Source organism: Pituophis catenifer, unplaced genomic scaffold, assembly GCF_029215685.1.
Source record: "Pituophis catenifer annectens isolate HBS135680 unplaced genomic scaffold, rPitCat1.0.hap2 SCAF_4, whole genome shotgun sequence".
Classification (NCBI taxonomy): Eukaryota; Metazoa; Chordata; class Lepidosauria; order Squamata; family Colubridae; genus Pituophis; species Pituophis catenifer.
This window is the reverse complement of record NW_027256884.1, coordinates 118,368,824-118,432,740: the sequence shown is the minus strand read 5'-3', so window position 1 is coordinate 118,432,740 and position 63,917 is coordinate 118,368,824. Positions and strand designations below refer to the sequence as shown.

At 42.3% G+C, this 63,917-nt stretch overlaps 1 protein-coding gene across 1 annotated transcript; it reads right to left on the bottom strand.

The window, feature by feature from the left end:
- Positions 1 to 6,267: 6,267 nt before the first annotated feature.
- On the bottom strand, positions 6,268 to 58,087 carry MTMR2 (myotubularin related protein 2). Its single transcript, XM_070943991.1, has 15 exons — positions 58,016 to 58,087; positions 46,467 to 46,572; positions 32,616 to 32,691; positions 30,288 to 30,382; positions 27,221 to 27,331; positions 26,177 to 26,278; positions 24,504 to 24,587; positions 23,545 to 23,694; positions 22,332 to 22,520; positions 20,601 to 20,786; positions 15,554 to 15,760; positions 14,126 to 14,218; positions 11,516 to 11,629; positions 9,165 to 9,341; positions 6,268 to 6,659 (listed from the first exon to the last, which is right to left on the bottom strand). Exons 3-15 carry the CDS (start codon positions 32,659 to 32,661, stop codon positions 6,498 to 6,500), a joined length of 1,716 nt encoding a protein of 571 aa, XP_070800092.1. The 5' UTR covers positions 32,662 to 32,691; positions 46,467 to 46,572; positions 58,016 to 58,087; the 3' UTR covers positions 6,268 to 6,497.
- Between the last annotated feature and the right edge of the window lie 5,830 nt (positions 58,088 to 63,917).

The window sequence follows — 63,917 nt, the reverse complement described above, 5'->3', positions numbered from 1 at the left end:
CTCCTTGATTAGTTTCCACCCGTTGCTTCTTGTCCTGCCCTCAGGTGCTTTGGAGAATAGCTTGACTCCCTCTTCTTTGTGGCAGCCCCTGAGATATTGGAACACTGCTATCATGTCACTCCTAGTCCTTCTTTTCATTAAACTAGACACACCCAGTTCCTGAAACCGTTCTTCATGTTTTAGCCTCCCGTCCCCTAATCATCTTTGTTGCTCTTCTCTGCACTCTTTCCAGAGTCTCCACATCTTTTTTACATCATGGTGACCAAAACTGGATGCAGTATTCCAAGTGTGGCCTTACCAAGGCATTATAAAGTGGTATTAACACTTCACCTGATCTTGATTCTGTCCCTCTGTTTATTTGAAAGAAGGAATCGGGTAACAATGGACACACACAGTTTTTTGACTGTAGTGGCCTGAAAGGCAGCGGTTTGGAAAAGGAACGATTCTATGTCAGGGAGACCATTCTTGTGAGAGCAGAGTACTCACATTAATAATAAACCTTTAAGCTTCTGTTCCAAACACACAAATAGGATCATAAAAAATGATGGCTCTGTCTCTAATCCACGAGCGGAGTATCGTGGTCATAAGGATGTGCCACTTGTGCAGTTATTCTTCCTCCTTTAGATGTCTTGGACTACAAACCCCATTCCCCATTGGTCATGCTAATGAGAGAATTGTAGTTGGTTTTAGAGCACCCAAAATTGGGTGCTAGCTGACTTCTCTCCCCTTGGCATACTTTGAATAAGAGGCTGAAGCATTGCCATACATTCTCAATTGCAAAGCAAGCCTGTTGGCCAATTATGACAAAGCTATTTTGCAAGACTATGAATCTTAAGTTATGCTTTCGTTTTAAATTTGTCTGCTGAAACTTGCTAATTAATAAATTTGACATTACTAGGTCTGTCTCATTTATCCAACTGCTCTGTAGCTCCCTTTATCAATGGGCTGCAAGTTGTTAGGTAACAGATGCTAACAATCTCAACCAGAAGTGTAACCTCTATCTGTAACTTGTCAAGAACACTTTTGCATTCTTCTTCAGAAATGGAACAGCTTGTTTTGCGTACTGTACTGGCTTGTTTATATAGAGGATTCTTTTTTTTTTAATGCAGTATAGGATAAATGGTTTAAAATGGCATCAGAACACACATTTGTCAAATCTTGTTAAGGGACAGTCTCTTCCAACCTTCCCCAATCTTCAGTGATAGGGGGGAGTGAAATACAGTGTGCCAACAAACAAGAAAGTGGCATTTTACTCTGGTTCATAACATCTCTTTCCTCAAGGCAATGCATGACAATCATGTTTAAGATAAATATAGGAAAGCTATCCCCAGGTCAATACAATTAAGGGTTTGTAGAGAAGGCTCGGCTCTACCTTGGTGGAAATGCTGGATGTCATCGGATACCCTTGTATGACATTATATGCGATTGGATATTCTTGTGAGGATTCTGATTGAATTTCCTGGAATATTATATATATTTGTCTTTATAGAAGCAGTGCAGCCTCTCTGAAGCCTAAAGATCCACAGTCTGCTGTTTTCATCCCATTCTATTCCATGTCCATCAGAAGAAACAGCTCAGTCCTGTCCCACCTCATGACTTCACACACAAAAAAAGTACTACCGTATTTCGGAGTATAAGACGCTCCGGACTATAAGACGCACCTACCTTTTTTGGTGAGGAAAACAAGAAAAAGAAATCTGCTTCTGCCTCCCAGCAATTTTGCCTCATTGCAGCAAACAGCAAATAGCCTGCTTTACTTTCATTTTCGTTTTCAGCATAGCTTGATTAGCACAAGAAAAAAAAAATCTGCTCCCAGCAATTTACCTCCTTGCAGCAAGCAGCAGAGGCCCCAAAACAGCTGAGAGCAAAACAGCTGAGAGTTGGGAGGCCGATCCAATCAACTTGTGTTAATTAGGATGTGCTGAAGCTGAAAGGAGCTGTTTCTTCTTGCTGCTTGCTGCAAGGAAGTAAACTGCTGGGAGGCAGAGGCCAAAGGGTGGGGGAATGTACACCTACATTTGGTGTATAAGACACACCTAAATTTTCACCCCCTTTTAGGGGGGAAAAAGATGTGTCTTATACTCCGAAAAATACGGGGTATGCACTCTGACAAAAAAGAGGAAAGTTATGCTGTACTTTGTAAGTTTGGCACATCCTTGTAATTGCCTGCTAGTTCCTACATCTCAAAGGAGCTGCTGTTAAAAGTCCAGTTTAATATACAGAAAGCTTTACAAAGTAGCTGGAAAACATACAAGATGCTCCAGCTACAGACCTATTAAATCCTGGCTGTTGGCAATGATGGATGAGGCTGCTGGGAGTTGTAGTACAGATACTTGATCTTAGCCCTCCAAACAGTCAAAGTTAGGTTGCAGGAATACAACTTGAAGTCAGAGGCAAGGATGGTGTGGGAATTATAAATTAGGCTTGCATGGCACCCATCATATGTATTAGGATTATAATTCCCAGCATTCCCAGACATCCTGCTTGACAATTCTGGGCGTTGCATTTCAACACATCTAGGGGAAGGCTGCTATAACACACCTCTCCATCCTCTGTGAAAATTAGCCTAATGTAGGTAGTCCTTGACATACAAACCATTTGTTTAGTGACCATTCAGAGTTGCAACAGCACTGAAAAAAGTAAATCCAGTCTTCACATTTATGAGCGTTGCAGCATCCCGAGTCACATGATCAGAATTCAGGCCCTTGGAAACCAGCCACGCATTTACAACCGTTGCAATGTCCTGGATTCATTGATCATCATTTGCTGGCTTTGAATCAGAATAGAGCTGGAAGGGACCTTGGAGGTCTTCTAGTCCAGCCCCCTGCTCAAGCAGGAGAGCCTATACCATTTCAGACAAGTGGCTGTCCAGTCTCTTCTTTAAAACCTCCACTGTTGAAGCATCCACGATTTCTGGAGGAAGCTGTTCCACTGGTTAATTGTCTTCACTGTTAGGAAGTTTCTCCTCAATTCCAAGTCGCTTCTCTCCTTGATTAGTTTCCATCCATTCTGGCAAGCAAAGTCAATGGAGGAAGCCATTATTTGCTTAATGCTATTATTTACTTAATAACTGCAGTGGCAGTCACCTAACAACCATGGCAAATAAATTGTCATAAAATTGGGCACAAATCTTACCTTACCGTCTTACTTAGCACTGGAAATTCTGGTCGTAAGCCGAGGACTACCTATATAGGTATATATATGAGAAACTGCCTTTACCAGAGAAAATGACTAGTTCATCCCATCCAGGGAAGCACTGTTTCCTCCGATCAGCAGTGGTCGTAAAGACTTATCTAAGGCTCACCTTGAGATGCCAGGGATCAAAGAAGGTTTTAAATGCAAAGCATCTGAATCTATTCAATCTATTGGTGTGTTCGTAAAGGTAAAGGTTCCCCTCGCACATATGTGCTAGTTGTTCCCGACTCTAGGGGGCGGTGCTCATCTCCGTTTCAAAGCCGAAGAGCCAGCGCTGTCCAAAGACGTCTCCGTGGTCATGTGGCCGGCACGACTAAACGCCAACGGAACGTTGTTACCTTCCCACCAAAGGTGGCCCCTATTTTCCTACTTGCATTTTTTACGTGCTTTCGAACTGCTAGGTTGGCAGAAGCTGGGACAAGTAACGGGAGCTCACCCCATTACGCGGCACTAGGGATTCGAACTGCTGAACTGCCGACCTTTCAATCAACAAGCTCATCATCTTAGCCACTGAGTCACCGCATCCCATATGTCACATATGGTATGCATTCATACCATATACTAAATCATATACAAATGAAGGCAAATACAGACAGTCCTCGATTTACAACCAGAGTTGAGCCCAAAATTTATGTCGCTAAATGAGAAATTTAAGCGAGGTTTCCCCCCATTTTACGACTTTCCTTGCCACTTTTTGTTCAGCGAATCGTTGCAGTTATTAAGTTAGCGACACGGTTGTTGAGTGAATCTGGTTTCCCCGCCCTGCTGACTTTGCTTGTCAGAAGGTTGCAAAAAGGGGAACACGTGACCCCGGGACATGGCAGCCGTCATAAATGTGAGTCGGTTGTCAAGCATCCAAATGTAAATTATGTAACCATGCAAGTGTGAGAAATGGTCACAAATCACTTTTTTCAGTGCTGTTGTAACTTTGACCGGTCACTAAGCAAACTGTTGTAAGTCAAGGACTACCTGTATACGTGTCCCAGGATAATGTTGCTGGATCCAATCTGGGTCAGTCACCGGGACCAGAGGATTAGTCTTCCGAGCTTTCAAACTTGTGTTGGAACCTATCCTTGGGGAACTTCTCTCTACCAGAATGTGTAGAACTTCTACCAGAACGTCTCTCTGCCAGAATGGATGTTCTGGTAGAGAAAAGTTCTCTGGAGCTGTTGTGGCCCACCAGCAGCCTGCACGGATTGTTGCTGATCCCGACGATGAGGAGGCTGGTGTGGTGCTGCACCAGCAACCTGTGCAGCCGGCACTTGAGTCGGACAGTGAGGAGGCTGGAGAAGATGTGCCAGAGGCAGGGATTCAGCCAGGGCCTTCAGAACCTCCAGAGGCTCCTTTAAGTGAAGAGGATGAAGAGGAGGAGTAGAGAGTAAGGCTTGGGGCTAATTGGCCACGCCCTTAACCTATTTAATAAAGAATGCAGCTTGTATCAATCTGCAGGAAACAACTTTAGTTCGCTAATCATCGCGTTGGGATTTCTCTGTAACCTTGCTTCTGGGATTTCTGCCAAATCCAGTAAGACTCTATCTTATCTGTGGAATTCTGGCAGGCTGTTAAGAACGCTTATTAACAGCCGGCATTTGCTAAAACTACGTTATTTGAGTAAACTAAGTTTTGTTCAGAGTTTGTGTGTGCTGTGTTCTTTGGGATCCGTAGCTGGGGCAGAACAGGAGCAGGGATCTCCAACCTTGGCAATTTTAAGACTTGTGGACTCCCAGAATTCCACAAGTCTTAAAGTTGCCAAGCTTGGAGACCCCTGCTCTGGGGGATGGACTTCAGCACACGTCAAAAAGCTTGGAAGACTAAATCTCTGGTCCTGGTTGACCGACCCAGATTGGATCCTAAATCATACACTATGATTTACAAACCGAAGTAGCCAAATTAAAAGTGAGCAAACAATATCATTTATATTTGGGTTTGGGTCCCTTTTGACAGCACTGCATGAACAAGACTCTTGTTTGTTTACCATGCTGTATGGTTTAATTGCCTGTTCCACCAATCATAGTACCCAGAGATAGAATAGATGGATACATTTGGCCTACTCTCATATGAGTGGTGTGGTGGCCTAGGGGTGGAGCGCTCACCTCACAATCAGGAGTTCAATCCTAGGTAGAGGCAGATATTTCTCTCTTTGGGGACACTGAGAATGTATCTGCTGAAAAAAACTCTGCACTGGCACCAGGAAGGGCATCCGGTCAGTAAACACTCAGCTTCATTCAGTTGCCATGATTCCACCCTGCAAGGGATTACGCGGTCATTAAAAAACGCCATTTGGCTTACTCCCATAGATGCTTCTAAGTTACCTTTCCCCAATCTAGGTGTTGGCTAGATGTATGACTTCAATATACAGCATCTTTAGCAATGGCCTTTCCTCAACTCAACATCCTCCAGCTATTGAATCTATTGAGATTTTCAGGCGTTCTCACATCTGGAGGGCCTCAAGGTTTTCCTCTTTACATGAACGCCACTAGAAACATGTGGACGACACATTTGTTTCCTCATCCCTGTGTAGAGCAATTAACCTCATAAGTTTTGAAATTCTTGCTTTTTTCCCTCTTTGGAGGTCATATTTCTGTAAGAATGAGGCACCACAAAATAGTCTTATCACTGATAAGCGTCAGAAGCCAAGAATGCATAATTCTGATATGCACGATTGCAATGAATGTTCTTCTTTCCTAGCATGCATAATTGTGATACGCACGATTGCAATGAATATTCTTCTTTCCTACAATGACTTGCATTTCCACTTGCAAATTTCTTTGCGTTTTGTGAAGCAGTGAAGTAAGTGGGCAAGGTAAAAATCAATAAAGCCCACCGTATACATCAGAAGTCCCTGTGACGCTCTTTGTATTCAGGTGGCTGAGGTTTGAAATAAGTATGAGACCCTGTATAATAAGTGCATCATTCCACTACGAAAGTCAATGCTAAATATTTTGAACTCATTAACAAATGTCCTATTGTTGGGTCTTGAGATGCCATGTAGCTAGTTTCCTCTTAATTAGCCCACAAGAAAATTAATTATATAAGAGATATTAAAAAAAAAAAAAGATTCCATCTCTTGTAGTGTTACACCTGTAATAAAATACCCTGGAGAAGTAGACCATAATAAATACACTGTCTAGACTCAAGAAAGCTTCTTTCTTAGAAAAAGGGGCCACCAACAAAGAGTCCTGCTCCAGCTTCTCCTCAACCTGTTGCTTTCGCACTGTGTTGGGTTACAGCTCCTTTCAAGGCCAGCCAGGGGACCCGTCAAGACGTTGGGGAAGAGCACTGGAAGACGGGGGCGCGTGATGTCATACAATCGTCTGGACGGGCGTAACACACTGCGCAGGGGAACTGGCCCTCTCCGAGGAGGAAGTGGAGCGGTTGGTGATTTCTCGTTGGAGCTCTTCCACTTTTTTCTGAAGTTCTGCTCGTTTTGCCAGGAGTTCTTTGTAGCGATTATGTACCGGTTCCTAATGGCAAAACAAAACAAAAAAAAAAGCTACATACCTTGCTCACTCTCGAGACAGAATGTCTATGGAGAATCTCCAGGGGTGAAATGTAAAATTTGTTACTACCGGTTCTGTGGGCGTGGCTTGGTGGTGGTGGGTAATGTGACTGGGTGGGTGTGGCCAATTTTTTTCCTTTTAAAACCATTTTTTTCTACAACCTCTTCGGTGAAGAGGTTGTAAAAAAATGCTTTCAAAAGGCTCTGACGATCCCAGCTGAGTTGCCTGATTGGCAGAGGCTTTTTTTCTTTTAAATGCCTCTGCCGATCAAGCAACTCAGCTTGGATCGTCAGAGGCATTTAAAAGGAAAAAAGGGTTGTTTTCTTTTAAAAGCCTTTGATGATCCCAGCTGAGCCCCGCGATCATCAGAGGCTTTTTTTTTTTTTACTTTTAAAAGCATTTTTTCGGCCGAAGAGGTTGTAGAAAAAATGCTTTTAAAAGTAAAAAAAAAGCCTCTGATGATTGTGCGGCTCAGCTGGGCATGGGGGGGGGAGGAATTTTTGCTACCGGTTCTCCGAACCACCCGCCTCCGAACCACCCGCCTCCGAACCACCCGCCTCCGAACCACCCACCGTCCGAACCGGAAGCATTTCACCCTTGCAACCAAGTCATGGTTGTCCCAAAAGGTGCTTTTTTTTAAAAGTGGCAACTCCACTTTTTGGGTTTTCTTTGAAGACGTTTGTTGTGGCCTGCCAGCAGCCAGCAGAGCTGGCAGCAGATTCAGACAGTGAGGAGGTTGGGGAGGAACATGGGCCAGTCCTGGAGTCTGTGCTTTGCGTCGGAGGCAAAGATGGGGCCAGGGCCATATGACAGATATCAGCTGCCTTCGGAGTCAGACATCAGTGAGGCAGACGAACAGCTGGAGCCTGTTCCCAGTGTGCGCATGCACAGAGTTGCCAGATGAAGGGAACAGCTAAGGAACAAGGGTCGACTTGGGAGTAAGGCCACAGGAGGACGATGAAGGGCCCCTCCCAGAGGGAATAAAACAGGAGCGAAAGGGGAGGGGTGTTTGCAGGAGACAATGAGTTCATTCCTGCATTCTTGCCAAGCATTGCAGCATCTGAAAGATATCAGTGTGGCCACTCTCCAAGCATGATAAAGGTTGGTAATTGTGAACTATCTTGAAAGACTGTGGGAGAGGAAAGACTTTGCTGGAGAGGAATTCACTGTAAATTAAATAAAAGGGGTTTATTGGGACGAGCACTCGGCTTCGTGCTGTTGGAGAAGCCTAGGTCAAAACAATGTTTCGCTTCTCATCCAAGAAGCTTCTTCAGAGCTGAAGAACCTTCCTGGATGAAAAGCTAAACATCTTCAAAGAAAAAATCAGAAAGTCAGGTTGCCTGTTGAAAAAAGGCATCTTGGGATGTCTTGAGACAAGATTATAAAAACCCAGAAGACATTTTTCATGACCTAGCAGAGTTCCAGAATAGCAGTAGCACTTGGACTTCACAATGCTTTGCAGTCCTCTCTAAGTGGTTTACAGAGTCAACATTTTGCCCCCAACAATCTAGGTCCTCATTTTACTAACCTTGGAAGGATGAGTCAACCTTGAGTTGGTCAGGATTGAACTCCTGGCAGTGAGCTAAATTAGCCTGCAATACTTCATTCTAACCACTGAACCACCACGGCTCCTCAACAGAACCTGTTCAAAATACCCAAATTCTCTTCTGGAAAGGCTATACAGATAGTCCTCAACTTACAATCATTTGTTTAGTGACTGAAGTTACAATGGCACAGACTTATGACTGTTTTTCACGCTTACGACCATTGCAGTACCCCCCATGGTTAGGTGATCAAAATTCAGACACTTGACAACTGGTTCATATTTATGACGGTTCCAGTGCCTGAGTCATGTGATCATCTTTGTAACCTTCTGACAAGCCAAGTCAGTGGGGAAACCAGATTCACTTAACAACTGCGTTACTAACTTAATGTTGTGGTCTGCCAGCAGCCTGCGGAGCTGGCAGCGGAGTCGGACAGTGAGAAGGCTGGGGAGGAACATGGGCCAGTCCTAGAGTCTGGGGAAGGCCCGGACAAGGGCTCTGCGTCGGAGGCAGAGATGGGGCCAGGGCCATCTGGGAGTGATACGTGGACTTCAGAGCCTCCAGAGTTGGACAGCAGTGAACCTGGCTTCGCCATTGACTTTGCTTTGTCAGAAGGTCGCAAAAGGAGATCCCATGACTTCCGGGATGCTGCACCCCCATCATAAATATGAGTCAGTGTGCCAAGCCTCTGAACGTAACTCGCATGACCATGGGGATGCTGCAAAGGTCATACGTGTGAAAAATGGTCATAAGTCACTTCTTTCAGTGCCGTTGTAACTTACAACAGTTAACTAAATGAACTGTTGTAAGTCGAGGACTACCTGTATGGCGAAACACAGGAAGTCCATGACCGTAATTGCAATCCTAAGAAACATCTGGTTTTGACCCAAGTCTCCTTTCTCATCCCCATGAATCTGTGGTTTACCTGTGGTTTCATTCGAGGATTCCACCGGATGTAGTATCCTACCCAAAGCTCTAAATGACGCATGCTAGCCACCGGATACAACACATGGTTGGTGTAGCAGGCATACAGAGGGTTGGTGAAGTCTTCAAGCTGACTGTTGATGTAGGACCACAGGGATACTGTCTTTTCTGAAAGGCCCTGTAAGGAGCAAGGACGTTGTTCCATTTCAAAAGTATACATAAACAATGCGGGCGAAGCGTTTAACATTTACATTAAATTATAATTTAAAAGAGAATTTTTATAAGATGATGTATCGTTGGTACTTAACACCGGATAAGCTATCTAAGATGTTATAAAGGCATGTCAAATGAATGTTGGAAGTGTAAAAATAAAGAAGGGACTTTTTAAATCATCTATGGCAGGGGTCTCTAAGCCTGGCAACTTTTAAGATTTGTGGACTTCAACTCCCAGATTTACTCAGCCAGCAAAGCTGAGGGAGGGAGTTGAAGTCCACAAGCAAAGCTGGCTGAGGAATTCTGGGAGTTGAAGTCCACAAGTCTTAAAGTTGCCAGGGTTGGAGACCCCTGATCTATGGTGTGGACATGTGATAAAGCAAAAAGCAAAAAGCAAAAAAAAAGAGTATGATTCTTACCCTAATACAGAAAATTCTGAAAATGAAGATAGAAATGAAACCAGAATTTTTCCTTTTGGGACTAATGGAAAAAGAACTGGAGAAAAAATTTAGAAGTTTGTTACTATACATGTTGACTGCAGCATTGTATGCGCAAATATGGAAAGACGCTTTGATACCTACCATGGAGGAATGGATGCAGAAGTTGATGGAGCTGGCTGAAATGGCAAAACTGACTACTCTGATTAAAAAAAGGAACATACCGTATTTTTTGGTGTATAAGACACACTTCCCACCCCCAAAAGTGGGTGGAAATGTCTGTGCGTCTTATATAGCGAATGTTGCCGAAGCCCCGCCCACCCACCAGCCCCCACCCTTCGGCCTCTGCCTTCCAGCAATTCGCCTCCTTGCAGCAAACAGCCTGGTCAGCTTCAGCACAGCCTGATTTAGCACGAGCAGCTGATTGGCAGTTGGATCTGTCTCCTGGAATACCGCCTATCAGCTGTACCAGGCTGCGGGGATCGCCACTGCCCATTGCTGCCCATTGCTGCTGCCGCCTATCACTGCCTCTGTGTGCCCCATTTTTAGCCCGTTCCAGGCAGCAGGGATGGCCGCATCCGCCACCTATCCCTGCCACCTGGAACGGGCTGAAAATGGGATGCGCAGAGGCTGAAAATGGGGTACGTGGGGACCGAAAATGGGACGCGCGGAGGCCAAAAATGGAGCACATGGAGGTGGCATTAGGCGGCGATGGTGGTGATAGGCGGTGGCGATCCCAGCAGCCTGGAACAACTGTTAGGCGGTATTCCCGGAGGCAGATCTAACCGCCAATCAGTTGCTCATGCTAAATCAGGCTGTGCTGAAGCTGACCAGGCTGTTTGCTGTAAGGAGGCAAATTGCTGGGAGGCAGAGGCAGATTTTGTTTTTCTTGTTTTCCTCCCCAAAAGCCAGGTGCATCTTATAGTACGAAAAATACAGGTCTCCACATGGAGACCACTTCTGAATTTCATGCTTGATGTGGAAAAGAATATAACTCTCTGACTTTGGGTTTTATAGATTAGATTGATAGATATTTATAGAAATCACCTGTTCATGTTATTATGGAAAAACGAAAAGCTGTGATTTGATGCTAATGCCTTATTCTACTGCAATAGAGAGAGTCAGAAGTCAATGCTTCTTTTTCTTTTCCCTACCTTTCCACACTTCTCTTTCCCCTCACTGCTCTTTTATTTACTTTTGTATTTTGTATTTTATAATACTTTATATGAGGGACGCAGTGGATCAGGGGCTTAAAATCCACTGAGCTTGTCAATCGGAAGGTCGGCAGTTCAGTGGTTCGAATTCCTAGTGCCGCGTAACGGGGTGAGCTCCCGTTACTTGTCCCAGCTTCTGCCAACCTAGCAGTTCGAAAGCACGTAGAAAATGCAAGTAGAAAAATAGGGACCACCTTTGGAGGGAAGGTAACAGTGTTCTGTGCGCCTTTGGCATTTAGTCATGCTGGTCACATGACCACGGAGACGTCTTTGGACAGCGCTGGCTCTTTGGCTTTGAAATGGAGATAAGCACCGCCCCCTAGAGTCGGGAACGACTAGCACATATGTGCGAGGGGAACATTTACCTTTAATACTTTATAACTTAATTTTAAAAATGGGTTTTTTTTTAAAAAAAAGTATACATAAGCGAATAGAGAGAAATATTATTATTATCTTTTTTTTAAAAAAGAACCATGGTGATGGTTTACCTCTTTCACTCTCTGCTGCTCACTGTTACACAGGAAGGTCCCAAAGAGGCAACTGTAGAGATGGTCAAGGATGGTGATGAGCAAGAACTCGTTGAATTCAAAAGCTGTGGGAAACTTGGGAGGGAAGGAAGGAAAAACGTTACAGTAGATTTACAGTGGATATTTCTCACATGACCCTCGAAAGAGCATTTTCCTGCCAGAAAATTATATTGGAGAAGTGTGTATGTGTGTGTCATCCAAGTCATGGTTGTCCCAGAGGTGCTTTTTCAAGCACCTCTGGGACTTTCTTTGTTTTTCCTTGAAGAGGTTTCGCTTCGCATCCAAGAAGCTTCTTCAGTTCTAATTGAATGGTGGAGAATGAGAACTGAAGAAGCTCCTTGGATGAGAAGCAAAGCCTCTTCAAGGAAAAGCTTCAAGGTCCAGTTGCCTTTTGAAAAAGCACTTTTGGGATGTGTATATGTATGTGTTTGTGTATGTGCATAGTGATAACATAAAAGAGATTATCCTACTTCCAAGACTTGGTGGGGAAAAACGGTGTTACTATCAGCATCCCTTTCCTTTAGGAAAGGATGTAACTATCTCCAAAAATAAGAAATACCTGTTTTGTATATGCTATCCAGAAATGTGGACTAACAACCAGCAATGAAAAGAAGACTGTCTTCAGGCCTATAGGCAGCTTTTGACAGAGTAGAGAATATCTATAGGAACAGCTGGCAGAAAGTTGCAATTAAAACCCCAAAGACTTGCTGCTAATGAGTGAAGACTACACCTGGGCTAATTGTAGCCTCCATTTGGCATCTCAGAATCTTCTCTGCAGCCTTTAGGTTACAGGTAGTCCTCGACTTACGACCACAATTAAGCCCAAAATTTCTGCTATAAGCGAAATGGTTGTTAAATGAATTTTGCCCCATTTTGCAACTTTTCGGGGCCACCCAAAAGTGGGATTTGGGGGTTCTTCGAACTGCACAGAATCTTAGCTAGAGGTTCTCTTGAACCCCTGCGAACCCCCAGCAGCCGACACCGTACAAGACCAACCTCCCTTGAATTCTGTTAACTCTTATCTAGCACCAATTTAGTGTTGACCTTTAGTTGATTAGATTCTTGTGTATAAGCATGAAAAATAAACCCAGTTAGGTGGAACTTAACGTGTATTTCTGATTCTTCACACCTGATATTAGCCCACTTGAAACTGCTGCTCTTGGGAGAAATAATAAACAATGATTTGTTTATTACAATACAGTACAATATTACAGTACAATATGAAGCTATCTTTGATAGAGACAATATGGAGCTACCTGAATATTAGTCAGGCAAATTCAAGTTCCAAGAAGGCAAAGAACACTTTGTGTTAAACCAGGGATCTCCAAACATGGCAACTTTAAGACTTGTGGACTTCAACTCCCAGAATTCCCCAGCCAAGTTTGGAGACCTCTGTATTAAAATATAAGGTTATGTTATTCTGGTGAAAATCTTTCCCCCCTCACATTCAGGACCTGGGTTCTTTCAAAAATAAAGTTTTTGAGGGCACATGCTTCAACAGGCCAGCTCAGAGCCTCCAGGGCAGGGGTCAGCAACCTGCAGCTTTGGAGCCGCATGTGGCTCTTTCATCCCTCTGCTGTGGCTCCCTGTCACCAGTCAGCTCCACAATTGATAGGGCTTTCAGTTAGGATAGGTAGAGGAAAAAGGATGCCATGCTAGGAGGAAACTCTATGGTGGGGGGAACCAGTCTTCCGGTTGGCTCCAGAATTAAACAGGGGGCTTCTGGTTAGGGCCTTTGTGGCTCTTTGTGTTTTTAAGGTTGCCGACCCCTGCTCCAGGGGAATGTGGGTTACAAACCAGACCAAATCTGCAAAAAAAAAAAACAACCAAATGCAAGTTCTGCATACAAACTTTGGCTTGGAAATTTCCTGTTTTTTTTCAATCCAAGGAATGCCGTTTGGGATAGGAGAAAATGCTGTAATATCAAAAGAAGCCCTCTGCTGTTTGTCTCACTGACTGATTAATGCTCAAGGCATGGGGAGAGTGTCACTAGGAAGGGGGGTTACCGTACAAGTAGACCTTGACTTACAACAGTTCATTTAGTGACCGTTAGAAGTTAGAATGGCACTGAAAAAAGTTATTTATGATCATTTTTCACACTGATGACCATTGCAGCATCTCCATGGTCACGTGATTTACATTCGGATCCTTGACAATTGACATTTATGACGGTTGCAGTGTCCTGGAGTTCCCTTTTGTGACTTTTTGACAAGCAAAGTCAATGGGGAAAACCAGAGTCGCTAAACAACCAGTGATTAACTTAACAAATGTGGCAAGAAAAGTTGTAAATTGCGGGCAAAACTCACTTAACAAATTTTTCACTTAGCAATATAAATTTTTGGTTCAATTGTGATTGTAAGTTGAGGACCACCTGTATGAATGGAGAATATGTTCAGCACTGAGACCCATTGAGTTTACAGAGGCTTGTTGCCCACTGAAGTATTTTTTCACAGAGCTGCAACCTATTGGCCCTTGCTACCCATAAACAGTGACACACTGACTTTATATTGGCTCGACAACAAAAACAGAGGAATATTATTTCTGGGGTTCTTTGCTGTCCCCAAAATATACCTGTCTCGTCATCTGCCAAACACAGTCCACAAATTGTAGGAAAACAGGAGATCGGTCAGCATCAGCGTGGTTTTTGTCTCCATGGCCAACTCTCTGAAACAAGAAAAAAGTCGAAGGAAAAACACAGAGACACAGAGACACCAACCTATGACAATTACCCTCTTCATAGAGAACCAAAGCAAGCAACTTAACAGGCCTGTAGGTGGAGCCCCAATTCCTGATTTGCAGCCTGAAGAACAATTAAAGAGCAATTTTTAAAATTTCTCTCTCTCTACTCTGCCCATTTAAACTTCACTGTGGATTTCTTACAGTGTAAATATTTTCACCCTGCATCCTCATCTAATAACATGAAGTTAAGAACACTCTGTATCTTTAATTAGGCATCTGAATTCAGCATTTTGTCTTTCTTAGTGGCCAACTAAAGCCTCCTGAAGTTCTCATAAGGAGAAAACGCACAATTCTCTTCCATGTTGTTTCTTCACAATTGGTATTTTGGGCATGCTGACCCCCATCTTCAAGTAACAAGAATCTTCAACATTGAGTGTTGAGATTGACTCCATCAAAATAGCTCCTGATAGACTCATCCCCACCAATTTATCCAATCTCCTTTTAGAATTATCCATGTCATCAATTACACCTAGAATTAATCACACCTAGAATTAATGAATTCTACATACTGTTTGGAAAAAAAAATGCTTTGTTTTAAATCTTCTATTTGGTTCCACTGGATACTGTCTAAACTTTTTGTGGGATGAGAAAACTTCATGCTATTCTTTTTCTCCATGCTATGTATAATTTCCTGACATCCTTCATTTTTTCCCTGTATTACAATTCCAAATATCCTAGCTTTTCCTTGTAGGAAAAGTATTCAAGGCCCTTGCTTTTTTTGATTGCCCTCTTCTTCACTTTTTCCAGTTATGGTAGTTTGTGAGAGTTTAGGTTGAAAAATAATCACTTTTGGTTTTCAATAGTTGTCAAAGACCCTGGCATCATCCCATGAAAACTATTGCGCTCTATTCCTCCACAGTAAGCTGTGGAATTTTTCTAGTCTCTTGCAATTATGTCTGAGTGGTGATCAGCAATCCTCAGCCAGTTTTTAAGTGCATATTCATAATCTTAAATCAAGATACAGAATTCCACTTGTATGTTTGTTTACAAGATCAGGTAATGGGCCAAATGCAAAGAAATAGCTAAGGAAAAAGAAATACTGCATTCTGAACAGAGAAAACGGACTATGTTCAGCACAAGAATTCAACAAAATACTAACTGTGAATCAGTGCACCCAAAAAAAAAAAAATCCTTATTCTGGCTTTTCTGGAAACTGATTTAACCCAGAAAAATATTATCCTCTCTTTCTGCTGTTACTATTGTTAAAAAACTGAGTTTCAAAATCCGTTGATGTTCTACCAAAAAAATAATCACACTCACCAGCTGGAATCTGTGCCCGAAACTCAGCCATTCTTTCTCTATCAGCATTTGGAAGCCTCGTATTGTCCTGTAATAACCATCTAACATGAGCATGGCCAGAGAGGTGAGCTGAGCAGTACGGTCCCAACCGTCACTACAATGTACAATTACCGAGGTCTTCCCTGATTCCACCTTGTCAGCAATCCGAAGAGCACCAGCGAGAATCAGCTGGGTTAAAAAAAAAAAACATTTTGTGATTGTGCTGTTTATTTCCAGTAGAAGTAGACGTGAGAACAACTGGGTTCCATCCATCCACCTTCACCTTAAAAGGGCCCAAGCTAATATCTCTGCATGGTGGGAGCAGAATGGAAAAATCAGCAAGGGATATTTCAATGTTTTTCCATACCTTCATGTTGATGCATGCATTCAATAAGAAGGCAACCACCTTCTGTTCTCAAACTTCTGTTATATTTCATAGAATATATCCCAATTTATTTGCTAAGGCTTACATACATATTATTTTAACACACGACACACTGTATTTGTACTCGTGCTTAATCATAAAATAAATCAGGAAAGGTACTTCTTTGCTACTTAGATGTTTTGGATCGTATTTGCTATAAAGGCCATTTGCAATTTTCAGTTTGTGCCATTGGAATTGGATAGAAGAATCTATCCATTATTATACATCTTTGGGATAGTCCCAACAAAACCATATCTAAGTTAAATTATATAAGTTAATGGGTTTACATCACACTCTTAACCTAGTCATGGTATCACCCTATGTTTTGGCTTTACATGGTATGTTGAATCTTAAAGTACTAAACAGAATCAGCACAATATTTTTAAAAAAGGAGAACCAATAATGTTAAAACCAAGATTTGCGAATTATGAAAATGCACTGTCAGATCTAAGTGACCTTGTTCAATTATTGTGTGTGAACATAGCCAATGAATAACTAAGGACTCAAGCTAAAATGTTTTACAACTGTAGCTTCCGTCAACCTATTCTAGCAAAGACAATGCGACATGAGGTCACTGTCCCTCCCACTTTTATGAGACTGTCCCAACTGTTTTCTTGTATTATATTTCTTGTAGAGAAATATAAATCAGTTCTATTAGAAAGTAGACCCGGTCACGTAGATGCAAAGGACAAAGAAATGAGTCATGTGGAAAACAAAGGAAAGATAAATCAGTTGATCTGTAACTTTTCACTTGCAGCTTTTTAGGTCCCTGCATTCTATGTAATGCAAATACCGTTGCCAATCAGCCAATATCATGAATTTGCTTGATGGAACCTGTGTAAACATTAATAAAACTCTCTTCCGGCTAATTAGTTCAGGTCACATTGCCTTTGCTAGAACAGGTTGACAGAAGCTACAGCTGTAAAACATTTTACCTTCAATCCTCAGTCATTCATTGGCTATAGTGACACAATTGAATTTTTAACTGAATGTTTAAATTTAAGATCTGTATTTATTGTTCTAATGTTTTATACAACATTTTATTCAATGACTGTAAACTGCCCTGAGTCACCTCAGGTGAGAAAGACAACATACGAGTTTAATAAATAAATACAGTAAATAAATAGACATTGGCATGTGGAACAGATCCAGTGATTGCTGTTAAAAGAAGCTTCTAATAAAGAAAATTTTCTCTTTCTTGTTGGTGCATTTTAACTGAGTAATGGGATTTAACATATATAATACTGGTATGCTCTATCAGATTCATATATAAAAAGCTTAAGTTGTCTTAAGACACCAAAACAGTCCTCAAGATCAGGACTGTCAAACTTGTGGCCTGCGGGCAGAATGTGTCACAAGCTGGCCATGTCCATGCCCGGTTTAGCGAAGGGGGGAAAAAAATCCCGATACGTCACATGACGAAACCATGACTACGCAAGTTTGACACCGCTGCTCAAGATGCTTCACCAACAGGGATCCTGGCTGGCAACTGTAGTTCAAGAACACTTGGTGGCCATCATTTTCCACCTATGGGCATGGACACTTTTCAGGTTCATGGAAATTTCAAAGTCTTCCAACGCAAATATGCAAATTGAGTTACCAGAAATTATAAGAAGTCAACGGCTGTAAAGCTGAATTCTAGAAAACATGGTACATACTATCTATGGTGCAGCTTTGTTTTAATAGATGGTATGTAGGATGCTGGTCCATTTTCCCTTGGGTTTTTGTTTTTTTTTGCATTAGTGTTTAATTGTTTTATTTTTGTTTTATTGTACACTAACCAGTCATATAGAATAGAATAGAATAGAATAGAATAGAATAGAATAGAATAGAATAGAATAGAATAGAATAGAATAGAATAGAATAGAATAGAATAGAATAAGTCCCCTAATCATCTTTGTTGCTCTTCTCTGCACTCTTTCTAGAGTCTCAACATTTTTTTTACATCGTGGCGACCAAAACTGAATGCAGTATTCCAAGTGTGGCCTTACCAAGGCATTATAAAGTGGTATTAACACTTCATGGGATCTTCATTCTATCCCTCTGTTTATGAAGCCTAGAACTGTGTTGGCTTTTTTGGCAGCTGCTGCACACTGCTGGCTCATATTTAAATGCTTGTCCACTAGGACTCAAAAGATCCATCTCATAGTTACTACTACTGAGCAAGTTACTATGTATCTGTGAGATGAGCAGCTATTTAATCTGATAAATGAATAAATTGGATAAGAGGTAGTCATTATTCAAGAATGCCTGCTAAATCAGAGACAGGACTATCGTGAGTATTTATCTAATTTATGTGATGACATCATCATGCAAATTTGAAGCACGGTGGCTTTATTGGTTTGAACTCTGGGCAGAAAGATGGAAACCGCACGTTCGAGACCTGAGAGCTGCCATGGGGCGGGGTTGAGCTCTCCTCCTTCACTCTAGCTCCTGCTGAGGACATGAAAGGAGCCCTCAACTGGGTGTGCCCAGGACAATGGTGATGTCATCGACTAATCCTTTCAACCAATGGTGTAATTTTTTTTTACTACCGGTTCTATGGGCATGGCTTGGTGGGCGTTGTGTGGCTTGGTGGGCGTGGCAGGGGAAGGATACTCTCCATTCCCACCCCACTCCAGGGGAAGGATACTGCAAAATCCCCATTCCCTCCCCACTCCTGAGGGAAGGATATTGCAAAATCTCCATTCCCACCCCACTCTGGGGCCAGCCAGAGGTGGTATTTGCCAGTTCTCTGAACTGCTCAAAATTTCTGCTACCGGTTCTCCAGAACCTGTCAGAACCTGCTAGATTTCACTCCTGCTTTCAACCCAGAAGGACCTTGGTGCTTCAGACACGAGTGCAAAAAAACAAACAAACAAATCATGCAAATAATATTAATCAGACCATTTGGGTGAATTTATGTCATTTTCATGATTTACAATTATATAAACTGCAGCAGAAGTTCAGTCTGATGCATGCAAAATCTGATCAGTCAAGATCCGGTTAAATGAGCTTTTGCTGTATTTTATAAGTACCTCCCCTTTGCATAAAACAGGTGGAAAGTAGGCTGAAAGAAATCAAATAATTAGCAGAAGGCAACTCTAGATTGCAAATCATTCCAGATTGCCACTAGAATAGGAGTCTAGTGATAACTTTAACACTTGTGGACGTCAACTCCTAGAATTCCCCATCCAGCCATGCTGGCTGGGAAATTAGAACTTAGAATAACAAGTTGGAAGGGACCTTGTAGCAGTGGTGAAATCTAAAATTTGTTACTACCGGTTCTGTGGGCGTGGCTTGGTGGTGGGGGTAATGTGACTGGGTGGGCATGGCCAATTTTTTTTTCTTTTAAAACCATTTTTTCTACAACCTCTTTGGCGATGAGGTTGTAAAAAAATGCTTTCAAAAAGCTCTGACGATCCCAGCTGAGTTGCCTGATCAGCAGAGGTTTTTTTTCTTTTAAAAGCCTCTGCCGATCAGGCAACTCAGCTGGGATCGTCAGAGGCTTTTGAAAGAAAAAAACCTCTGCCGATCAGGCAACTCAGCTGGGATCATCAGCTGACAATCCCTTTGATGATCCCAGCTGAGCCGCGCGATCATCAGAGGCTTTTTTTTTAACTTTTAAAAGCATTTTTTCAGCCAAAGAGGTTGTAGAAAAAATGCTTTTAAAAATTAAAAGAAAAAGCCTCTGATGATTGTGCGGCTCAGCTGGGCATGGCGGGGGGGGGGGGGGCAGGGATTTTTGCTACCGGTTCTCCGAACCACCTGCCTCCATCGCTACCGGATCGGGCGATCCGGTCCGAATCGGGAGCATTTCACTCCTGCCTTGTAGGTTATCTATTCCAATCCCTCCCCACCCCCCCAAGCAGGAGACTCTACACCATTTCTGACAGATGGCAGTCCAGTCTCTTCTTGAAAGTCTCCAGTGATGAAGCAACCACAACTTCTGAAGGCAATTTCTGTTCCATTGGCTGATTGTTCTCACTGTCAGCAAATTTCTCCTTATTTCTAGGTTAAATCTCTCTTTGATCAGTTTTCATCCATTGTTCCTTGTCTGGAATTCTGGGAGTTGACGTCCACAAGCCTTAAAGTTACCAAGTCCTGCACTAGAAGGCCCTCTTCATGTCCTCAGTCCAACTCTCTCCTTGCAAAAGTGTCATGCTCAGCAGATTTATTCTCTCCTTTCTTTACAAATCAGACAAACTACTAACTCCTTTCACTGTAGGAATGAGAGAAAATGAACAAGAACCACATCATCAGAACTGCCTGCTTCATTTGAAAATAAGATCTCTGTCTGGAATACATGTCAGATGTCCTCCTTTCTGTTTGGACTGAGAACAGATATGAAGCAATATCTCAGAGCTCTAATTAGCAATTATTCATTAGAAGGAAGGGAAAGTTTATCACTGCAGCCAACAAGCATGAAATGCAGACTCTGCTCCTGGATAGTAGAAAACCTTTACCAGTAGCAACAGCTGCTATGAATCCATGCCGATGACACACAATCACAATGCGTTTTATTTATTTTATCTATCTAGGGCACCCATTTATTTATCTAGGGCACCTATTCCCAAGGGTCTCTGGGGCCTAATACAGACAGACACAGAATACCCATCAACCGACCTTGATATGCTCCAGCCAATGAGTGGATTCCAAATTCGACAGCCAGTGTGTCTCTTCTATGTTAGGATATATAATCTCTTTCAGTTTCCTCAGTGATTCTCTCATGACGTGGATATTGTGGATGTCCAGGAAAACCAATTCGGCATTCTGATAGGCGTCCTCACTTTCATAACCTCCTCCTTTAGCCTGCAAAGACAGTGAATATGGGGCTGTTTGGAGCTAGCTAAAACAGGGGGTGTCAAACTCAAGGCCCGATAACTGAATCTGGTCTGTGGAGTGCTTAGAGCTGGTCCGCGGGGCTGCCCTGGAAGCAGTGAAGGACCAGCCCGCATTGCCTCTGCTAGCGAAAATGGAGTTCAGGAAGGCCGACCACAGCCCTCCTGAGCTCTGTTTTCCCTTGCAGAGTGTTGCAGAAGGCCGTCACAGCTGAAAATGGAGCTCGGGAGCCTGTTTTCACTAGCAGAGCACTTGGGCCATCACAGGCGCCCCCGACATGAGTGACGTCAAACTGGCCATGCCCCCATTGTCCCCCCTGAGGTCAAAGACAACCCTGATGTGGCCCTCAAGGAGTTTGACACCCCTGAGCAGTTTCAGACCTGCACAGCAATAAGCCGTCTCCTGCCAGAGTTGCGAAGACTGAAATGAGATCCTATTCCTTGAATCCTACCTACTTGAGGGTGTTACTTCAAGGTGGGGAGAAGCAGAGTAAGAGGTAATCCTCGACTTACAACCATTCATTTAGTGGCCGTTTGAAGTTACAACGGCACTGAAAAGAGTGACTTATGACTGCTTTTCACATTTACAACTGTTGCAGCATCCCCATGGTAACAAAATTTGGACTTTTGGCAACCAGTATGTATTTATGTTGGTTACAATGTCCTGGGGTCATGTGATCACCTTTTGTGAGCTTCTGAGAAGCAAATCCAATGAAGGAAGCCAGATTCACTTAAGAAGCATGCATTTAAGAACCATGCTGTCTATGGATATTCTCAGTCATTCAGGTCATTGGGGGAAACAAAACAACCACTTCATAAACGCATGGCACAACCTAGGAGAACAAACCCATCAGGACTAAATTCAGCAGTCCATCTGCCTTTAAAAGACGCAGTCCACTGTTTTGAAGACAGTAAAGTCCACATTTTGGACAGAGAGGACCACTGGTTTGAAAGAGGGATCAAAGAGGCCATCTATGTCAAAATTGAACAGCCCTTTCTCAACAGAGGGGGAGGGATACGACATCATCTATCTTCAGACTATAACACAGTCCTCTCAGCAGTTCCAAGAAGGCTCCTCACCCATTTGCACCACTCAGGTGACCCTGATGACAGAGATAAATCTCCAGGTGACCTTAACAACTCGCTAAAAGGATGCAAATGACTAGCTGTCTGCAAGGAGTATAAATCCTTCCGTTCCCCACCATCCAGTCAGAGCTGAAGAAGCTTCTTGGGTGAGAAGCACAACGTCTTCAAAGAAAAACCAGAAAGTCCAGTTGCTGCTTGAAAAAAAGCACCTTTGGGACACCCATGCTACTCATTTAACAACTGCAGTGACTCACTTAACAACTGTGGCAAGAAAGGTCATATAATGGAGCAAAATTAACTTAACAAACGTCTCACTTAGTCACAGAAATGTTGGCCTCAACTATGGTTGTAAGTCAAGGACTATCAGTCCTGGAAACTGCTAGGTGGGAACAGGCTGAAATACTTGTTGCAAAAGGTATGACAATCCAACCTTGTTTGCTACTGCGTTCACACTTGGCCTGGCATCAAAGATGAGTATTTTGTGGGACTGGGCATTGGAATCCATGATAGCCTGAAGATACTTTTCATCTTCTTTGCTCCTCTTGCCACTGACTCCAACCATTGGTTGGCTGGAGCGAGTGATGGTGGCTTGGCTTTCTGGATGAATCCATGATAGGACCTGGTAGAAGACAAGAACGGAAAGAAAGAAAAAAACAATCAAGAGTGGATCAAGGGATAGAATCAAGATCACGTGAAGTGTTAATACCACTTTATAATGCCTTGGTAAGGCCACACTTGGAATGCTGCATCCAGTTTTGGTCGCCACGATGTAAAAAAGATGTTGAGACTCTAGAAAGAGTGCAGAGAAGAGCAACAAAGATGATTAGGGGACTGGAGGCTAAAACATATGAAGAATGGTTGCAGGAACTGGGTATGTCTAGTTTAATGAAAAAGAGGACTAGGGGAGACATGATAGCAGTCTTCCAATATCTCAGGGGCTGCCACAAAGAAGAGGGAGTCAAGCTATTCTCCAAAGCACCTGAGGGCAGGACAAGAAGCAATGGGTGGAAACTAATCAAGGAGAGAAGCAACTTAGAACTAAGGAGAAATTTCCTGACAGTTAGAACAATTAATCAGTGGAACAACTTGCCTCCAGAAGTTGTGAATGCTCCAACACTGGAAGTTTTTAAGAAGATGTTGGATAACCATTTGTCTGAAGTGGTGGAGGGTTTCCTGCCTAAGCAGGGGGTTGGACTAGAAGATCTCCAAGGTCCCTTCCAACTCTGTTATTCTATTCTATTCTATTCTATTCTATTCTATTCTATTCTATTCTATTCTATTCTATTCTATTCTATTCTATTCTATTCTATTCTATTCTATTCTATTCTATTCTATTCCATTCCATTCCATTCCATTCCATTCCATTCCATTCCATTCCATTCCATTCCATTCCATTCCATTCCATTCTAAAGAAGATAACTGAATACCGTGGCTTTATATTTAACTATTCTGAATCAAACCTCAGCAACTGCAATCTGAAGTATTCCTGCTGCTAGGATGAATGATGTCCATAAATTGTAAAAGGATTCTTACTGATCTTTTCCACCCACCCACTCCTGGAAAATCCACTTGGTGAAGGATGCAGCCCAACCCATTTGGGAGACACCAATCCACAGAAGACATACTGCTAGTGCCATACTTACAGGTATACGGCCCCTTGACCGGAACGCAGCCACTTTCTTCAACTCCTCATCTGGAATATTGGCTGGAACTACCAGAAGGGCAGGATAGGTATCACAAAGCTCATATTGCTCATTGAGGCTAGTCATTCTCCAACTTTCATTAGGAATTCCCTACATAGGAAAGAAAAGCTGTTCAGGAGATTTTAATAGGGAAGGGGAGAGGTAGGAAGGGGAGGGAAAGGGAGAAATGAGAGGGGAAGGCAGAGAGGAGAGGAGAGAGGAGAAGGGAGGGGAGAAGGGAGGAGAGGAGAGAGATGAGAGAGGAAAAGGCAGAAATGAGAGGAGAGAGGAGTAGGGAGGGGGGGAGGGGAGGGGAGGGGAGAAATGAGAGGAGAAGGAGAAGGGAGGGGAGAGAAGAGGAGAGGAGATCCTCTGTCTGGATACCAATCTCTAGAAATTAGATATTTACATAATTTGGACAAATCAAATCCATTTCACTGTCTACTTTGCAGGGCAGATTTCTCTTTCTACCAGTTTTACTTCTAGATTTTTAATTAGCAACCGAGAAAGGGGGGGGGATGGAAATCACCTTCTGATATAAAGACAGCAGATTGCTTTGTAAATATACAAGGTGGCCTTTTATTTTTATTTTTTTTTTGATCCACAAAAATATTTCACATCCTCTGCAGTGCTAATCATTCTGCAGATGCAGCATTGTTGCTGCAGCTTTTTCTGGATATCCACGTGATACGCTATGATTTTGATTAATCTGGCCCAGACACACTTACATGGGAATTGTTTTCATTTGACTACCCCATTAGAACAATGTTTTCCAACCTTAGCTGCTTTAAGATGTGTGAACTTCAACTCCCAGAATTCCCAAGCCCTGCATCAGAAGTTCTTCCAGCCAGCAAGTTTGTAATAAGATAGTTTGCTAGAGAGTAAAACATGAAAATCAGACATGGAATAGTGAGACTCACCTGTCTTCTGTACTCCAAAATGGGATCATAAATATTCCAGCCATTTTCTGGGAAAACTTCTTTATACTCAAATGCGAACAGAGGCTTAAAAAAATGGAGAGATTCTTTAGGAATGCATTTTCCATTTTTATATGTAATTTCAAATAACTATTCCCATGCAGCCTTTTTCGTCTGTGTACCTTAATAAAAGCACAAAAGAAAGGCAGCGAGCCCCAGAACATGCATCTGTTATAGTAAGCAGATCAATATATGTTTCTCCACATTCCTTTTATTTTCTGATCTATGAAACTGCCAAGAAAATGGTAGGGAAGAAATAAAGGGTTCTTAAGGAGAAACTTAATAAGAATGGTTTTTCAGAGCAGTATTATAGGGCTGCATTTCTTAGTTTTGCACAGGGTTGCCCTCTAGGTAAGTGATGATCTCCAGATGGTGTTTTGTTTGTTTAGGGCAGAGGTCTTCAAACTTGGCAGCTTTAAGACTTGTGGACTTCAACTCCCAGAATTCTCCAGCCAGCTATGCTACCAGTTTGGGTGAACCAGTATTTCCAACGATCAGCTGGGCGATGATCAGCTGTGACTGCACAATTTATATTAGCTAGAATTGTCGGATTTCCTGCTTTCTAGCTAATCTAAATTGCGTGGCACAGCGGAGTCCCCCTCCTCGCTGTTCTACTTACCTTTGCAGACTTGGAAGGCTTAAAAATGTTCCTTTTTTAGCGAAGCGCACGCTCGGTAGCAGACTCACAGAACCAGTGGCAGACTTCAGAGGATTTCACCCCTGATTACAGCCTTGCTTTTAGATTGGCTTCAAGAAGCCAATAACTCCCACCAAGATCAACATCCCTTCACTTTCCTGCATTTTCATCTTACAACCACAGTGTCTAGGTAGCCCACAATTTACAATAATTTGTTTAGTGACCGTTCGAAGTTACAATGGTGCTGACAACAGTGAGGTATGACTGTTTTTCACACCTACAACTGTTGCAGTACTATCATGGTTATGTGATTAAAATTTGGACGCTTGGCAACTGGCATGGATTTATGGCAGTTGCAGAATCCTGGGGTCATGTGATCACCTTCTGGGAACTCCTGACAATGCGGAAGCCAGATTCACATAACAACTGTGTTACTAACTTAAAGCTCCAGTGATTCACTTAACAACCGTGGAAAGAAGGGTAAAATGGGGAAAACTCATTTAACAATTGCACTGATGATGTTACCTTGTTAAGGTAATGAAATGTCTGCAAGAAAACAAGCAAGTTCAGAGAGCACCAAGGACCAGTGGTGGGATCCTTCCGGTTTAACAACTGGTTCGGTGATCGCGTGTGCGCAACTCAATGAAAAATCACCTTTTATGTTAGTGCTAGGGAATTAAAACAGCTGAGGTGCGGCAATCCGCTTGGCCGCGCTAATCTGCTGCAAAGATAAAAGTAAGTAAAGCGTAGAGGTGGGCTGGCGGGCCCAGCTGATCGTCGGAGTGAACCGGTTCACTCCCGGTTGATTGTCAGAGCTACCGGTTTCCCAGAACCGGTAGAATCCCACACCTGCCAAGGACCCCTCACTTAACAATTGCATTGCTTAGCAATAGAAATCTGGGCTCAATTGTGGTTGTAAGTCCAGGGCTACCTCGATTCCTTGGAAAAGATGTTTATCAGATTAGCAACAAATACTCACCAAGTGATTGGACATGGGAAATGCGTATTTTGTCAAGTTCTCAAATATGGCTCTTCTCGTGCGACCTTCAGGTCTATGAGCGAACCGAAGATTCCGGACATCCTATAGAATGTAGGGGAAAAAATGAGGTCTTGCCAGAAGCCCGTTAGCATGCCATACTGATTCATTTGCTGAGAAATTACTTTATCAATCGCTTCCAAATTCCTCCTATGTCAGTGTTGGCAAATCTTTTCGACACCGAATGCCGAAATGGCATGCGCATGCTGGAAACCGGAAGAGCACCCGTCCAGTGTACATGCGTGTACTGGAAAGATGGTGTTCTGGTTTTTGGTGTGCAGGCATGTGCAAAGACCAGCTGGCCGGTGCTCATTTGCATGCCGGAAACCGGAAGATAATCTTCCGGTGCACACATGTGCACCGGGCAGCTGCTGTTCTGGTTTCTGGTGCCCCCGCGCATGTGAAGACCAGCTGGCTGGTGCACTGGTACCCAGAAGAGCAACAGGCAACGGTTCGCTTGCCCGGAGAGATGGCCCTGCATGCCACTTCTGGCACACATGCCATAGGTTTGCCATCACAGTCCTATGTTATGCCATGAAGAGGAAATTATTTTGTAAGAGGCAAAACCACAAGTCTATCACTTTGAACTTTGAATCACCAGATTCTTAATCTGGTGTCCATGAACAGTTTTCAAGGAAGCCACAAACTTGGATGGCCACTAATCTCTAATTGAAATTTAATTCATTCATTCAATCATGAATGTAGGCGACAATGGCCTCCAGACTCAAGAAATGTTTAACTTCAATGAACCTCATCTAAAATTATTATACTTTAAAACGTAAAACCAGAATAGTCCAGTCTTCAATTGGTCATGGAGTTGGATTAAATGGTCTTCAGAGTCCTTTACAACCCTTACATTTTATGATTATATGAATTTTCTGACAACATGCTTTACTGAAGTCCATTAAGAAGGTTACAAGCCATAGCCATTACATGCTATATGGATCATGAACTCAATATCTTCCCATTCTTGATATACCAGTTTACCTTGCACACAATTTCTAGGCCGTATGAATTTTCACCACGACTAGAAGCTCCTCCAATTTTCTCTACTCTGTTAATCACTCCAAGAGGGCCATCTAGAACAAATGGAGGGTTCTGGAAAAAATGGAAATTTATTAATAAAGCATCCAAACGAAAGAATTATTGTTAGACAGAGCTAACAGAGCTAAAGATTTGATTTTTTGATACTTAGCCATGCAATAAACTTACAAACATGTTCAGAAAGCTGAGGATACCTTTAAGATTAATGCATTAGATCAGGGGTGTCAAACTTGATTTCATTGAGGGCTGCATCAGGGTTGTGTTTGACCTCGCGGGGGTTGGGGGGGGCACGGGCAATATGGGCGTGGCCAGCACAATGCCACTCAGGTTGGGGGCGCCTGAGGTGCCCAAGTGCTCTGCCAGCGAAAACAGGCTCCCGAGCTCCGTTTTAGGTTACAACGGTCTCCTACAACCCTCTGCCAGCGAAAACGGAGCTCCATTTTCGCTGGCAGAGGCACTGCAGATTGGTCCTTAGCTGATTCCAGGGTGCCCCTCCCGGGCCAGATCTAAACACCCTGCAGGCCAGATCTGGCACCTCTGCATTAGATACTACAGTATATACATCCTTAGTACTTTTATGTTCCACCATTCCTCAGAGAAGTCAAAGCGTATTACATTGAATCTGTTTTCATTTTACCACCAAAACAAGTTCCCTGTGAAATATGGTGGTCTGAGAGAGAAAAACTGGTCAAAATCACTCAGGAAATTTCCACAAGAGTGGATAAACTTGGATCTCCCCAGGCTTAATCCAACACCTAAATGGCTACTTAGCACAAAATGTATTTCCCTTTGTTACAGCCCATCTCAACACATGTTTTGTTGTTAGTTGTGAAGTCGTGTCTGACCCATCGCGACCCCATGGACAATATTCCTCCAGGCCTATTATCTATAAAAATACAAGCTATGAGAAAATGTAATTTTTAAAGTGGCTTTTTGTTCCATGCATGGTATGGAAACATGAATATTACAGCTTTGCTTTGCTCCTTCTTACGGCAATCATAAATTTTGCCATCACTGTGCAAGAAATAACAGACTTGCTCTTTGGAGACCAAATCTAAAGTGCTTTACAGTCCTAATGAATATTTGAAGTTGATGAATATCCAGTACAAGCCCTGGTTCATTTAGCCTACATTTATCTAAGCTGCTGGCAATGTCGCTCCAATGTTTTCACAGGTGAGTTTTTCCTCTCTCCCCTTTTCATTATATAGTTGTAAATGCTGACACAGGATATTGTTTAAATAAAATAATATTTATACAATATCAATTAAAAACCATTGACATTCTATTATTTAGTTAACCTAGGGCAGCGTTTTTTAAAGCATGGTCCTAGAAGCCCCAAGGGCTCTCTCTGCAGTCCTCAAAATCAAAATTATTTGCCAACCTAAGTTGAAAAATAACCAGGGGTGGGCTTCAAAATTTTAGCAAGGGGTTCTCTGCCCGGTTGCTGGGTGGGCGTGGTCATGGTGGGTGTGGCCTAGTTGGTCTCCTGCACCACAGCGGGGGGGGGGGATTTTTGCCCTCTCTAGACTCCGGAGGCTTTTCTTGAGCCTCCGGGAGGGTGAAAACGACCTCCCCAGGCTCTGGAGGCCCTCTGGAGGCTGGAAATGGGCCAAACTTTACCCAAACTTCCCGTAGGCCTGTTTTTTCGCCCTCCCCAAGCCTCTGTACATGCCCTGTATTTACCTGCATCCAAAACAGGCGCCATGTGGAGACTCCTAGGAGGGGCGGGGTGGGCGGGGCCAGCCAGGAGTGGGATTTGGGGGTTCTCTGAACTGGACAGAATCTTAGCTACGAACCTGCAGCAGCCCACCCCTGAAAATAACCCAATATTAAAATCCCATCAAACAATCAGAATAAAAGTTAGAGGCAAAGATTGCCCCAAAGATGCTTTTTTTCAAAAGGCAACTGGACTTTCTTGGTTTTTTTCTTCTTCAGTTCTGAAAAAGTTTCTTGGATGAGAAGCAAAACGCTTTCAAAGAAAGAAAAAAAAATCAAGGAAGTCTGATTGCCTTTTGGAAAAAGCACCTTTGGTGAAACCATAATCCAGTTGATTGAGAATCTCCATAGACATGTAGAGACAGAGAATGCATCCATTTTAATTTTTAATATGGTAAATATTGATAAACATAACCCATACAAGCAAAAGCTCCTTTGGGGGTCCTTTTTGGGGGGTAATTTTTAAAAAATAGAAAGGGATTCTGAGATTTAAAAAATGTTTAAGAAATAATGACCAAGAACAGTGTTTCTCAACTTTAGCAATTTGAAGATGGGTGGACTTCAACTACCGGAATTTCCCAGCCAGAATAGCTGGCTGGGGAATCTGGGATTTGAAGTCCATCCCATCTTTAAGTCACCAAGGTTGAGAAACATTGAGTTATAGTATTGGAAATAAAGAGAAAGAAATATTCTACCAAGATTAATTAAAATGTAGGATGTCAATGATACAAGCATAAAATTGCTTGACTTTTTCATCTAAAGTTCAGTATAATGTTAGATAAAAAGAAATGCTGCATCTAAGTATTTGTCGAACAATAAATTTTTTAGTTCTGATTATTTCATGTTGAAGGCTATGTTGTGTAAATCACTTCATAGATAAGAATGTGAGATTTTTCAACTCCACTTTGAAAGGCAGAAGCAGAGGTAGTATTCAGCTGTTTAAGACCGGTTCACCCAAACCGGTAGCAGAGATCGCGGGGGGGCCTGCCCACCGCCCCGGCGTTATGCCTTCCTATTTAACCACATTTTCAAGGCCGGACACATGTGCGGAAGGCGTGTGCGAGAGCAAATCGTATGCATGGAAGGTCGAGCGCATGCACAGAAGGTACGCACATGTGCAAAGAGAACACGCACGGCAAACCGGTGGTAACATTATCTGAAACCCACCGCTGGGCAGAAGAGTCCATCATGGCTCACAAAATATGTACTGAGCTGTGCCCTCCCTTCAAATAAGAGCTGAGTATCTATCAAAAACAAGAAAAAGTAAAAAAAAAAGCAATTTATTAAGCCTTACCCTTTCCATGCTTTTAAAATACAGTCTGTAATTTGTAACTGTCAACGTTCCTCTAATACCTCCGGTAAACGGGCAGATATGAGTAACATCTTTTGCTATGAAAGAAATTAGAAGTATTATAAATATTTCCACAGGGAACCGTTTGCCATACGGTTTAAAATCTCCCCCCCCCCCCCATTTTTCTAAGGTGAAAGAGTAATTCTGGATTTATGCTGTCTGAAGAAGAAAACAAAAAGAATTTTCTTCTCACTACTTCTGCAGTCTTGTAGTACAGAGAAATATGTGGGAGAATGACAAAAGATTTTAAACTTTGTGGCAGGAACAAATAAATATGGCCTAACGTGATTGTTTTATGGACAGATTTGAGAGTGAGAGAGGCACACAGTTTGACATTATTTCCCCTGGAATCTCTGACAAAATGCTTAACCTTTAAACTTTCCCGCAAAGTTATTTTAATGAGCCCCATGCGCAGCTAGAAGCTGAATTCATATAAACAAAGACTTGAAGCCAAGTATGTCTAGCAGGAATTCATCTGACACACAGGCCCAGCCACTCCATTTCATTTGTTTCACTAGTTTTCCAGTTCTATCCTATCTATCCTACACATTTTAGGTCAACACGTAATCAAAATCGAACACATGTATTTTATGACGGTTGCAGTGTCCAGGAGTCACGTGTTCATTTTCTTTGCAACCTTTTTCTGACAAGCAAAACTAATGGGGAAGCCAGTTTCACTTAACAACAGTTTTACTAACTTAATAACTGCAGTGATTCACTTAACACCTGTGGCAAGGAAGGTCATAAAATGGAAGAGCAACAAAAATTTTGGGCTCAGTTGTGATCCCAAGGACTCCCTGTAATTGGAAGAGGATAGATTTTTCAGGAATATGAGTGTGCCTGAATAAAATAAGAGGTAACTGTGTGGAGGGTTGGCCAAGTGAGGTACACATTGACACATCATTGGTATTTGGGTTTCTCTGTGCTAGCATAGAGTATTTTGGTTGAACGTCTTAAACAGGTTCCTTCCACTGGTATACACTGATAGAGATGCTAATATGTAAGTATTGGTTCTGTCTGCCTGCCTGCCTACGTATCTACCTACCTGGTCGGTCTGTCTGTCTGTCTGTCTGTTCTGCCCCAGCTACGGATCCCAAAGAACGCAGCACACACAACGTCTGTACAAACCTTAGTTTACTAAATTAAATCAGTCTTTTTCAAACAAAGGCTGTTAATTAACTTTCTTAACAACCTACAAGAATCCAAAGAATAAATAATCGTAATCTTACTATAGTTGGCAGAAAGCCCAGAAGCAATTTGCAGAGAACTAAGATCAAGACGTGAAGGAGAGTGAACGAAGTTGTTCCCTGCAAATTGCCTCAGTCGTCGTCCTTCCTTAAATAGGCTAAGGGAGTGGCCAATTAGCCCCAAGCCTTACTCTCAAGGAGACCTCCTCCTGAGGAGCCACTCCTGCCTTTTGGCAGCTCTGTGCGCCCGTGCATCGAGAAGAGGCTCCTCCTCTTCGTCCTCTTCACTTAAGGGAGCTTCTGGAGGTTCTGAAGGCCCTGGCTGAATCCCTGCCTCTGGCACATCTTCTCCAGCCTCCTCATTGTCCGACTCGAGTGCCAGTTACACAGGCTGCTGGCGCAGCACCACACCAGCCTCCTCGCTGTCCGAATCAGCTACTAGCTGCACAGGCCGCTGACAGGCCACAACACTATCTATCTATCGTATGTGATGATTTCTAAGGATCATGTGACTGTATGGATACTGCAACTGTCATAAATGTGAAAAATGTGGTCATAAATCTCTTTTTTCAGTGCCGCTGTAACTTCGAACAGTCACTGAATGAATGGTTGTAAATCGAGGACTACTTGTACTTACTTTTTATTCAGGCACACTCATACAGGTAGTCCTCGACTTACAGCAGTTCACTTACTGACCGTTCGAAGTTACAACGGCACTAAAAAGTGACTTATGACCACTTTTCACACTTACGACCGTTGCAGCATCCTTTGGCAACTGGCACGTACTTATGATGGTTGCAGTGTCCCAGGGTCATGTGATCACTTTTGCGACCTTCTGACAAGCAAAGTCAATTCACATAACATCCATGTTACTCACTTAACGATGGCAATGATTCACTTAACAACTATAGCCAGAAAGCCCATAAAATGGAGGCAAACCTCACTTTTACAACTGTCTTGTTTAGCAATAGAAATTTGGGGCTCAATTGTGGTTGTATGCTGAGGACTACTTGTGGGTCAAATTGAGACTGTCCACAGCTCTTGCAATTTACTTTGGCGAGAAAATACAAATAGCTGCACTTACCCATGTCCTTAATAGTTTCTCCTGGTAGCAAAGGGGGCTCTTCCATTTCAGCTAATTTATTAGATTCTCTGAGTATCTAAAACACAAACACAATATCAGCTGCACTCACTTTCAATACGTAAAAGTTCAAGCATTTGAAACTTACTCACCCCACATGTAAAGAATAACATGGTAAAAAAAGGAAGCCCAGCCAACAATGCCTGGCCCTAAAATCTATCTCTTTCACTCAGCTTCAACCTACCTGATTTGCAGCCTCTAGGAAAATCTACAGTAGTGGCCAAAATTGTGGAAACCTTTTGGGAAAAGTGTATTTTTGAGGTTTGATGGCTAATAACACCACTTTTTTTGGAGTTTCAAGATAATCCTATTCCACTGCTGGAATGACTTGGGAATAGCCCAGACCTTAACCCAATTGAAAATCTGTGGAGCCGACTAAAGAAACTTGTTAGTCAGAAGTGACCCGGTAATAAAACCCAGTTAATAGAAGCAATCATTCCATCTTGGTTTCACATTATAACAGCTGCAGAATTAACAGGCTTGGTTCACTCTATGGGAAGACGTTGTAAGGCCGTAATTCATGCTAAAGGTTACCCAACTAAGTATTAACTGATACAGTAATCATTTTTGTGTATCTCGTTTTTTCTACGTATTTCACTTTTCTTCTTTATACTGTAACTACTATTCTATTAGCAAATCCTTCATAAAAGTTATTGCATTACGTTCTTGATTAAATTATCTTTCCATTGATATATAATTTTATGGTACTACTCCAAAAAAAAAGTGGTGTTATTAGCTAGTTTTAGAAAACACACTTTTCCCAAAAGGTTTCCACAATTTTGGCCACTACTGTACAAGGGGTCTCCCATTTTGTTTTTCTGAGGTAATGCCAAAATGATGAAATTGCTTGACTTCTTCACCAAACCTGGCCACCTCCTACTTTGTTAGGCTCCAGGAAATTATTGTAACAGCCCTTTTGGTACATAAATGTTGCCATCTTTTTCATAGCTTTTGAAACATAATTGTGTAATTTTATCTGTGATTTAGTTATTGTTACAATATTGTAAATTATGTATACTGTGGAGAATGTAAGTAGCCGAGATTGGTTAAAAAAAAAAATCAAATGAACGAATGAAATCAAATCCTATATTATATTTGAATACTGCAATTAATCAATTAAATATACTTTAAAATAAATCTTCCGGTCTATTTGACTAAGAAGAGAGGAACATTTATTCCTACAAAATTAAGGAAAAGCTTCCTGAGGAGGATCAGACAACTGTTGGCAACAGAAAATAAAGAGAATAATTTAGACACTCTTGAGGGTTGGGTTTTTGGGTTTTTTTTTGAGTTTTGGTGGTATTTTTTTTGCCCTGAAATAGAAAAAATATTCCTAGTCTTGCTACTATTTTTTAAAAAAATAGTAGATAAAAGCATCATATTTGCATCTGCATTAGATCATATTAACCATATATAGGATAATTTCCCTACAGGAAATTTCTGTAGTCTGCACACCAGCTAAAACTCTTTATTTAATAAAATGCATTTATTTTGTGTGTGTTTGATGATTAAAGAAACAGATAGGAGAATAACGGAGTTTGGAATGACTGAAGCCAGAAAAAAATCCCGCACTAATCCTATAGAAAAAGCATTCATCAAAATCATTACATGAAGGAGAAATAAAGTAGAAACCCTATAAGCAGACAGGATATTTTACAATAATTCAAATAGAAAAAGCTGTCAAGGTAGGATACAAGATAGGGAACAAATGCCTTCTTGAAATAGCATTTTAAAAAAATCAATTCTCTGCAGTGGTGAAATTCATTTTTTTTTTTACTACCGGTTCTGTTTTTTTACTACCGGTGGGTGTGGTTTGGTGGGCATGGTTTGTCTTGGTGGGTGTGTCTTGGTGGGTGTGGCAGGGGAAGGATACTGCAAAATCTCCATTCCCACCACACTCCTGGGGGAAGGATATTGCAAAATCTCCATTCCCATCCCACTCTGGGACCAGCCAGAGGTGGTATTTGCCAGTTCTCCGAACTACTCAAAATTTGCACTACTGGTTCTCCAGAACGTGTCAGAACCTGCTGGATTTCACCCCTGGTTCTCTGCCATATCCAGGCAAAAGCAGAGGGTTAAATGTACACTTTGACACAGGCTTTACCTGGCATGAAAGAAATAAGGAACTTTCTCTTCCAAACCAAAGGAAAAGAGCAGTTCATGGCTCTGCCCATAGGTTGGCATCACAGCTCTAACCATGGCAACCTCCCCCTTCCCCAAATGCTAAGTAGAGTCTCTGCCTCTCCCCTCCCCCCCAGTTCCCCAGCCTACCTTTTGGCACAAGCCATTCCCCCCCCCCAAAGAAGATAATAAAGAAGGTGATCATCTTCTTTTAATGACCCCCATAATCCCTTGCAAGGTGGAGTGTGGGCAACTGAATGGAGTTGAGAGAGTTTACTGGCCAGTTGCCCTTCCCATCGCCAATGCTGAGTTTTTTTCAGTAGATATATTCTCACTGTGGCCAGAGAGAGAAAAATATCTGCCTCTACCTAGGATCGAACTCACAGCCTCCTGATTGTGAGGTGAGAGCTCCACCTCTAGGCCACTGCGCCACTCATAATAAAGAAAGTGATGCTCTCCAAAAAAAAAATACATTTCTTCCCTTAATCCAATGAGTTCCCTATTTTTCCTTTATTTGGCCTATTTGGGTATCTGTCTTGTTCTGCTCTTCTGAACCCTCACCCTCCACATCATTTGCATAAATCTTGGGCATACTAGAGCAGGGGTCTCCAACCTTGGCAACTTTAAGAGTTGTGGACTTCAACTCCCAGAATTCCTCAGCCAGCTTTGCTTTGCTGGCTGAGGAATTCTGGGAGTTGAAGTCCACAACTCTTAAAGTTGCCAAGGTTAGAAACCCTAGAGGATGCCTATGCCAAAGAGGGATTCTGTAACAATCCAAGTCCTGCCCATTTTTATATTCAGCTTGTAAAAAAGGCAACGGGTTTCAAATGAGTGACTGTGGCTGCAACTCAACTTTTTAGACCCCCACCCCATTGGAGGCTCCTGACCGAATATTTCTGTACTCCGAAGAAATGAGCTTACTGCTGAGTAGAAAAAGACACTATAACACCATTAGACATCTGCTTGTTTAATCATGGGGATTAAAACCTCACGACTGTATTCCTGTTACCTTAAACCACAGGCTTCAATTCCCTGTTAAGCCCCTTTCCTCCCCTGAGAACAGGTTTGCCATCTTCTACATGAGTTCTTAGTTTATCACAGTTTGTCAGGGTGTCTTGGTTTGATGCATTCACATGCGAGAGTAAGCCATATTTGCACTGTGTGCATGGTGAGCCAGTCACCAGCAATCTGGTTCTCATAAATTAAGCTATAAATCGTGTTTTACAAATCACAAGGGCTGGTTTCATATATCGTGCAAGCCCCAAACCCATCAAAGCACAATAACAAAATACACAACTTTAGGTGCCATCATTTACTGAAATTACATTAATTAGTGCCACTTGATATGTCCAGTTGTAGTTTGCCAAATAAAATCTAAAGCTTTCCAAAACACTCTTTCCAGCTGTATAGAAAGGAGACAAGGAAAGGGTTTGATACTGAAGATCAATGTGGCTTCTGTAAAATAACAAACCTTTCAACATGGTTTGTTTAACCACGGTTTGCTGAATAAGATATGATAGTCTGGGTTTGTACAACACGGCAAGCCAAAAAACACATTTTATGAAGTAAAATTCCTAGGTTCTATACAATATAGTTCAGGTTGTCCTCAACTTATGATTACAATGGACCCCCACATTTATGTTAAGTGAGAAATTTAAGAGAGTTTTGCCCCGTTTTACAACTTTTCTTGTCACATTTGATAAGTGAATCACTGCAGTTCTTAAATTAGTAACACGGTTGTTAAGTGAATTTGGTTTCCCCATTGACTTTGCTTGTCAGAAGGTCGTAAAAGGGGATCAAGTAAGTCCGGGACACTGGAACCATCATAAATGTGAGTTGGTTGTCAAGCATCCAAATATAAATCACATGACCATGGGGATGCTGCAGCGGTCCTAAGTTTGAAAAATGGTCATAAGTCTTTTTTTTCAGTGCCCTTTTAACTTTGAATGGTCACTAAATGAACTGTTGTACGTCAAGGCTGCAATCAAATGCAGGTAATCCTTGACTGACAACCATTTATTTAGGCAGTTGAAAGTTATGAAGGCACTGAAAAAAAAAGGACTTTTGATTGGTTCTCACACTTAATGACCATCACAACATCCCCGTGGTAATGTAATCAAAATTAAGATACTTGGCAACTGGTGTGTATTTATGATGGCTGCAGCATCCTGGGGTATGCGATTGCCATTTGCGACTTTCCCAGCCAGTTTTGGACATAGAGGAATTTGGATTCACTTAACAATAATGTGATCCATTTAACAACTGAAGTGATTTGCTTAAGAACTGCGGGGGGGAAAAGCTCATAAAATTGACGCAATTCACTTAACAACCGCCTTGCTTAGCAACACAAATTCTGCTCCCAATTGTGAGCGTAAGTTGAGGACTATCTGTGAGGAGGATATGATGTTTTAGTTAGTATGTTGAGTGCAACCACTTGCTCTTTGTGTGAAAACAGCATGTAGAGATATAAAATTGCTGAGCACATTGTAAGCCGCCCTGAGTCTCCGGAGAAGGGCGGCATATAAATCAAATTTAAAAAAAAAAAATTAAAAAAAAATGAAGACTTGCTAGACCCGTGATGGCAAACGTGTGGCATGCGTGCCACATGTGGCACGCAGAGCCCTCTCTGTGGGCACACGAGTCGTCAACCCAGCTCAGTTCCACTGAGCATGTGCGGGCACCTCCTGCTAGCCAGCTGGTTTTCGGGTCTCTGCTGCGCGTGTGCGGGGTGCTTGCGGGAGATGTGCACGCATGCTCAGGGGGTGTTCTGCCCTAGCTCCGGATTCCCAACGATTGTGACACACACCAACGATCCTTATCAAAGTTATAACGTACCAAGAATAAAGTCCGGCAAAGGTTGGCAACCAGCCCAGAAAACAAGATACGACAAGACACTCACTCTCCAAAATGCTCTGTAATAATTACACGTTGTTTCCAGCAAGAAATTACTAACTGCATGCGACTTAAATAGGCTAAAGGAGTGGCCAATTATCCTCAAACCTTACTCTCGAGGAGACCTCCTCCTCCTGAGTAGCCACTCCTGCCTTTTGGTAGCCCTGTGTGCTCAAGCATTGAGGAGAGGCTCCTCCACTTCACTCTCTCCACTTGAAGGAACCTCTGGAGGTTCTGAAGGCCCTGGCTGAGTCTCTGCCTCTGGCACCACATCCTCTTCAGCCTCCTCGCTGTCCGATGTGAGCGCCGGCTGTGCTGGCGCGACCCCACACCAGCCTCCTTGTTGTCGGGATCAGCCACGATCCGTGCAGGCCGCTGGCGGGCCACAACAGGGGGCAGGGCGCATGCACATGGGTCACATGCACATATGCGGGTGAGGGCGGGGCGCATGTGGGGGTTACACGTGCATGTGTGTGGGGTGGGGCAAGTGCGGGGGGTCACGCGGGCATGCCTGGGGTGCACACAGGGGGTTGCGCATGCAAGGGGGGGTGCACAGGGGGATCATGACGCATTGCATTATAGGTGGGCATGTGCACACACTTTTGGCACTCAGTGCTGAAAAGGTTAGCTAACACTGTGCTAGAAAGAATCAATTGTCCAGTGATTCTCATGAACCAACTTTGTATCATCTTTCCCCTTGCTATTTCCAGTTTGCTCAATTTCTCCTTTGGACAAAAAATCACCTTCAGGAATCAGCTTAATTTTTTTTTTAATCTTTTCTTCTTTTTAAAATTCAAATCATAATTTGCACCCACTCCACTTTGCCCTTCACTTAACAAAATGCATCACATCAAGAAGAGAGAGACTGAATTTCTGGAGCAGTGAAGTAGACATTACCGTGTTTACTTCCTACAATTTCACAGGCCATTGAGAAAAATCATTGCAAACTTTACTCTTTCAACATGTTTTTTTTTTTTAAAAAAAAGAAGACTTCTGCTGCAATCTGGAAACGCTTGCTGTTTATTTAGCAACAATTGTTTTTACTGATGAACCTATAGAGGTGTTAAATTTTGAATTAAGGTTAAATTAAATTAGGAGTGAGTTATCCCTCGCATCTCTGAAAAATCCAAGTGAGGAAAGAGGAATTAATTTTTGTTCAGATTCCAAGACAAACTGCAAGCATTTGGCAAAAGTTAGATTTGTCATAGGATGATAGAAGAACAAAATCCCTTGTCCACATGCACTTTCCAATGGAAAGATTGAGAATCGTAGCTAAGTCACAATAAGAATGAACATGACAGCCTCCAAGGGGAAATAATGGATCACTGCTCAGAAGGTCACTCCAAGGCCACGAGCCTGCACCCTTCAAATCTGGTTCTTCTCAAATGACAACCAGAGATAATTGCAGGAGAGCATTCTTGCTTCAAGATGGGCACCTATGCAAATACTCAAGGACCTTGACTAATTCTGAGGTAACTTTTTTTTCTATGCCTGCCTTTTGAAATACCAACCCACTCCAGACACTTCTATTTTCCTTGTCTCAGAGACAAAAGATTGAGCGAGGCTGGCTCCCTCCCGCCCCCCCATCTAATGTGCACTAAATTTAAATTTTTCCCCCTGATCTAATTTGCACTAAATCAATACACTGCAACCTGGTCTTTGACAAGTCTATGACCAGAAAGAGCTATAAAAAGAAGACAGAGGAAGGACAAAACTAAAAGAAGATCTTGCTAAATAAGCTAAATTCTTTTGGCTTCAGGAGGCAATTGGTAAACGGCAAGGAGGGGAAAAGGAACTGGAGGGTTTATGAGCTCGGATATCTTTTTAAAAAAATAATAAAGGGCAAAGAAGATTGGGTGTATGAAGTCTGCTTGCCAGTTTCAGGGGTGCTGATGCAAGTAGAAATCCCTGCATGCCCTTCACGCTTTCAGGGATGTTTACCATAATATCTCCCCAAAAGAGAGAAACTCCTGCAATTTCTGGTGCAGGTTTTTGCTGTGCTGTTTTTACAACATTTATTTCTATAAAAACTCCTGCTATCACCTCTCATGCAGATGTTAAAACACATTCAATGTAATTTAAAAACAAACACCGCACACACAAACACACATTCTAAAATCTAGTCAAGATAAAATGATAAAAATAACATTATTTTTTAAGTAATCAATGGCCACGAGTAACAGTAAAGCATTTTTCATGTGGAAATGTGAGGTGTCATAAGCATGTAGTTGTCCCTGCTTGGGATAAAAGAGCATTTCATCATCAGAAACAAAATTAAAAATCTAGGCTTCAAAAATCCAGATGACCACTTTGTTGTTGTAGTTGTGAAGTCGTGTCTAACCCATCGCGCCCCCATGGATAATGTTCCTCCAGGCCTTCCTATCCTCTACCATCCTCTGGTCCATTTAAGATCATACCGATTGCTTCAGTGACTCCATCCAGCCACCTCGTTCTCTGCTGTCCCCTTCTTCTTTTGCCCTCAGTCTTTCCCAGCATTAGGTTCTTCTCCAGTGAATCCTTTCTTCTCATTAGGTGGCCAAGGTATTTGAGCTTCATCTTCAGGATCTGGCCTTCTAAACAGCAGTCAGGGTTGATATCCTCTTAGGACTGACCGGTTTGATCGCCTTGCAGTCCAAGGGACTCGCAGGAGTCTTCTCCAGCATCATAGTTCAAAGGCCTCAATTCTTTGGTGCTCAGCCTTTCTTATGGTCCAACTTTCACAGCCATACATTGCAACTGGGAAAACCATAGCCTTGACTATATGAGATGACCACTAGTTGGCAGCAAAGACCCTGAACAAGTCAAGGTTGTTCAAAGTCGGTCAGCAACTGGACATCAAAAGTTTTTCACAAAAACTTGAGTTCCCTCAAATGGCCACTCCTTTTTCCTCCCTCTGAGGAAGGGAGTCACTCAATTACTTACTCTGGAATGAGAGCGAGAACCATGCTCTAATCTTAGAGCAGATCCATGAGATTCTTCCTACAAGGAGCAATAACTTCCTAACTGATTTCTGGAAATTCTAGAAGGAGCCCATTGCTCGCAGGTTTCTACCTTGACAAGGTCAAGATCTTCTGAAGAACCCTCAAGAAACAATATAAAAGTCAACATTGGAAGCCTAGTCTCACCATCACCCATCATCAGAGGTTGAAACAAGAAAACAGGAGACAAATCAAACATACACAGTGCATTACCTGGGCAAGGCTTTTGATCAGCTGCAGATCGGCTGGGGAATGTTGTTATATGTGAACAAACCCATTTTTAGGAAAACTTTAAGAGTTTACAAAATAAGCTCTTTAGATAAACTTTGAAGAGCCAATTATCCAGTCCATGAGAAGGAAACCATTACCATCAGTTTAGGCTGGGGTACAGTGGGCAAAATAAGAGGTCCTATTAAGGAACAATCTGTTGGTACATCTTCAAGATAGTGGAGGATTTTATTTAAGAGAATGGAGGAGCTAGGGTGAAGAAGCCAACATCACTTTTCCAAGATGCAACTTATTTGGAACAAGATTTAAAATCTCAATTTATACTGGTTTCCCAAGTTACACTCCTTACCTTTAATTACAAGGACTAGTCAAGGGCAGATAAGCAATGCCGATATCAATATTCATTATTTGTTTAATTGAGCTACCTTTATATGATACTAGCTGGACGCCTGTGCTTTGCTAAAACTATGTGATCGGGCTTGATAAATTGACACTTAAAGCCTGAAACTTAATGTAGAATGTGTAACTCCGTAGCATCAGGCGTGTTAATATAAGGCAACTGGCAGTTGGAACAGAGGGGGAGGGGGAGTAGAATGTCCCAGCCCGCAGGCCCGCTGGCCATACCCATGCCTAGTTTAGCGAAGGGGTAGCAGCAGAGTGTGTTAATATAAAACAACTGGCACTTGGAACAGAGTTCTTTTCAGGTGGGGAGGGGGAGTAGAACATCTAACGCCAATAGCATCGGAGAGAGTGAATATAATACTGTATATGAAATACTAATGATCATTTCAAAACATCCTTTCTTAGCCAAGAGGAACATACGTTCCAAATTTCATGTTTGTAGGCTTTACTGTTCGGGAGATTTCGTGATGAGTGAGTGGTATTTGGCTTTTATAAATATAGATAAGATATATATCTAATGTTCCTGCCTCCTATTTTCCTCACAATAACCAATAATCCTTGACATGGGTTGGGTTGAGAGAGAGAGTGACTGACCCAAGGTCACCGTTTCAGCCTTCACACCAAAGGGAGGACTAGAATTCATGGTCTCCTGATTTCTAGTCCAGCACTTCAGACACTTCTCCCATTTGGCTTTCTTCTACATTGGAAGGCAGAAGAGTAGGATTAAGGAACTAGATGGATACAAATGGATTTATTTTGTCTTTCTCACTTTGGGCTTTATTCCACCCAAATTCATTATTTGGGACCATAATTGGTTTTGTTTAGAAAAGGCTTTGGAACAAAGATCAACAAATTGGATTCAGATATTGACATGAAATCTAAGCTGTCTTCTTTTACAGCTTAGGTTTTTTTGCCCCAAAGTAATAAAGCTGGATGGAAAATTCCATAGCAGCTTATTATAGCATTTTAAGGTGGTAGGTGATAATGTAATCATTTCTGTCTATCTATCTTCTCCCTCCCTCCCTCCCTCCCTCCCTCCCTCCCTCCCTCCCTCTCTCCCATCTATCTGAAAAAGAGAATGGCAAATTTTACTTATTTGTGGAAATAACTTATACGGAGACTGAACCACACCAATTGCTAGTTATAAGCAACACAATAATTTTCAGTAAGAATATCTTGTAAAGCAGGGGTGAAATCCAGCAGGTTCTAACAGGTTCTGGAGAACCGGTAGCGGAAATTTTGAGTAGTTCGGAGAACCGGCAAATGCCACCTCTGGCTGAGTGGGGAATCCTTCCCCTGGAGTGGGGTGGGAATGGAGATTTTGCAATATCCTTCCCCCCTGGAGTGGGGAGGGAATGGGGATTTTGCAGTATCCTTCCCTTGGAGTGGGGAGGGAATGGGGATTTTACAGTATCCTTCCCCTGGAGTGGGGTGGGAATGGAGATTTTGCAATATCCTTCCCTTGGAGTGGGGAGGGAATGGAGATTTTGCAATATCCTTCCCCCTGGAGTGGGAAGGGAATGGGGATTTTGCAGTATCCTTCCCCTGCCACACCCACCAAGCCATGCCACGTCCACCAAGCCACGCCCACAGAACCGGTAGTAAAAAATTTTCTATTTCACCACTGTTGTAAAGAAATATTTATTTCCACTATAGTAGCTTGTTTTCTTTTACATTCAATCATAGGCCATACAATATAAACGACTTTGGCATGAAAGTTACATCACAGGGTGTCAACGTGAAACACACCCAAAGTCCAAAGCTAACAAAAGGATCAGCTGTTGGTTCACCTAATGCGGCATTCATTTCCTATTCCTAAGTGCAAGGTCAAAACATAACAGGAAGTGTTCATGGAAAAGCAGTTATATTTTCCTCTTTGGCCTAGTAGCACTGAGGATGTGAACACAGTGGACAGTGACATAAACACATAATAGTATCATTTATAGCATAGGGCAGCATCTGGTGAATTTGGCAAATCTCCCTAAAGACAAAGAGGATTGGCCCTTGTGGGTACCTGGATGGAAAAGTACTAGAAAAGTCCAGGATTGCATCCCAGAGGAAAGGCTAAACTACAAATTTGGGGGGGGGGGATCAACCCAGGAAAAAAGGCAATAGGAACCCATCTACAGGTTCTATACGATGGATGAATATGTGTTGACCTCAACACGGATCTGACCATCAAAAGAAAGAAAGAAAGAAAGAAATATAAACATTCCTTGTGTCAGCACGTCAAGATGCATTTATCCTAGTGCTGACATAAGAAGGAGAACGCAAGTGTCTGCAACGGGACGGTTGCCTTTCACCTACTTATTTTAGCTGGAGATAATGTCCCTTAGGAGATGGATGGGAGGGGGGAAATTCTTTGAATTGGAGCAGTAGATTAGGGGTGAATGATTGGGAAGATGGCCAATGAATGCAGAGGAGTGGGGGAAGGAAGAGGAGGGATTTTGGGTCAGCACGTCAGTGCTGGCTGCATGGAGTCAGTGTAAAAGTTGCCGTGCAAAATAAAATGGAAGTTTGTTTCAAAAAAGACTTTGTTTGAGATGCAATTTATTTGAAGACGGCCTGAAAACCTGACACCTTGCACATTAAAAATGGTATTAGAAGAGGAGTTTTCTGAATTTAGGTTGAATGTACTGTGTTTCCCCGAAAATAACACCTTGTCTTACATTTTTTTTGAACCCTGAAATAAGAACTTGGCTTTATTTATTTATTTATTTATTTATTTATTTATTTATTTATTTATTGTTTGTTTGTTTGTTTATTTGTTTATTTGTCCAATTTATATGTCGCCCTTCTCTGTAGACTCAGGGCGGCTTACAATGCATTATAGCAATAGCCTGCATACTTTTTTATGTATATACCTGCTTATTAGGGCTTTCGGCTCCCCCTAAGCGGTGTTGTTCTTTTTTTCTTTTTTTTTTTAAATTTGATTTTATTATAACATATAGTGATACAATCGGTACATTTTCGGTTCATTGGTGCAGTTATATACATATATACATCTACATACATTATTGCTTGTCTTTTGTTGATATTGTTTCTTGAAGCTAGATTTAATTTCAAACACTTAAAAATAATAGTGCTCAACTCCCTAAGACTAAATCTAATACTATTCATATAGATTTTGTTAATTAGTTAAAATTTAATCTCTATTACCTTCTTTATTTCTTTCCCCCATCCATTCGTACCACATGTCCCACACGCTATAAAATTCTGAATCTTCTCTGTCATTAATTTCTGAAGTCAATTTGTTCATTTCGGCGCACTCCAATATTTTTCCAATAACATGTTCTTGAGGTGGTATTTGTTTTTCTTTCCAATACTGGGCAAAGGAAATTCTAGCGGCTGTCAGAATATGTATAATTAAATACTTTTTCTTTTTTGCATATTCAGTTTTCAAAATTCCCAGGAGAAAAGCTTTTGGGTCAAAATCAAAATTTTCTTTTATTATTTCTCTAATCCACACCCATATCATCCTCCAGAATTTTTGTGCCTGATTACATGTCCACCAGCAATGATAAAAAGTACCCTGCTGATGGTCACATTTCCAACATTTAGGGCTCGAATTGGGGTAGATCTTCGCTATCCTGGCTGGGGCCATATGCCATCTATAAAACAGCTTGTATTGGTTTTCCTTATAAGCCGTCGCCTTTGTCATTTTAAGGTTATTATTCCATATTGAATCCCATTCGTTCAAATTGTTGTTCTATACAAAGTCGGCTTATTGCTCCCACAATCCAGGTCCTCAATTTACCTATCTCGAAAGGATGGAAGGCTGAGTCAACCTTGAGCCTGGTGAGATTTGAACTCGCACTAATTGCAGGCAGCTGGCAGCTAAGTGCTAGCCCTTAACAGCACTTAGTCCGCTGCACCATGCGCTCAAAAGCCCAATTGGGCTTATTATCAGGGGATGTCTTATTTTGGGGGAAACAGGGTATTGAATACATTTCATTCAGTGTGTATTTTATATATACATATATGAGGGGTCCTTGATGGTCTCTGAGCTTGCTTGTTTACTTGCAGATGTTTCATTACCATATGAGGTAACATCATCAGTGCTAGTAAGGAGTGATGTTTACTGTCAGTTTATGTTCTGGTGACTTGCCTGTCTATGTGGGTGTGGGGGCAGTCTTAGAGATTCTTTGGTTGGGCTGTTTACTGATGGCTCTTTGGCAGTTTCCTGATTGGGGTATTGCTTACTTGATTGTTGGTCTGGAGTTAACCTTGGAGTTAACCTATGCCTGTGATGGCGAACCTATGGCATGCATGCCAGAGATGGCATGCAGAGCCCTCTCTGAGGGCACGCGCGCAGTTTCCAGCTGCTCTTCCGGGTTCCGTCGCGCGCATGCGCACCCACACCCGTCAGCTGCTCTCTTCCGGGTTCCGGCACTTTGGCACGCACACGCTCCAATTTCGGCACTCAGTGCCGAAAAAGTTAACCATCACTGATCTATGCTTATCTGAGTGCTGATTACTGGTGGAGAGGTGCTGGGGTCTTTTTCTCTTTTGGGCTGATTGATAGTCTCTTTTGCATAGTCTATAGATTAATGATGGCTAACCTTTTTGCCGTCACATGCCAAAAGCGGGGGAGTGGGGGGCGGGTCACGCATGTGCGTGGCCACACCCATAATTCAATGCGCCCTGCCCCGCAGTGGCCCAGTGGGCCCGGTAGGCCCATTTTTTTTTGCCCTCCCCAGGCTCCAGAGGCTTTCTTGGAGCCTGGGGAGAGCAAAAACGGCCTCACCCCTCCCGGAGGCCGGAAACGGCCTATTTGCCGACTTCCAGTAGGACCGGAAGGCCCATTTTTCACTCTCCCCAAGCTCCAGAAGCTTTCTAGGAGCCTGGGGAGGGCAAAAATGACCTTCCCCACCCCCCCAGAGGCCCTCTGGAGGCTGGAAATGGCCCATTTGCTGACTTCCGATGGGACCGGAAGGCCCAAAAATCAACTGGCTGGTGCACACATGCGCGCCGGACCTGAGCTAGGGCAACGCTCAGGTGCCTAGTGATATGGCTCCACGTGCCACCTGTGGCACACGTGCCATAGGTTCACCATCACGACTATAGATGTTCTTAATGTCTCTATGTCTATTGATGGCTGAATTTAATTGTACATAGTACACCTTATACACCCCAGGCCTCTGCTAAGGCATTGATCCACTCCAGTGCTTACCCTCAAATCAGGAGAAAAGTTTTCGGTAGAGGTGGAGATAGAATCTGATGAGATGACCGAAGCTGATTTGGTATGCGCTGAGTGATCCGAATGAGAGGTAGAAGCACTAGAGAAACAAGGATGAGAAAAAGAAGAAAAATCTAGAAACCATCTTTTGATTGATTAGAGTTGCATAGATTAAAAAAAAAACCTTTATCGGCTTATCTTACCTGATCCAACTTTCACCTTAAAGCTTTAACCTATGAAAAATTCTCCTTGAAATGACATCCATTGTTGTGACATAGGCCCAAGTAGTTATTACCAGACACAATCAGTCCTAAACAAACATATTTTATTAGAACAGCTGAGAATTACTTCATTCTCAGCTTTGTCCAAATTAATTCCAAAACAAGTCCTTCAGAAAAAATTCTTCGGCCTTATCACAAACCTTTGTCTTCTTTGGAACCCTGCCAAAGGCTTTTCTTGGCAAAGCTCCACGAGACGAAACAAATATAGCAACTTCGCTTTCCTACAAAGAGCCCAAGAGCTGTTGCTGCTCTTTTAAGCCTTATGGGAGGGCCAATCATTGCCTGGCCTTACTCCTGAGTCGTCCTTTTTGCTTTAGCTGCTCTTGCCTTCTGGCAGCTCTTCGCATGCGTGCACTAGGAACAGGCTCCTCTTGTTCCTCTGCCTCTCTGCTGTCTGCCTCTGGAGTCTCCAGAGTCCGCGCATCGCCCCCGATGGCCCTGGCCCCAACTCTGCCTCTGATGCAGAGCCCTCGTCCGGGCCTTCCACAGACTCCATGACTGGCCCAAGTTCCTCCCCAGCCTCCTCACTGTCCAACTCCACTGCCAGCTCCACAAGCTGCTGGCAGATCACAACAGATGGTGGAGAATGGAAGGATTTATACTCCTTGCAGACAGCTGGTCATTTGCATTCTTTTAGCGAGTTGTTGAGGCCACTTGGAGGTTTATCTGTGTCCTCAGGATCACTTGAGTAGTGCAATCGAGTGTGGAACCTTCCTGGAACTGCTGAAAGGACTGTGAAGTTCAAGTAGTCTCCACATCCATTTGCACTACTCAGGTGACTTTGAGAACACAAATAAACCTCCAAGTGGCCTCAACAACTGTCTAAATAGAATGCAAATGACCAGCTGTCTGCAAGGGGTGTAAATCCTTCCATTCCCCATCATCCATTCAGAGCTGAAGAGGTTTCTTGGATGAAAAGTGAAACAGCTTCAAAGAAAAAACAGAAAGTCCATTTGCCTCTTGAAAAAGCACCTTTGGGACAACCATGACCTGGTTGAATGAGAATCTCCATGGACATTATTTGCATTTCCCCCCCAACAATCTGGGTCCTGGATGCAATTATGATACTCATTGGACAAAAAAAAAAAAAACCTCAATTGAACTATCCTATTCAAGCACATTAAATTAGTCTCTCATAAGCACAGCCCAACCTGTAGCGAACTTCTTGTAGCAGTATCAGAATGGATTAGCTGATGGTCTGAGGTCCTGTCTAGATCTCACCATTCAACTCTTCCATATCTTTGCTTATGAGAGGAGAAAGCAAACGTTCAGATGTTGCTGAATTACAGTTATCAGTATCCCTCCTTACTCCCACCATGGGGATTCTGCGACCGTCATTAAGTGTGAAAAACCATAATAAATCACTTTTTTTCAGCACCATTAAATGGCCAGTCAATGAACAGTTGTAAGTCGAGAACTACCTGTATTGCCATCGAGTGAGCTTTTTCTAAAACCAACCACATTTTTTTAAAAAAATAATTTTGGAAACCTTATATCGGCTCTTTGCTGAAATAAGTGTTGTACCTTATCATTAAGTGTTGTACTTTATGATTCTTGATGAACGTACCTTTAATTTTATGTACACTGAGGGCATATGCACCAAGACAAATTCCTCGTGTGTCCAATCACACTTGGCCAATAAAAAATTCTATTCTATTCTAAGAGAAAAATGAATCAGGGTGGATAAAAATTAATGATTTTTTTTTAAAAAAATAAAAAAAATCAGATTTTTTAAATTTAAATCAGATTTTTTTGATTTTTATCGAATTTATTTTAATAAAAAACTTTGGGGGTAAAAATCTATCGTAAGATAGTTTTCTATTTAAGATACATAAATAATTTAGTTTATTCAGCATGAAATGGAGCTTAGTTATGTAGCATGAGGCTGTATATTCTGCAACACTGGGACTATCGGTGAGTCAACAGTGGGTCAAAGGAGTAGCAGAGATGACAGTTGCTCTTTAAAAATTATGATTTAAATCGAGTTGATTTAAATCAAGCCTTTTTACTAGTGATTTAAATCATGATTTAAATTGTGATTTAAATCAACTCGATTTAAATCAAATCCACCCTGAAATGAATTGAATATTGGCTTGGAAGATTTAGAAAGAGAAGGACAGGGTGAGGGGATTTGCAAAATATTTAAGAGGCAGAAGGGACAATAAGATTGTAATGATCTGTGGGGAAAAAAAAGTCACAAGTCATTTGTAATACTTAGCTTTAGGGAGGGGGCTGCAGCACATTTCAGGTTTTCTTTTTCTTTCTTTTGACTTGTCTTTTATTCTACGAAGATTCTTAAATGCATTTAATTGTTTTTTTAAAAAATGAAAATCTTCATTGTATGCTGGCCATTGTCGTATGAGCGACTACAGTATTCCAAGCATTGCTCATATATGATTGGCTGTTCTTGTTGTTTTTAATATTGGTGGCTGGGAAGAAGCGCCCAAGTTAAAAGTCACTCTGCTTAGTAAACAATGCTCTGATTGTTGCCCTCCCAGAACAGAAAACGAACCAGTCATTGAAATTCAACGCATGTTTCCTATGGAATAACCTTTGGTTGCTGTTGAATCATGCTATTCATGAGTCAAAATGGCCGAAACCCAGCCCCTTGGTACTGGCTGTAGAATTATATTCCCCTTAAAAATCCTCCTTTTCTTATAACACTGGGGGGAAAAGACACTGGACTAACAAAATCTGATCAGAACTTTAACTTGAAGAAGTATAATGGAAGTTTAACTAAATTTAAGCATGTAGGGAGGAAGTTAGCACCCACCCCTCTCCTAGGAAAATGAGGTATTTTAGGAAATATTAAAAGGGCAGAATATTTCCCCTAAAAAGGAGGCAGAAACTCAGCCCCCCCCCACCTTTGTCAATGGGCCATTAAAACCTGGGCCAGTCTATTCTACATAATAAAGATCTATTCTCCTTCAGACAGAGCCATAATAGGAATCCCAAAGCCCTTTCATTACATCATCACCCAGCAAGAGTCAACCAAACTTGGGACTCCAAAACACAACCTATAAAGTTATCCCTGCATGGCCCCGTGGGAGTCTGACAACCAATCAGAATACAAGCTCAATTTCAAAAGCCCAAAGAGGGTATAAAACTCAGGCACTCTCAGCATCTCTTCCTTTTTTTCTCCCTTCACCAGTGTTGGGTTCTTCCCGGTTCGGTCCGGTTCGGCCGAGCCGGTAGCGGTGACGATATGATGTCACCGAACCGGTTCTCCCCCGGCCCTCCCCCGCCACCCACGTTATTCTTACCTTTTATTTGGTCCCACCCCCAATCTATTGCTGCCTCCTGAGTCCCAGCTGATGACTAGAGGGAAAAAAACTGTTTAAACTCTTGCCGTGGGGCTTCAAAGGGCTGTCCTACAGCTGATCAGTGTTAAAAGCAAACAAATGAGTCGGGTCGTAAATGCGAGGACTGGTTGTAAGTGCGAGGACCTTCCAGAAATGACTCTGATCAGCTAGCCACGCCCACCTAGTCACATGACCTCCAAGCCACACCCACAAAATAAGCCACGCCCACAGAACCGGTAGTAAAAAAATTTAGAACCCACCCCTGCCCTTCACCCAACATCAAGCTTCAAGGTGTTGGTGATCACCTTTAAAGCGCTCCATGGCTTAGGGCCGGGGTACTTACGGGACCGCCTTCTGCCACCAACTGCCTCCCACTGGCCAGTTCGCTCCCACAGAGAGGGCCTCCTCAGGGTGCCGTCGGCCAGACAATGTTGGCTGGCGACCCCCAGGGGGAGAGCCTTCTTTGTGGTGGCACCTACCCTCTGGAACAATCTACCCCCAGAGATACGAGTGATCTCCGACCTCCGGACTTTTCGTCGGGCCCTAAAAACCTATTTTTTTCAGTTAGCCGGGCTGTCCTGATTTTACGGTTGGTTTTAAAATTTGATATGGATTTTAATTGAAAAGTTTTAAATTACGGGCCAAATTTATTTAATTATTTTAAATCTATTTTTAACTTTTGTGTATAAATGTTTTTTATCTTGACTGTTCACTGCCCTGAGTCCGAAAGGAGAAGGGCGGTATAGAAATCTGAAAAATAAAAATAAACATCTTCAAGGCATGTGATCCTGTCCATCATTAAAAACTATCTTTCCAAGCAGCCACCATGTTTCCAGTGTCTTTCTCCCCACTTGGAACCCAGAAAGACATTTCTTCCAACAAGCAAGAAATGCTTTCCCTGCATATTATAAACTCATGCAGCAAGGCAAAGACTAAAGTTTCTAAAGTTTGTGTTCATAAACACTATAAATCAGTTGGATTACAATGAAGGGGGGAAGTCAGAAACCAGATACTGATCTATGCTATTTTTAGTAGTTATTTTTCTCTCTCTATTTTAACTTGTTTTTCCCCCTTTCTTCTTTTTTTAGCATTTATAAATAGCAACGCAAGAGAGATTTTGGCTTTACGTTCCAAGTTTGATAGGCCATAACAATGCACTTATCTAGCGTGATCGATCTTTGATTAACGTTATATTGAGCATTAATTTTTGTCTTTTCAAAAAGACAAAGGAAGCATGTTTCTAGATTGTATGGAATTGACCATATGCTTGAATTTGTAGGTGGGAGCATAAGACTAAACTCCTCAAGTGGATCTGGTACTTTTATTCCCTCCTTTTAAAATGTCCAACTGGGTTCAGTTCCAAGTGGGGAAAAAGACACTGGAAACATGGTGTCTGATTGGAAAGATGGTTTAATGGTGGACAGGACCACATGGTTTTGAGGTCCTGGGCAAAAAAGCACATGGTTGAAAGGGAGAGAGAGAGAGGGAGGGAGAGAGGGAGAGAGAGATTTATACCCTCTGTTGGGCTTTGAATTTGACCTTGTATTCTGATTGGTTGTCAGACTCCCATGAGGCCATGCAGAGGTAACTTTGTAGGTTGTCTTTTGACTCCCAGGCTTGGTTGAGCCTTGCTGGGTGATGCAATCTCCCCGGATGCCATGTGGATAGTTCTGTTGCTAGATGGGTAGAGGGCTAATCCTATATTTGTTGGATCTTGGGTAAGGGCATTTGCTTATGAATAGACCTAGCTATATCTTTATCTCTTAAATGCTGACATCTGCTGTGGGCTATTGAGAGTGAGTCTGCTTCCTGCCTAAAAAACATGTTTCTCCATTTCTCATCCAGGAATGTAAAATATTCTGCCTTTTTAATATTTCCTAGAATATTTCATTTTTCTAGGAGAGGGGTGGGTGCTAACTTTCTACAAATGAAAAGGCAGAGATTTTGGCAGGGCAGAGGACAGAAAAGATAAATATCTAAAAATCTTTTTTGTTGCTAACTGAATGTGTAAAATTGCCTACTTTCTTGACCTGAGTTTTTAGGATGTCTCCTCATCCCTATCTCTTCATTGTGGTTCTTTTTTTCTTTTGTCTGGTTTTATATCATAAACAAATCACCTAGTGGGAAAAAAAACCCACCAATTTTTCTGAAGAGATTTCCAATTATTAGTTCTTAGTGCTACCACCTGGGGAGCAGCGATCATACGGGTTTTAAAATGCTGGTTTAAGCTTTAAAACGTAAATGACTTAATTTCTGGTTACTTGAATGCCTGCCTCTTTCTGGTGGAGGGAATAGAGATTCTATATTCTCTTAAGGGTCCCTCGCTTTCTTTGTTAAAACCTCAGCTTTTTAACCAGATACTCAGAGTTGATTTTTCAATGGTGCAAAAAGCTGTGTTTGTATATTGCAATGATTAGTTTCGCCTGATCTGGCTTTGGCTTTCTTTGGATTATTAGCTGCCTTGATCAACGTGTTTGAATTGAAAAGGCAGGAGCTCAATCCAAACAAATATATAATAAAGACATATTCCATTGTTTCCTCCTTAATGTATTTTCTATGCTAAGCAAGATGATAGATAAATTGATAGACAGACAGACAGACAGACAGACAGACAGACAGACAGACAGGATAGATTCAGGATAAATGATAAATAATAGCTACAGAATAGACTGAGGATGGACAGATGGATGGATGGATAGATAGATAGATATACAGATATTCACAGATATACACAGATACAGGTATAGCCATAGATACAGATAGTCCTTGATTTAGACTTACAATTCCGTCCCCTGGAACTTCCATTTCAGCCTGCAAAGGGCCGGGGGAGGGCCGCGGAGGGCCAAATGGAGTCTTGGAGGGTCGGATCCGGCCTCCGGAGGCACCATTTTGGCTTGCAATGGGCCAGGAGAGGCCCGTGGAGGGCCGAGTGGAGCGCACAAGGCTGGGGGGGAGACTGCTTTCTAGATCTTCACAGGGTAAGTGATCCGGCAGGGCAGGTTGGGAGGGGAAAGCAATTTGGGCCAGCATTAGGTAATTCAGTGGGTTGGGGAGGCCTTGGATGGACTTAGGCAGGTGGCCTGTTCCATCAATAGGCCCCCCATGGCCTTCCCCACCCTGAAATACCTCATGTGCACTTAAAGAGCCCTGCATTCGATTAGCGAATGTGTGGGCGAAAGGAAGGAGTGATCTCGTTCAAGGTACAAGATTCACTCCCACAAATCCTCAGAATGGGCAGGCTCCATTACATTCGTAATTCGAGTACTACCTATATGTTGGTATGAGCCATGGTGGAGCAGTGGTTAGAGTGCAGTACTGCAGTCTACTTCTGCTGACTTCTGGTTGCCTGCAATTTGGCAGTTCAAATCTCACCAGGCTAAAGGTTGACTCAGCCTTTCATCCTTCCGAGGTGGGTAAAATGAGGACCCAGATTGTTGGGGGCAATAGGCTGACTCTGTAAATCGCTTATAGGTGGGCTGTAAAGCACTGTAAAGCAGTATATAAGTCTAAGAGCTATTGCTATGTTACAGTAAATGTAAATGGCACTATGGAACGGAACAGAGTACTGAACAAGACCAGAACATTTAATCAATGATTTGCAGCCATTCACCTTCTCCAGAAAATGACTTTTCCATTCGGATATACTTATGCAAGATGTTTTGTACTAGAAATGGGTCAAAGCCACGTCTTTCCTTTACTAAGTCTAGATTCCCATCTTCTTACCATATACAAAAGTGGGGCACAGGGCTGCTGCCTCCAGCAAGTTGTTCACTGCACAAAAGTGCTGTTAGAGGGCCCACCCATCAAATTAAGTTTTTTTAAAAAATCCATTCCACACTCCAAACACAAATCGCTTACATCAGATTTTACTTCCTTCGAAATAAGTGCTCTTCTAAGCAACAATTCTGAAGTTGATGCCTTCATCATTTCTGGGATGGTTTTTTTTTTTTTACTTCTCAATCAATCAGATGTTTGTTTATTATGTATGTATGTATGTATGTATGTATGTATGTATGTATGTATTTATTTATTTATTTGTTCGATTTATATGCCGTCCTTCTCCGGAGACTCAGGGCAGTTTACAATGCATTAAGCAATAGCCTGAATACTTTTGTATATACCTGCTTAGTAGGGCTTTCGGCCCCCGCTAAGTGGTGGTCTTTTTTATACAAAGTCAGCTTAATGCCCCCACAACCCGGGTCCTTATTTTACCTACCTCGAAAGGATGGAAGGCTGAGTCAACCTTGAGCCTGGTGAGATTTGAACTTGCAGTAATTGCAGGCAGCTGGTGCTACTTAACAGCACTTTAGTCTGCTGCGCCACCAAGGCTCAGCAGTTTAATACTGTTTGATATCACCAAAAGTTGGGGATAGAATATTCTGTGGTCTGTCTGTCTGTCTGTCTGTCTGTCTATTTATCTGTCTCTGCCCATCCATCCATCCCTCCAGTCATCCAGCTATCGGTAGTTAGCTACTGTAGCTAGCTAGCTAACATTCTAGCTGTCATCTGGCTGTCTATCTATGTCTATCTGTCAACCTACCTACCTATCTACCTACCTACCTACCATATCTATCTATGACTGCACACAGCAAATGGTAACCCCCAGCAGCCTTGAATAATCTCAGAAAAATCTAAGCAGGGCTGGACCTGAATAGCATTTGGATGGGAACCACAAGAATTCCCAGGAAAATATAGTAGATTGGGAAGTTGAGAAAACTCTCAAGGTAACAGCAATAAACCACCTCCATGTTGCAGTCAGGACCATATGGATATGTCTACGAAGTCAGTAGGAGTTGAGATTCACTCAAGAAAACTTTCCGGTTTACTCAGATACATTCAGAATTCCCTGGTTCCAATTTGTGGCATCAATTCTAGGCATAGTGGGTACCACTACTGAGCATCATGTAATAAACTTTCAAGAAAAAGTGCACTTGGTGATAGACTCAACAATCCATATTTTCCAAATACATCTTGGGGAATTCTTGGCCTTGATTGATCTCTAGAATACTGAAATAATTTACTGAGTTTTTTTTGCCAGCCCCACTCTGTAATAAACTCATGTTCCATGAGTTCTACTGACTGTTTTCAAGATGTTATGATATGGGATAGCAATGAATTGAATACAGTATCTAGGAAATACCCATGGCTGTCTGATATCCAAACTAAAAGCTTTCCATGTACAATATTTTGTGGTAGGACTCACTTGTAAAGTCATGATCCTCATTTAACTCCTGGGCTGCATTCACACAATGCACTTCATCACATCTAGTACAGATAGTCCTTGAGTTTAGTGACCGCTCAAAGTTACAATGGCATTGAAAAAAGTAACTTACGAGTGGACCTTGGAGTTACGACCATTGCCGCATCCCCATGATCATGTGATCACAATTCGGGCACTTGGCAACTTGCATAAATTTTATGAAGGTTGCAGAATCCTGGGGTCATTTGATCACCATTTGCAACTTTCCCAGCCAGCTTCCAAAAACAATGGGAAAAGTTGGATTCATTTAACAACTACACGATTCACTTGACAACTGTGAGAAAGAAGGTTCTAAAACAGGGTATGGTTCACTTAGCTACCATTTTGCTTAGCAACAGACGTCGAGTTGTAGGCATTACAGAATGCACCTGTAAAGCAGATGCATTCACACACCTTACTGATTTCGGTTAGAGTTAACCTCCCTTATTTTTTGTGACTTAGTGAGTGCTATAACCCCCAACCATTCGGTGACAAGAATGTTTGGTGAATCGTGATGTAGGAAGCTAGCACCCACCCCTCTCCTAGGAAAATGAAACATTCTAGGAAATATTAAAAAGGCAGAATATTATATTTTCCCTAAAGGAGAAACATGTTTCTAAAGACAAACTCAGAGCCTCAGCTCCCTGCCCCCCCCCCACCCCCAGCAGATATTTTGGTGCCAACCTATCTACAAGACAAAGGCTGGGCCAGCTTATCTACAACATAAAAGACATGGTCCTCATGTCTCAAGATCCAAACCAGGACAAAGCCATTAAGCCATAATAGGAATTGCCCAAAGCCCCTTCATTACATTATCACCTAGCAAGATTCAACCAGGCCTGGGAGTCTGACAACCAATCAGAGTACATTCCTTACACAGGAACAGGAAGCGCCAAGGCTTACCCCAAGAGAGGGTATATATTTTTTTCTCTCTCTCTCACCCATGTGTTCTTTTTGCCCAGGAGTTCAAACCATGTGGTCCTGTCCACCATTAAAAACCATCTTTCTAAGCAGTCTCCATGTTTCCAGTGTCTTTCTCCCCACTTGGAACTGAACCCAGATGGACATTTCTTCCAACAGTGAGAGAAGACAGAAAATAAATTTAGCAACCAAGACAAGAATGTTTTACCAACATACTCCCTTGTAGATGTGTTGCTCCCACAATACCCAGCAATGCATCTGGGGAACACACATTTTGGAAAGCGTGCCAATCTTGCAACCTCTTTTATAATGGTGAAGCTACCGGCTATGGAGATTCTCGACAATCCAGGTCATGGTTGTTGTTTTTCCTTGAAGATGTTTCGCTTCTCATCCAAGAAGTGAAACTGAAGAACTGAAGAAGCTTTCTTGATGAGAAGCAAAACGTCTTCAAGGAAAAAAGCAAAGTCCAGTTGCCTTTCCGATAAAGCACATTTGGGGCAGTGAAGCTACAGGTTAAATTCAATCAAAGCATAAATCCCTTTTAGTGGATTTTATACCTTCCTTGGCCAATAGGCTAAGCTAAAATTAATGGTCAAGTCAGTGAAAGCTGCTCAGAAATAAATAACGTCGGCTGCTCCCAAGTAACTGTGCAAAGCATACCCACCTAAGCCCTCTGGAATAATGCTGCTTAAACCCACTAGGATGCAAACATCCAGAAGATCCGGCTGCAAGAAATCCTAACCCTGAGATTGTCCTTGCCTTTCAAACTGGAATATAGGTAGTCCTCGACTTTCAACGGTTCACTTAGTGATCGCTCAAAGTTACAGCGGCACTAAAAAAAGTGACTTACGATCATTTTTCACATGACCGTTGCAGTATCCCCATAGTCATAGAGATTATTGACATTTGGTTCATATTGATGAATGTCCAGTGTGTGTGTGTTTTTGTGTTTGTGTGTGTCTGTGTGTGAGTGAGAGAGAGAGACAGAGAGAGATGTTGATCAGTGGTGGGTTTCAATTTTTTTTACTACCGGTTCTGTGGGTGTGGCTTGGTGGGTGTGGCAGGGAAAGGATACTGTAAAATCTCCATTCCCTCCCCAATCCAGGGGAAGGATACTATAAAATCTCCATTTCCTCCCCAATCCAGGGGAAGGTTACTGCAATATCCCAATTTCCTCCCCATCAGCTGGGACTTGGGAGGTAGAGAATAGATGGGGGGTGGGGCCGGTCAGAATTTTTACTACCGGTTCTCCGAACTACTCAGAAGTTCCGCTCCCGGTTGTCCAGAACTGGTCAGAACCTGCTGAAACCCACCTCTGATGTTGATCCCCTTTTGTGACCTTCCGACAAGCAAAATCAGTGGGGAAGCCAGATTCACTTAACAACCCGCATTACTAATTTCAACCAGTGATTGACTTAACCAACGTGGCAGGAAAAGTGGTTAAATTGGAGCAAAACTCACTTAAGCCATTTTTCCCTCAGCGACATTGTGGCCATAAATCGAGGACTACCTGCACCAGCAAGACTGCAGCCTAGAACACGTTGCAAAAGAAGCATCATCCAACCTTTGTGCCTTCCCCATCAGTTTCTTCCATGCGGCTGGGAAAGCATCCAGCCTTTCCAGTATATCAGGGCTTCCAATAAAACCCGGATCAGACCCTCCGCCAAGCCTTCCCCACCCCTTCCCCGTCATCAAACCACGAATCTAGGTCTAATAGCACAATTCCTGCTTCTCTCCATCCGCGCCCCCTTCCTCCGCTCTTTGCCCCGGCAGCAGAGGCTTCAAGGAGAGATGCGGTACCTGGAGAGGGAATCCGAGCTGGGCTGGCGGGTAGCCGGCGGCGCCGGCTTGGAGGCGAGGCTCTCGCAGCTGGAGCACTTCTCCATCTCGGCGGCTTCGCAGGAGCCAAAAGGGGCCAAAAGGAAGCAAGGGCGCCCGCCCTGTCACAGCGCCGGGGAGCCGAGAGGGGCCGAGGAAGCTGCCATCTTTCGCCCACAGTGCAGCGCGCAGGAGGGACGGGAGGCTGCGACGCGCCCGACGGTCCCTCCTCCAAGCCTTCGGGAGGCGGCTGCCCACCGCCGCATCTCCAGAACGCCGCGGGAGAAGGCCAGCGCCGGAGGCTGCAGCGGGATGCTCGTCGGGAGCGCGCCGCCTTGAGGGCTTGGCCGCGGGGCCGACCGACCGACCGACCGACCGCCTCCCCGCTTCTTCTTGCTCTTGAGGAGCTGCCGGGCTGCGCGCGACACGCCGGGGACGGACGGGCGGGGGGTGGGTGGGTCGGGTTTGATTCCCTTCACCCTTCATCAACCGATCAACATTTAGAGAGAGAGATCTTAGTAGAGTATATATAATCTCTCTGTCTGTCTATCTATCTTTATCTGACTCTTTATCTATCTATCTATCTATCTATCTATCTATCTATCTATCTATCTATCTATCTATCTATCTATCTATCTATCTATCTTTATCTCTATCTATCTGTCTATCTATCTATCTATCTATCTATCTATCTATCTATCTATCTATCTATCTATCTATCTATCATCTACATCTATCTGAAAAAGAGAATGGCAAATTTTACTTATTTGTGGAAAGAATTTATATGGAGGCTGAACCACATCAATTGGTAGTTATAAGCAACACATTAATTTTAAATAAGAATTTCTTGTATTGTAAAGAATCTATCTATCTATCTATCTCTATCTATCTATCTATCTATCTATCTATCTATCTATCTTCTATCGTTATCTATATCTATCTATTTATTTATTCAACTTGTATGCCGCCTTTCTCCGAAGACTCAAGGCGGAGTCAGTCTATCTATCTATCTATCTATCTATCTATCTATCTATCTATCTATCTGTCTATCTATCTATCTATCTATCTATCATCTACATCTATCTGAAAAAGAGAATGGCAAATTTTACTTATTTGTGGAAAGAACTTATATGGAGGCTGAACCACATCAATTGCTAGTTATAAGCAACACATTAATTTTAAGTAAGAATTCCTTGTATTGTAAAGAATCTATCTATCTATCATCTCTATCTATCTATCTATCTATCTATCTATCTATATCCATCCATCCATCTCCATCCATTCATCCATCCATCCATCTATCTATCTTTCTATCTACACATATACACATACAAATTCCTTGATGACTCATTCTTAAAAAATAAATAGAGCACTGATGCACAAAAGCTTGTTTGCTTACATATATACCAGTATTTATTTAATTTAGATAGCCGCCCACCTCAGATGTTATATCTTGTGAGGTAAATATAACAAAATAACAAGAGTTTAAGTTTATTTATTTGTCAAGCATGTATAAGATTACAGGTAAAAAGTATAAACATAATTTGAATACATGAAAAGAGTAAGTAAAAAGGAATATTAGGACAGGGATGGTAGGCACGCTGGTGCTTTTATGCACGCCCCTTACAGACCTCTTAGGAATGGGCTGAGGTCAACAGTAGACAGTCTAAGGTTAAAGTTTTGGGGGTTTGGGGTTGAAATCGTCTAAGCCAACCCCCTGCTCAAGCAGGAGACTGTACCATTCCAGGCAAGTAGTTATTTATTTATTAAATGTATCTAGCCCATCCCATTTCACAGACTATATACTGTAATATGTTGATTTTTTAAATTTATTATGGAGCTGCCCATCTCACAGCTTGTAACGTTATTGATTGATTGAATTTCTAGAGACGGCCATTTCATATATTAGAGGCTATAATAGGTTTAGTTATAGTAATGTATAAAACCATCCATCTCGCATATTATATGCTATAACATAGCCAGTGGCTTGTTTGGTTGTTTCTGTTGAGAGGAAGAAAAAAATCCCATTTCTCCGACACTTCCGTGTGAGCCAAAATAAATAATGCCGCCATTTCTGCTCTGCTCCATGAGGAGAAAATGGAATACTTAAATCAAAGATCTGAGCAATTATATTTTAAGGATTGCATAAATAATTTTTTAGCTGGCTGGCTCAATGGCATGCTTGCAAATATGCAAGTTACCAGGAGCTAAATGCCATACACTAAATACATATATAAATTCCAGGAGCTGAACATTTCTCATGGGGGTCCTACGTAGGGCTTTCAGATGTTCAAAACATGTGACACGCATTATCTGACTACTACCATACAAGGCAGTTTGCTGTTGCATGTAGTCCTTGACTTACGACCAGAACTGGGACCAGAATATCTGTTGCTAAGCAAAGCAGTGTTAAGTGAGTCACGCCTGAATTTGAAATTTGATCATATGATTATGTGGACACTGCAACGGTTGTAAGTCACTTTTTTCAGTGCTGTTGTAAATTGGAACAGCCACTACACAAATGGTTGTAAGTCAAGGAGGGTTTGCCCAAAGTGCTGATGAGACATGCTAGACCTTTCTCATTCATAGTTTGGGTTTTTTTAATCAGTACTGCACATCAAGTTTTCAAATTGCCACTGTTTTGATTGAAGAAAAAAACACAAATGCCTTTATTTGTACTTGGAAACCACTTCTGGACTTTGTGCTTGAGATGGAAAAAAAATGAAACTTTGATTAGATAGATTTGTTGTTGCAGAAATGGCTAGTTTCTGTTATTATGAAAAAGTAAAAAGTTAAGGGTAGATCTTAATGCCTTATTTTACTGCACCAAAGGAGTCAGAAGTCAATGCCTTCTTTTTCTTTTTCCCTTGCTTCCCCCCCACTATCCACTTCCCTTTTCTCCCCAATTTCCCTAATATTTACTTTTGTATTCTCTTTGTATGTCATATTATAAATGAATAAAAAAACTATGTAAAAAGTAGTTTTCAAATTGGCAAAATCTTGTATGAATGCACAGGATCTTCTCCAGATTTGGTTTTTTTTAAAGCAGACAAGACCAGGGGTGAAATGCTCCCAGTTCGGTCCGGTTCAGTCGAACCGGTAGAGAAGACGGTCGGTGGTTCGGAGAACTGGTAGCGATGGTAGCTTGAGGCTCCGCCCACTCGTCAGGTTGTCGTTAACTTCCTGGTTTTAACCAGGAAGTAACCTGTTTTTTACCCTCTGCGCATGTGCAGAGGGTCGGTGCGCTCACATGATGCGTGCATTTCCGAACCGGTAGAGGAGGTAAGTAGATTTCACCCCTGGACAAGACTTAGAGATCATAAAGTGTTTTGCACTTGCTGAGAATATTTGGGGAAGAAGATAACTCTTTCCCAGCCGCTCCCTCCATTACATTGCTAAAACTGGCATGGAATGATATTACTAAGGAATGGACCGGTTGCGGATTGCGGGTTGGGGACGCCTGCCATACAAGACTGATAGGAATCAATCAAGCTTGTAAGCAAGATGGTGGAAATAGAGAAAAAGAACTGTGAAGGAAAGGAGCAGTAATCTTTATATAAATTACAGCAGCGCATGATTGTATGTGCTTTTTGCTTTTTGTTGCAAGTTTGGAAAATGTCTTTATAAGAATGGGAAACTGCAGACTTGTAACCGCTCTTGCAGCCGAAACAATTTAAATCGTTAACATTATTAATTGCAGAGTCATTTTCTAAGATGGATTTCGTTAGAAATCCAATCAATAAATTATTCACATGTTGCTACAATATTCTAATAATGAGGATTGATAGCACCTTAAGAACAAACACATTTGTTCTGGAATAATTTTTTTCATGCATCTGATAAAAGTAAACTTTACTGATCAAGTAGAAGAGGGTAAAATTGTGGTGCAAAAAAGAAAGAAAGAAAAGAATTGATGCTATTTTGCCTGAACTGATTAATAGGCTACGGCTTGGAAAGCTGTTATCTAACTCAAGATAATTTTGAGAATGTTGTTCATATGACCAGCCAGAAAGAGTTGGGCATTTCCTGGTATTCATCCTCTGTATTGTGGAACAGGAAAAAGAAGATCTTAGAGGACAAGAAATTCTAAATTGATCCTAGCCTTGAAAATGCTGGGGTGTGTTTATGAATCCCCCCTCAAGTTTATTTTTTGAAAAGCAACACAGGAAAAAACAACATAAAAACATGTACAATAATGAACAAAACTAGAAAAGTAATATTTTATTTATTTAGAGAACCAGTTTGGTCTAGTTAGTAGTTAAGGCACCAGGCTAGAAACTTGGAGGCTATAGGTTCATGTCCCAATTTAGTCTGGATGACTTGGGCCAGTCACTTCTTCTGAAACCAACCCACCTCACACGATTGTTGTTGTGGAGGGAAAAATGAGGAAGGTCCGTTGTATATATTTGTCGACTTGAGTATTTATAAAATTAATAAAAACAGGATACCAATGAATAAATAAATAAAATCTGCCTTTGAATCATGGCCCATCTTTTCCTTTTGCTCTGAAGTCATGAGAAATCCATACAGGTAGTCCTTGATTTACAACCACAATTGAGCCCAACATTTCTGTTGTTAACTGAGTTGGTTGTTATGTGAATTTTGTCCCATTTTATGACCTTGCTTGCCACAATTGTTGAGTGAATCACTGCAGTTGTTAAGTTAGTAACTCTGTTGTTAAGCGAGGCTGGTGTCCCCATTGAGTTTGCTTGTCAGAAGGTTGCAAAAAATGATCACATGAACCGTCATAAATATGACTCAGTTGCCAAATATGAATTTTGATTATCTAACCATGGAGATGCTGCAATGGTTGTAAGTGTGAAAAATGGTCATAAGCAACTTTTTTCAGCGTCATTATAACTTCAAACGGTCACTAAATTAACCTGTATTTATTAGATCTATATCCTCTCTTTGATTTTAGAGCTAAAGGCATCACATAGCACAAGGGTGGGTTCCACTTACCTTTACTATTGGTTCGCAGCGGGAGCGCGTGCAGATCACCCATGATGACGTGGCGGGTAGGTGGAGCCTCCCGCCGGTTTTACTACTAGTTCTATAGAACCGGACCGAACCGGGAGCAACCCACCACTGACATAGCACCATAAGATGGGATTGATATGAGAGAGAACAACTGGCATAAAATCACCCAGGTAGTTTCTGTATGTGATGACCCAGGGCACGGCACAGAGATTACACAAACAGCTGGCAGTTCAAACCGCCCCTTTATTGTTCCAAAGCTCCCCAAACTCTCCCACGTTTCTGGCAAGTCCCAGAGCAGAGTGAGAACAAATCCCCACACAAACCTCAAGCAGCCTCTGGCCACAATTAGTCCAGCCTAGCGCTGTCTGCACTAAGGCTGCACACAGGTGAAATCCAGCAGGTTCTGACAGGTTCTGGAGAACAGGTAGCGGAAATTTTGAGCAGTTCGGAGAACCAGCAAATACCACCTCTGGCTGGCCCCAGAGTGGGGTGGGAATGGAGATTTTGCAATATCCTTCCCCCAGGAGTGGGGATGGAATGGGGATTTTGCAGTATCCTCCCACTGGAGTCGGGTGGGAATGGAGATGTTTCAGTATCCTTCCCCTGCCATGCCCACCAAGCCACACCCACAGAACCGGCAGTAAAAAAATTTGGATTTCACCACTGGGTGCACGGCAATAAATCCCAAATGTATTTGGCAAAACGAGTCAAGCAAGGAGTTCAGGGATGTTTTGACCTAGGCTTCCTTAGGAAGTAAACAGCACAAACTTAGTCCTGGCAAACCTCTTTAATTCAGACGGCTGTAAATTACTTTAATTTACAGTCTGCAAGACTTGATAAACAGACTTTCAGAGGAAGGTTATCAACACCCACCTATCTCACGTGGATCGCTGCCAAAGAGCTA

Coding starts and splice junctions, on each gene's coding strand:
- MTMR2 (XM_070943991.1), bottom strand. CDS start 32,661: ATGGAAGAGCCCCCTTTGCTACCAGGAGAAACTATTAAGGACATGG. Junction 27,332..30,287: donor ATTTTAAAAGCATGGAAAGG/GTAAGGCTTAAT, acceptor CATTTTTTCCAG/AACCCTCCATTTGTTCTAGA. Junction 14,219..15,553: donor TCGGGCACAGATTCCAGCTG/GTGAGTGTGATT, acceptor TTCTTGTTTCAG/AGAGTTGGCCATGGAGACAA.